General features: G+C 44.7%; 1 protein-coding gene across 5 annotated transcripts; it reads left to right on the top strand.

Annotated features, from left to right (window-relative positions):
* Positions 1 to 1753: 1753 nt before the first annotated feature.
* Positions 1754 to 37687, top strand: LOC147633871 (putative LRR receptor-like serine/threonine-protein kinase At1g67720). 5 transcript variants are annotated; one of them, XR_015266938.1, is made up of 16 exons: positions 1754 to 2718; positions 2913 to 3450; positions 3654 to 4138; positions 19193 to 19316; positions 19399 to 19470; positions 19568 to 19636; positions 20279 to 20350; positions 20491 to 20562; positions 20677 to 20915; positions 35016 to 35227; positions 35311 to 35437; positions 35679 to 35753; positions 35917 to 36106; positions 36185 to 36317; positions 36438 to 36854; positions 36973 to 37687. XR_015266938.1 is itself a non-coding variant. In XM_086804925.1 (15 exons), exons 1-15 carry the CDS (start codon positions 2607 to 2609, stop codon positions 36792 to 36794), a joined length of 2877 nt encoding a protein of 958 aa, XP_086661051.1. In that variant the 5' UTR covers positions 1754 to 2606; the 3' UTR covers positions 36795 to 37687. The 5 variants fall into 5 exon arrangements, 2 of the variants coding, with proteins under 2 accessions (XP_086661051.1, XP_086661052.1); XR_015266939.1 differs by lacking the exon at positions 35679 to 35753; XR_015266940.1 differs by lacking the exon at positions 36973 to 37687 and having other exon boundaries at positions 36199 to 36317; positions 36438 to 36576.
* The last annotated feature ends 19711 nt before the right edge of the window (positions 37688 to 57398 follow it).

Raw genomic sequence — 57398 nt, 5'->3', positions numbered from 1 at the left:
TGTTAGGTACCTTGGTTGCATGGGCTCTCTACATTAAATATCAATTCCATTTAGTCATCGATCATCAATCGGGGACATAATTCAATATATCACAAAGAGACAAATTGGCTTACCGAGTTTGCATGCTCTTCCTAGAACTCATCTTTAACATCTTTCTTCCCCTCCTAATTTGATTTTTGTCATCTCTATAACAAACTACATCACGACATTTAAGAAAAACCTTAGTTTTGCAAGTTTATGTGGAATGGACACTCAGGGGGTAATGATGAGAACTTAATGCCTTCTCGTAGCCAAGCTTGATGCACCTCTCTATGTGTGAGAGGTAGAGATTCTTGAAGGACATATATTTGTCCTCCTTGGACTTCTTGATATGGTCATTTACATATTCATCCTTTGTCTTATTGCCTTGTTCTGATTTTTGAACTTAATCAGCATGATACTTATTTCCATTGATCTTCAACTTGTGAGCTATATTTGAGAATTGAGTTTGGCTTTGTCTTTGGTATCATGGGCATGATTCTACATGAGGTTGTTGGCTGCCCTACCTTTAATTTTGTGATCTCGACATCATGTAGATTATGATCATGCGTATAAGCTGTCTTTTTTTAGACACATGTCCGAAACTCTACATTGTCAGCAAGCATCCTGTTAGGTAACATGACCTCCTCATAATATCGGGCCATAACAACAAAACTGGAGAAATACTACACCCCTCTCTACTAAACAACAGTACACAAAACAATCACCCATCACATCAACAAACACCTCCCCCTTCGCCTACTATAGAGAAATAATGTTATCATCATGTGGCATTAAACAAACTCCCACCATAGCCATACCATAGGGAGGATAAGCATGTACTCGCTACATGTAAACATCTACACACTGTTATGGGTTATTGCACCTCCCAAGAAGGAACTCCACACAACCGTAAATGGGAGAATTAATAGATACAACAATCGTTGGGTATTTACCAATGCTTCAAGCTCACATCCCTTGAGGCTCCCCAAGCTCACTTTGGAAGCTCCACTCCTCCGAACAGCACCTCCACGTTGTCACTGTGCGAAGTCGCTTACACCACGACTGCAAGGTAACCAACCTTTCACTCTCTCACACACATGCATGCATGAAAGAGGCACATGTACTAGAGCACTCTCTCTCTCCCCCCAAAGCGCACAAGAGTTCTCATAGCACAAAGGGGGATTGTGCCATTTCATTATAAGAATTGCCTTATATACAACTGGCCCTTATTCACACTTGGGCACCCAAAACTTATTAACTAAGACCTTGGGTGGCCAGATTATGAATACAACTTTTATAGTGCCTTTTCATGACACTTATTAATTTCCTCAATTGGAGGAGCATCTTTGTTAATCCAAAATGGGATTTGCATCCCCTCTACCTGATGTAGGTTTTGTCCTCTCATAACCTTTTACCGAAGTCGAAAGACCTGGTCGTCGAACTCATGTCTGTAGAAGTTCCGGCGTGATTGAAGCTTTTTCAGCGTTCTTCTAAATGCTGAGTGGGATGTCCAGAACCCAGTGTCCACCATGTCTTCAAATGTGATATGCATGTAGCAAGGAAAACACCATAGATGATGATTGTAAAACATCATGCCTCTTTCATTTGGCCTTGTACTCATGTCGAAGAGGAGTTGTTTAGCTTCAAATCCATCATACCTCTCCCTTGGTTGATCGTCGATAAGGACTATGATCAACTTGAGGAATCTGACAGCAGCCACGATGTTTGGATCAGGAATGCGGCGCTAAGCTCTGATCCATGTGAGCATTTGTTGTCTTTGGTTTGTAATATCTATGAAGATAGATGGTGAGAAATGTCGCCTGCCCATGCTCTTACACATCATCCAAACATGCTTTCCATGGACAACCTTGTAGAAAGCCACTGAAAATAAAATGTGTGTTAAAAAATCCACCAAAAATGGACGTTTCGTTGCTGGGGCATTTGGGCACTATATTTTGTGGGCACGACGCTGCCGGAGTGAAAACCAATGTATTATGATGCGCAGACAAAATATAAGCGACAGAAACTATGCAGTGCGCGCGCAGAGAGAGAGAGAGAGAGGGGTGGCAGTTGTTCCCTCCCTCCTCTTCGCCCGCCATCCTCAGCGGGCCTGCACACACTTACATTGCCTGCCGGCCATCGCTTTCCCATTCCATCCCCATCCTACCATTTTCCTGAACATTCAAATATGTCGCTCCACAACCCCCGACCTTCTTTCAGCTACACAACCTCGGACACATCGAAGAGGAAGAAAAAAAAGGAGGCACAGGCTACACCATTGAATCTGCGCAGTGAGCCATGGTTGACTCGTAGAAAGTCTTACCACTGTCTTCTCTGGGATGGCAAATAAAGTAACAAGAGCAGCCGTGGTGGGCAGCATTGCCTTAGTGGCGGTAAAGCGAGCCTAACTGACGGAAAAGCTGCCCAAGTGGCGGCAAAAGTAACTTAGGGGCGGAAAAGCCAGCATCCTTAAGTGGAGGAAAAGTAAGCAATCCTATTGGGCGGAAATAGCAAGCCTATTGGAGTAACAGAGTCAGGAAAGCTAAGCAGAAATTTAGAAAAACCAGGGTTTTGAACCTGCAGGCATGGCAGCCACACTGCGTTGCACACACTCTCATGTTCTTGTCGCCCAAATGGCCTTAGCAGTTTTGCTTGTGTGTTCCAGTAGCTCTCTTATACCACTCTTTCTACAAGCAGGTATGCATTTCTTCTCCTTTGTTGTGATATGTTTCTATGGCTATCAACATATGATTGCACGTGTATTTATGGTAAAAAGCAAGGGATAATATAAACCTTTGGATCTATTGAAAAGCGCTAACATTAGTGACACATTAAGAATCACATCATAATCCATCTTGCTTTTTCTAAACCAACGATTTTGACTTAAACAGCAAACAACATAGGATTTGTGAGCATAGATTGTGGAGGCTCTGCAAGCTACACAGCATCCGACACTGGGATCAGATGGGCATCCGACAGAGGCCTTATAAGTACTGGCTACAGCGCTAAGACTACCTTGACCAAAGCTGCCAGGTGTATGCAAACAGTGAGATACTTTCCTAGCCTAAAGAAGAATTGCTATGTACTCGACATAGAAGCAGGAAACAGGTATCTAGTGAGGGCAACATTTGCCTATGGAAATTATGATGGGAAAAACAAGCCTCCAAGTTTTCAGTACATAGTTGGTGCAACTATGATAGGCCAAGTGAACGCATCTGTACCTATAGTCTATGAGATCATTCTCTTTGCATTAGTGCAAACTTTGAGTATATGCTTTGAACGTTTAGATATGTCAGATGATACGCCTTTCATCTCAGCTTTGGAACTTCGGCCATTAGCTGCTAACATGTACACAATTGTGGCACCAGACAAGTATCTTATGAAAGTGTATAGGATCAACTTTGGGGCATTAAAAAATACATCAATTCGGTAAGCTTTTCTATGCCATGTCCAGTTTATGTTTTTACGGTCCCAAATGTCCGGGCATACTCCTCAAAATGCATTGGATTCCTTGCATAACATATGCTGTTACAAAACTAGGTCAATTGTACCTGCCACTAGAAGACACTGGCAATAACCAAGTTTTTGGGATTGATGGACCTGGTTTCATGTACGGCTACCTTAATTTGCAGACTGCCATCAGACCAGTATGATCGAGTTTGGGAAGCTGATTCTAGAGTGTTCCGAAAGAACAAAACTTGGCAGAACTTACAAACAAAGCTTCCTGTAACCTCAGATGTTACAGAAAATCCACCTGAAGCAGTCATGGAAACGGCAGTTACTACTACAAACGTAACTATGGAGCTGCTGTTGTCACTAAGCAACGTTTCTCAAAACTACACTGTATACATATACTTTGCAGAGATAAGAAATTTGACTCTCAAAACTCGTAGTTTTGATGTCTTCATCAACAACAATCTTGTTCGATCTAATGTGGACCTGGAGTCTCAGTTGGGGCTCCTTAACACCTTTGAATATTCAGATGCGTTTACTTCAGTTTCGGGAGAAATGAATATCAGTCTAGCAAGGACAGTATCCTCAGACCTTGCTCCGATAGTAAATGCATTGGAGGTCTACAGCTTATCATCTTTTGCAACGACAACAATTCAACAGGATGGTGAGACAGTAAGTTAAAGTGTCGTTTGTGCTATCCTACTAACTCTGTGTGTGTGTGTGTGTGTGAGAGAGAGAGAGAGAGAGAGAGAGAGAGAGAGAGAGAGAATAAAAGGCTATGAAATCCACCTCTTGTGGTGGTGCCTCCCTATGGTGTTGAAGAATATTTCAAATGTGGACGTGATGGATGGAGGACGCGAGTCTTTGAGGCCGAGGGTGTGTGGCTCTCTGGAGGAGGCAGCTCAATCTGTGGTAATTCCATGGGTAACGAATTGAGGACACGATTCTATCTGGGTGATAGTTGATAGATTGATCAAGATGGCGAGGTTCATCCCAACATGATCTACTATAAAGAGTCACGAGTTGGCTGCTTCATTTATAGATAAGTGATAAGGTGTATGGATTGCCTGAGGGAATAGTCAATGCTAAGATTCAAAGTTCACTATAGGATTTTGGCAGTCTATATTTGCCAACCTTGAGACAAGCTAAGTATGTCTCCCTTAGATCATCCAGAGAAGGATGGTTGAGTACTTAGTAAACCATCCATCAAAGCTCCCTCATTCATATGCTTTGTCTCAAGCTGCCAACCCACGAAGGCAGCACGTGCTTCATTGCGTTCCTAGTAAAGCTTGCAAGTGCATCACAAGCCTCCTTGGTAGTCTTACATGAGCGAATATGAGGAATTATCCTTCTCTTCACAGACAATGCTATTAAAGCATGTGCAGTGGCATCTTTGCCATCCCAGCTAGCTTGCTCTGCAGTAGAATGGGGTGTAGGAGCTGCTGTCAAAGTGGACATAGTATCATCCTTTGAAGCACTTGGAGAAGACTTGTCGGCGTGTTGGTGAGGTAGGGTGAGCCTCAAGTCCAATCACCACATTCCAAAAGCGTTTGGCAACAAATACATACCTCATCATGTATGACCACAATGGATAGTTGATCCCATCTAACTTATCCTTATCACCAAGCATTCCAAATACATCATTTCCAGCCATTTTTGCCTACAAAAAAGTAATCTGTCCAACACCAAATGCATTTGTCCAACACAGTGCATTTTGAGTGTCCATCGAATGCAACCTTTACGTTGCGAAGGAAGACACTTGTAAGTGTACAAAAAATAAGAGTGTAGGGAGGAGAGAAAATCACCTGATAGAAAATGTAAGTAGCCGATGCGAGTGGTGCAGGAGATCAATGCCAATGCAAAAGGTCGATGGCGAGGAGAGGGTGCAAGAACGAGAGAGAGGAATGTCGAGCGCGAATTGAGGTGTGGGTGCACCTGCTGCGAAGGGGGCCGAAAAGTGGGGTTCCTTGAGTAAGGCCATGTGGATTTTGCTTGGCCAAGGCTTGTGGAGCACTGCCGGCGCCACCCACAGGCTTGCCCTCCCAAAGGGTGGAATAGAGTAGAGGAGGTGTTGCCGCTGAGTTGAGTTGGGTGGAGGCAGATTACGAGGCACCAAATGCATTTGTCCAACACAATGCAAATAGAGTGTCCGTTGAATGCAACCTTTACGTTGCGAAGGAAGACACCTGTAAGTGTACAAAAAATAAGGTGTAGGGAGGAGAGAAAATTATCTCATAGAAAATGTCCAAGCGGGTGCAGGAGATCAATGCCAATGTAGACGGTCGATGGCGAGGAGAGGGTGCAAGAGTGAGAGCGCGGAAGATCGAGCGCAAACTGAGGTGCGGGTGCACCTGCCTGCGAAGGGGGCCGAAAAGTGGGGTTCCTTGAGTAAGGCCATGTGGGCTTTGCTTGGCTAGGGCTTGTGGAGCACCGCGGGCGCCACCCAAAGGCTTGCCTTCCTAAAGGGTGGAACAGAGTAGAGAAGGTGTTACCGCCGGGTGGAGTTGGGTAGAGGCGGATCGTGAGGCATTAGAGCCGCCGGGGAAGGATGATTTAGGAAGAGCTATCAAGAAATTGCAGCTTTCATAGTGATGTATGTGGTCCCATGCGGACATGTTCCTTGGGAAAGCATTTGTAGTTTGTGACTTTTATTGATGACTATTCTAGATTTGCATGGGTTTACCCCATATAGGCAAAATTTGAGGTCTTCATGTGTTTTCAGCATTATGTTGCCATGGCTGAAAATGAGATAGGATGTAAAGTGCAGACACGTCGTTTAGATAGAGGGAGAGGGGGGGAGGGGGGTGTTCTATCTTTGATGCCTTTGAGGCATACTTCTCACAAAAGGACATAAAGCATCAATGTATGGTGCCATATACATTACAACAGAACCGTAGCATGCAATAGGTTGACTATTCTAACATGCAACAAAGCCTTCTTTAAACTTGTGAGTTTATGCAATCCGCTCTACTTTTAGAGAGAAGAGTTGAGAGAGAAGATGAGGGTCGACACCAGATTGGGGACACCAGATTGGGTCCCAATTAGAACCCTCCACCTAGGTTGCATGAAACGTTTCCAGTTCGGAAACGGTAAACCCCAAGAAACGGGAGGAAACGGCGAACTCAACTTCAAGGAAATGTTAGGGGTAGGCTGACATAATACTTGAAAAAATACAAATTCACATGCACACCAAAGTAGATTGAGGCAAAACATGAGAGGTTTTCATTAATCAATCATTGATCATAATACAAAACAGTTACATGCTTGATACATCTTCATCATCAATCACTTCCTCGCTCTACTCTTCTAAAGCATCCTCCTTAATAACATCCCACTGCTGACATGGCCCTGAGATGTAGAAAGGCTCTTTCCTAGAAATCAACTGGAGAGTACTATGCACATACACTAAGTCCTCAGCCTTCTTGTGCCCCAACCGGTTGCAATTGATCGAGTGAATGAATCCAAAGGTAGACCAATTGCGCTCACATGCTGTGCCAAGATGCTTCAATGGTGAAACCGATCCCGTCAAGTGGGAAAGACTCCGTTGGACACCCACACGCTTAATAGCACAACTTTAAAACCACAAATTTGAAATGGACAACTTAATACAACTTGAAATTTAAATGAAATGAAATGGAAAGATGGACACCAGCACTGGGGCCGGAACGGGCCGACCCCCCCCTCAATATATGATATATTTATTGGGAGTATTTAATGAATACAATGCTCCATGGGTTCCAAGAACCAGATAATGTCCATGTACATATGAAAACAGTACCAAACAAATAGGCTCGAAGTCGAAACTTGATGTAGAAGCTCGAAGCAGAACGACCACTAGTGTGGTCCAATCTCTACGGTCCTGTGCTTTCACTGGACTCCGCGGAGAGCGCCTCGCTGGTGTTCCGAGACCACGCACAAACAGGCGCTCTCGTACTAACGCCTGGCTCTCCCGATCTCAGCACCTTTGGACCGAGGTTCTCCAATAGAGCTTGGACAACCCGGCACCGAACGGGTGTTGGCCGAGCGGGATGAATTCCTTATCAGATTTTAAACATAAAATACTTTATTGAAATCTGAAATTCACTTACTTGAAGGTTGCAGATTGTAGACCAATACCCGAGGTATTCGTGTGTGTAGCTACTTGAGTGGGATATCAAGTTGTAGCCACAACAGCTTGACGAGGAGGTTGAGAAGGAGCTTCCTGTGTAAGAGAGACACACAGCCTGTATGGTTGCCAGGCTACATGGAGAAGAGAAAGCAGCTTGCAGCCACCGGCCTGTAGCGCATCGTTTGCGGGAGAGCACACACACTCTGTGTACAGCCGCCTGCTGAAACTAGAGCGCTGCTTGCATGAGAGGGGCAGCAGCCTGTGAGGCGGAAGTGCAGGGTGTTGGAGAGAACATGCGCAGCCACCAATAGTAGGTGCTGCAGCCGTCAGGTAGTAGTGCACAGCCGCCTGAACTGTTGAGGTACAGTTGCTGGCGATGATCGCACAGCTGCCTGCTGTGGTGGGCAGCGTAGCTTGATGAGATATCCGCCTGGTTATTCAGAAGCACAGCCAGCATCCAGAGGTGCAGTCGCCAGCAGTAGAGGTAAAAGCATGCGCCTGTGTGGGAGAGGTAGCATGCGATAAGGGAAAACAGTAGGCGCATCAAGCTTCAGCCGACCTGGTTGCTGTAGGAGCAGAAGCGTAGGCGTCGTTTTCTTTTTCTTCACGTGGATGGAGTAATCGGGTGGTGTCACGCTTGAAGGAGAGAGTCGATTTAATAAAATTAACGTGGAGTTTACTTTGGTGATTCCCACGTTTGCATGTGGGTGGGGAGTTTGGGTAGGTGACCATGCCCACCCCCACACTCACTTAAGTGGGGCTCCCCGCCTTGGCCCCTAAGTGGGTGCCCAAAAGGGGGTGCCCACATTTAAGTGAATGTGAACACCTAACCTTATAAAATAAAAGGTTAGAATAAGAAACATTAAAACAATATGTGCGACATACTTACCACCTGTTCACATGCACCAAAACTCGTCAGAATACAGAGCAGACTTCACGACTCACTGGCAGGCGTCCCCGCTCAGTAAGTAACACGTCAAGCAGGCAAACACACAAATACATGTCATGCGAAAACAGTTTCAAACATGCAAAATATGTGTGCATGTGCAAATAGTAACATGGACATATCTCCCGTTCATGGAACAAGTACAAAATATCTGTCGGCACAAAACTGGCACGACATAAAAACATAAAAACCTGGTCTTCCTATGGAGTGATAGTCCCATAGGTAAGACACAGTTCCAGGCACGAGTCTCGCTATGGTGTGACAGTCCCATAGGCAAAACACGGCACGAATACTGGCTCTTCCATGGCGTGACAATCCCATGGATCGAACACAGTCCAGGTCATACACGGGTGGCACTGGTCTGGTTCCCGTCCATACGACACACGGGTGGCACCGGTCTGGCTCCCGTCCATGTCAGCAAAATACTGGCCTCTTCACACGAGACACCGGCCTGGCCTCAAGTGAACGAGACGCAAAAACTGGAGATGGACCAAATGGTCGGGTGGCACTGGTCTGGCTCCCGTCCATACGACACCATCCTGCTAACACACGGGTAGCACCGGTCTGGCTCCCGTCCATGTCAGCAAAATACTGGCCTCTTCACACGAGACACCGGTCTGGCCTCAAGTGAACGAGACGCAAAAACTGGAGATAGACCAAATGGTCGGCCAATTGGTGACATCCCCCCGAGCTTCTAAAGAGTTGACCTCAACTGAAAAGCCTCAAGATATGCTTGCAACAATTGCGGATAATCTGCAAAATAATCCTCATTTACCCACTTGGCATCAATAGGCAAATAATTCTTAAACTTCACAAGGTATCTCCTGGAAAGCTTTCCTGCAGGTAGCTCTCTCTCCTTGTGAAAAACAATCTGTTCTGGCTGGAGGATCTCCTCAAGCTCTTCAATCTTTGGCGGATCTTCTGTGACAGGCTCATCAGGATTTGGCCCCACATATTTCCGAAATAGACTCACATGAAAAGCATTGTGAATCTTCCAATGACTAGGTAAAGCAAGCCTGTAGGACACTTCATTGATTTTGTGAATCACCTTGAAGGGTCCATAATAGCGAGGAGAAAGCTTAGGATATGATCCTTCTCGTCCTGACCTCTTCCGAAGCCTAGCCTTCTCAAATTTCAGCAATACCCAATCACCTTCTTTGACTTCCATGTCCCTTCTATGCTTGTCAGCAGCCATTTTATGCTTATCCTGAGATCTTGCAATGGCTGTCCGCACCTGACCAAAGGCAACATCCAAGTCACGAACATATTCATCAGCTGCAAAAATCTCATCCTTAGTACGAAGGATGGGTGGCAAGACCACTCTGCCATAAATAATCTCAAACGGAGCCTTTCCTGTGGAAGCATGGATCGTATTGTTGTAGGCAAACTCAACAAGTGGAAGATACTTCTCCCATGCAGTCTTTTGATCTGCCACATAACATTTCAATAAATCCAACACGGCTGAATTTGCAGCTTCACTTTGGCCATCTGTTTGGGGATGATAAGCTGATGAAAACTCAAGCTTAGTACCCATATTATCAAACAAAGCCCTCCAAAATAGGCTTGTAGTCCTGGGATCTCTATCCCCAACAATGGATTTAGGCATACCATGATGCTTGAAAATATTAGCAAGAAAAAGCTTTACCATATGATCAGCTTTAATGGTTTTCTTGACGGGCAAGAAGTGAGCTTGCTTGCTAAACCTGTCCACAATAGTCCAAATAGCATCATTCCCATGCTGGGATCTAGGCAAATCCATAATAAAATCCATCGTGATACTTTCCCAAGGTTGCGAGGGAATAGGCAATGGCTGAAGCAAACCTGGAGGCTTTTGCCTATCAAATTTCACCTTTTGGCAAGTAATACATGCACGCACATAAGCCTCAATGTCTTTACGCATGCTTGGCCAAAAGAAGTACCTCTGAATCATGCGAGTAGTAGGCATAATACCTCTATGACCAGCATAAGGTGGAGCGTGACATTCGTCCATAACCTTTGGACGCAAATCCTTCACCACACATAGGCAATTATCCTTCATAAGATAACCCTCGTTGATAACATAAGAGGCATGTGAATGACCAGCCATCAAATCAGTCCATATATGGCAAAAATCAGCATCGAAATGATACAAATCTCTCATAGCAGATAAATCTCCATGAGAGGCTACTGAGACTGCAGCAATATAAGGCCTCCTAGATAGTGCATCGGCCACGACATTTTTCTTTCCTGGAGTATGCACAATCTGAAAATGAAACATGGAAAGAAAATTTGCCATTCTCATCTGCTTCTCTCAAAGCTTGGTTTGAGATAGAAAGTATCTCAAGCTTTGATGATCTGTCTTGACTACAAATTCAGCCCCAAGAAGGTAATGTTTCCAAATCTTTAAGGCGTGAATTACAGCCAAGAGCTCTTTCTCATAGATATCCATATGAAGCTCAGCATCATGCAAACGACGGCTCTCGTATGCAACTGGATGCCCTTCTTGATTTAGGACAGCTCCTATGCAATCACCACAAGCATCACATTCAACCACGAATGACTTGTGCAAGTCAGGAACAATCAATACTGGACCACATATGATCGCATGCTTGAGCTGCAAGAAAGCATCCTGTTCCTTTGAAGTCCATTTGAAAGCAGTTTTCTTCTTCGTGAGATCATGTAGAGGAGTGGCAATCATAGCAAAATGCCTTATGAAACGCCTGTAGTATGAACATAATCCCAGAAAACTACGTACTTGATGTATGTTTTGCAATTCGGGCCAATTCCGAATAGTCTCTATCTTTGCAGGATCCATTGTAACTCCATCTTTGGATACAGTATGACCCAGATAATGAATCTCTGAAAGGAAAAACTCACTTTTCTTGGCATTAACGAAAAGTTTATGCTTCCGCAACTCTTCGAACACTGTGACCAAATGAGTTCTGTGTTCCTGCTCATTCTTGGAGAAAACCAAGATATCATCAAAGAAGACTCCTGTGAACTTGCGATGGGGTCGGAATATCCTATCCATCATTCGATTAAAAGTAGCAGGAGCATTGGTAAGACCAAAAGGCATTACCAAGAATTCATATAATCCGAAGGCTGTCCTGAATGCAGTCTTATGGACATCTTGTGGCACCACGCGTATCTGGTGATAGCCACTCTTCAAATCAAGTCTGCTAAAGCAAGCCGAACCATCAAGCTTATCCAAGATATCATCAATACGTGGAATAGGAAATCTGTTCTTGATGGTAAGCTTGTTCAAAGCTCTATAGTCTACACACATACGGAATGATCCGTCCTTCTTTTGAACAAGAAGCACAGGAGAGCAGTAAGGTGAGGAACTGGGCTGAACCAAACCTTTCTCTAAAAGCTCGTTTACCTGCTTCATAATTTCTTCTTGTTGTGCAGCACTCACTCGGTATGCGGGTTTGTTAGGTGGAGAACTACCTGGCACAAGATCTATACGGTGATCTTCGGGCCTTTGGGGAGGTAATTCACCTGGCAACGAGTCAGCAAAACAGTCTTTGAATGCATTAAGAAAATTCAGCCTATCATTAGACATAACATCCATATTTTGATGATTTGACACAAGACTATCACGCACAAAAACCAAGTACGCTGAAAGACTCTTTTTCATTGCTTTATTAATTTGAATGTGTGATACAACTGGGATGGAATCCCCTTCTTTGCCGGCATCAATAAAATGCATGCGGCCTTTATGCATAAAAGAAATCATATTGGATTTGTAGTCTTTGCGGGGCTCAAGCCTATGGTGCCACGGCTTGCCCAACAATACATCACATCCATTCAGAGGAGCAACTAGGAAATGCTCATTATCAAGGTAGCCCTGGATATGGATGCGCAACTTCCCTATCAAAGGGGTAACCTGCACCTCTTTACCAATAAATGCAGCTTCGGCTTCAATCTGAGGTCCCATGTTTTCAACCTCAATACCCAATGCAGCTGCCATTTGCATAGAGATGAAATTGTCAGTTGCACAGTCATCAAACATGAATAGTGCGGGCTGATCCTTGATTTGCCCCCAAGCCTTGCAAACCATACGCTCTTTTGCATCATGACCTATATTTCCTTGCACATCAGGAACTGCATGTACATTAGCTTTGGAGTGCTTGTCCTCGTGCTTTGGTTTGCGATCTGGACATTGCCGAAACATGTGGTCTTTGCTACCACAAGAAAAGCACTTTCCATCCTTAGCATATTGCTCTCTTTGCTCCGGGGTTAAGCCGAATTTGTTCTTTCTTGGGCCCTGTTCTTTAGATGTGTTATTTTCAGCTTTACCACCCTTGTAAGGCTCCCGGAAGTTCTTTTTAGGTGGCTGTCCACCCTTTTGCTGATTTGGGGCAGCCTTGTCCTTCCCCTTGGAACCTCCTTGATCCTGCTTGATCTTGAGCACCAATTGCTCCGTAGCAAGAGCAGAAGCTGTAAGTTGTTGCAATGTATGTTTCGGGTGCAATTCAATACCCGATCTATATGCAGGTTGCAATCCAGAACGAAACTTCCTCTTTCTTTCATCCTCAGTGATTTGCATAAAGGGAGTCACTTCCAGCAACACTTTCCAAAATTTGTTAACATACTGTTGCACACTCTCGTTATCTTTTTGTTCTAGCCTGGCCCACTTTTGAGTGAGAGTTTGCTCTGCATTGGGTGGCAAGAACTGAGCATAAAATCTATCCTTGAATTCCTTCCAAGTGGAGATGGGATCCTTGGTGATCTTTTCAGTGATCCACCAATGGGCAGCAGTCCCTTTCAAAAACATGCTAGCATGGCGCACCTTTGACTTTTCTGTAAAGTCCTCATCGCTAAAAGCAATGTCGAACTGTGCCACAAACGCTAACACCTTAGAAGCATCATGTTCACCATGAAAGACATCAAATTTGACAGATTTATCACCTGCTTTGAATTCCTTGAGCTTCCTGGCATGAGGCTCATGGTCTTCTCTTTTTCTTTTCCCCTTATCCAATGGGGTAGCCCTATCTGCATGGGCTCCATGGGCCGTCATAGAAGCTTCATGGGGCACGGTGGCATGTGCTCCACGAACTCGAAACTCAGATGCATGTGACTTACCTGCATATGGCATGGTCTCTCCATGAGACAACTCAGAAGGCAAAATTTTTCTGGAAGCAGACCTGTCAGCATGAGATACATGTGTTGCATGCATGTGACTTTCATGCCCTCCATGAGCACTGGCATACATATATCTATCAGGCTTTGTGCCTTGTGGAGAGGATGCATGTCGAGAGGTGACAGTCACCTCTTCCTTTTGCATAAAAGATTTCAGCCTTTGGGATGCGGGATCTCCATGCTTCAAACGAGGTGGATTTCTGAATTTCAGCTCTCCGTCATCCCCCTCTTTGATATCACCTTTGCGAAGAAGATAGGCAAGTGCCAACTCCCTTGGTTTCTTGCCCACTTCACGAGCCATTGATTCAAAAGTTACATCAACCATAGCATCAGCCTTCCTGGCTTCAATAGCACTTTGCAGATGGGGATCTTCATGCAGAAACTTTAACTCTTGCTCTTGAGCCTGCAAAAGTTTTCTCATATGTTCCATTTCAGCCCTCATAGCATCAGGCTCTTGTTTAAGCATAACTGTCTTCCCTGGAGATAGTTGACCCTTGGATTCACTATCCATAACCCTTTCAAGGGGCTTGTGTCTACCTCGCAGGGCATCAGACCCACGAGAAGCACTAGATGGACCCCTCGAATTTGGCACTTCCAAAGGGTTGCCTTGGTTGTCCATTGTGTTTTAAGTTTGCTAAAAGCGGGATGTCCAGTACACAGGTTCGTTTTCCCACTAGGAAGAGGGAAACAACCGTGCTCTGATACCAATGAAACCGATCCTGTTAAGTGGGAAAGACTCCGTTGGACACCCACACGCTTAATAGCACAACTTTAAAACCACAAATTTGAAATGGACAACTTAATACAACTTGAAATTTAAATGAAATGAAATGGAAAGATGGACACCAGCACTGGGGCCGGAACGGGCCGACCCCCCCCTCACAATATATGATATATTTATTGGGAGTATTTAATGAATACAATGCTCCATGGGTTCCAAGAACCAGATAATGTCCATGTACATATGAAAACAGTACCAAACAAATAGGCTCGAAGTCGAAACTTGATGTAGAAGCTCGAAGCAGAACGACCACTAGTGTGGTCCAATCTCTACGGTCCTGTGCTTTCACTGGACTCCGCGGAGAGCGCCTCGCTGGTGTTCCGAGACCACGCACAAACAGGCGCTCTCGTACTAACGCCTGGCTCTCCCGATCTCAGCACCTTTGGACCGAGGTTCTCCAATAGAGCTTGGACAACCCGGCACCGAACGGGTGTTGGCCGAGCGGGATGAATTCCTTATCAGATTTTAAACATAAAATACTTTATTGAAATCTGAAATTCACTTACTTGAAGGTTGCAGATTGTAGACCAATACCCGAGGTATTCGTGTGTGTAGCTACTTGAGTGGGATATCAAGTTGTAGCCACAACAGCTTGACGAGGAGGTTGAGAAGGAGCTTCCTGTGTAAGAGAGACACACAGCCTGTATGGTTGCCAGGCTACATGGAGAAGAGAAAGCAGCTTGCAGCCACCGGCCTGTAGCGCATCGTTTGCGGGAGAGCACACACACTCTGTGTACAGCCGCCTGCTGAAACTAGAGCGCTGCTTGCATGAGAGGGGCAGCAGCCTGTGAGGCGGAAGTGCAGGGTGTTGGAGAGAACATGCGCAGCCACCAATAGTAGGTGCTGCAGCCGTCAGGTAGTAGTGCACAGCCGCCTGAACTGTTGAGGTACAGTTGCTGGCGATGATCGCACAGCTGCCTGCTGTGGTGGGCAGCGTAGCTTGATGAGATATCCGCCTGGTTATTCAGAAGCACAGCCAGCATCCAGAGGTGCAGTCGCCAGCAGTAGAGGTAAAAGCATGCGCCTGTGTGGGAGAGGTAGCATGCGATAAGGGAAAACAGTAGGCGCATCAAGCTTCAGCCGACCTGGTTGCTGTAGGAGCAGAAGCGTAGGCGTCGTTTTCTTTTTCTTCACGTGGATGGAGTAATCGGGTGGTGTCACGCTTGAAGGAGAGAGTCGATTTAATAAAATTAACGTGGAGTTTACTTTGGTGATTCCCACGTTTGCATGTGGGTGGGGAGTTTGGGTAGGTGACCATGCCCACCCCCACACTCACTTAAGTGGGGCTCCCCGCCTTGGCCCCTAAGTGGGTGCCCAAAAGGGGGTGCCCACATTTAAGTGAATGTGAACACCTAACCTTATAAAATAAAAGGTTAGAATAAGAAACATTAAAAAAATATGTGCGACATACTTACCACCTGTTCACATGCACCAAAACTCGTCAGAATACAGAGCAGACTTCACGACTCACTGGCAGGCGTCCCCGCTCAGTAAGTAACACGTCAAGCAAGCAAACACACAAATACATGTCATGCGAAAACAGTTTCAAACATGCAAAATATGTGTGCATGTGCAAATAGTAACATGGACATATCTCCCGTTCATGGAACAAGTACAAAATATCTGTCGGCACAAAACTGGCACGACATAAAAACATAGAAACCTGGTCTTCCTATGGAGTGACAGTCCCATAGGTAAGACACAGTTCTAGGCACGAGTCTCGCTATGGTGTGACAGTCCCATAGGCAAAACACGGCACGAATACTGGCTCTTCCATGGCGTGACAATCCCATGGATCGAACACAGTCCAGGTCATACACGGGTGGCACTGGTCTGACTCCCGTCCATACGACACACGGGTGGCACCGGTCTGGCTCCCGTCCATGTCAGCAAAATACTGGCCTCTTCACACGAGACACCGGCCTGGCCTCAAGTGAACGAGACGCAAAAACTGGAGATGGACCAAATGGTCGGGTGGCACTGGTCTGGCTCCCGTCCATACGACACCATCCTGCTAACACACGGGTGGCACCGGTCTGGCTCCTGTCCATGTCAGCAAAATACTGGCCTCTTCACACGAGACACCGGTCTGGCCTCAAGTGAACGAGACGCAAAAACTGGAGATAGACCAAATGGTTGGCCAATTGGTGACAAATGGAGTCTTTACCTTTGCTAGACGATGCAGCATAAGGAAGTTGGAAGCGAAGCGAGTGTTCCCGGGCCTGATAAGCTTTAGCTTGGAGTGCTTGTTGAACATAGCCGTCGTGGCGTCATGGTTTGCAATGAATTGTTGCACCTCTTTGCCTATGGCGATTTCCCTATCCATCCACGCTATTGATGCCAAATCTTTAAACAAAAGATTCAAGCAATGAGTTGCGCATGGTGTCCAAAAGATGTGCTTGTACTCCAGTTCCACTAGCTGATCTGCAAGCTTGCAGTTTGCTGCATTGTCCGTGCATACTTGGACCACATTATGAACTCCAACTTCCCTGATTGTCTCCTTGATAGCCTCTGCAATAAATACCCCGTCTTCTGGCTGCCACTAGTGTCTATTGACTTCTTGAAGACCACACCTCGAGGTATTTTCTCCCTCTTCTTGCATGAAGAAAACTGATGTGCAAAGAGGTGTATGCAAATGAGTGTGTCTATGTGGGACGTGTGTGTGCAGGTGTATGAGGTGAGTCTCTGTGTCTGTGCAGAGAGAAGGAAGCCATGCTGATTTGCGTAACGTTATCTTCAAACTCGACGTTTTCTTTTTTTGATAAAATGGGACCCAGGTTTACGTTGTCGTTTATTAAAAACGGGACCCAGCTTTATAAAAAAAACGCTGCCCAGCTTGGCTCGACTTTCCCTCACGTTTCCCCTATGGGAAACGTCCACACCAGCCAAGAAACGGGGAAACTGAAAGCCCCATACATGAATCTGAAATAGATGTAGTAGAGACGACACTAGATGGGGTCTCGAATTATCCACTGAAAGCCCCCTCCCCCCCCTTGCAAGCAGTTATTTCTTCTTCTGGAGAGCTGTATACAAGCTGAACTGTGTCCACAAGACTGAGAGAACAAACTGACTGATTGACCGCCAAACGCGAGGAGAAAGTGACCAAACGCTGGGCAGAACTGTGCATAAGCTTTAGGCGACTTTGAAGCTATCTTCAAGAGAAATACACTGGCTCGAGACTGAGGGTAGGTGTGCTGAACACTCATGAAGAGACTAAGCTTCTTTGCCTTGGGCTGAGAGCACAAGTAGGCCTGTAAGAATGCACAAGCAAGAGCCTAGGCACACATGCTTGACTTCTAATGATAATCTCTGGTTTATGTCTGATGATTTGTGGACTGATCTGAACCTGTCCTTTTATATGCTTCAGGGTGCCCAGTCGGCTGCCCTTAAAGCCTGTCGGCTGGCAGAAAATGTCCACGATTGACCTTAAATGTCAGTCGGCTGTAGCGACTGTTTCACGACTAGCATAAAATGCTAGTCGGCTGCCTGTAGCTGGTCGGGTGGCTGCCAGTACTGGCTGACTGGGCCCGGCCGACTGCTCCATAGCCTCGAAAAGGCTTGTCGGCTGAGCCTGAAGTGTGGCTAGGGGGTTGGCTACCCCCTTGCAAGGCAAGCCCACCATGGGGGCTGCCTTGGGGCTGGCCCCTTCTACATGTAGTGCATCGACATGCTTCTAATGCATCTACTACTAAGGCTAACATCTACATGCTCCGAAATGATGAACACTTGTTGAATTCTCCACAATGGGTTAAGAGGACTGACCTGACACTCAGGCTGGGAGACTGACCTACGTAGCTCGTGCTTGACATGTCCCGGACTGGGCTCACAAAGGGGTCACGGCATACAACAAATAAATCCTAAAAGGTACTACTTCTGTACATGATTATTGCACTGTTGATGAGCCAGTTTGTTACCGTGTACCACAGTGGATGAGTGCACGTGGCAGTGCTTCAATCCAAGGCAGCATAGAAGATCCTCTCATCTTCAGCCAGAATCTGTGCATATCCTCAACAGTTCTGGATTTGCATAAGTGGCTTCATAGAGTCTTCAACAATGCATATGGGTCATCCCTGCGTTCGGTCTTCCTCATCCTTGCGTTTGGCAGTCCATGGTCATCATTCACATCATTGCACAAAGTTCCCCGAAGTAATACAAGCAAATACTCCTACTTGCACAGAGAGGGGGGGGTGGACGGTAGATTGCAGGTATGCTGTTTTAAAGGATTGCTAAAGACTCACTAAACTCAGGTTTAAAGAAAGGCTTCGTTGTTTCACACGGTCCTAGCTCGGCACATGCTACAAGCACAGGGTGCTTGAGGCTGATTTGTATGCTCCAAGAACCTGAGGGAACTTAAGCTCCCATGTTCTCTAACTGCTTTGCTGAGTACTTGATGAATGATGTGTTTTGTGCAATGAACTAGGGTATATAGGTGACTATGCTGCTGGTTGGTGCTAGTATGTTGCTGTCGGCTAGTATAAAATGTCCACGACTGAGTAATCTGTAGCATTAAATGCTATCTTTTCACACATGTGGGGTCGGGCTGGCACCCAACAGCTGCATCATGCTGCCGACTGATAATACATGCTGAAATGGATTGTTATATGCCACATTCAGGAATGATCTTCTCTTTAACTCCCAAGGACTCTATTGGCATCACCGTGCCTCTGACTGGCTGCGATTACCTAACACTCTATGATGAGGATTTCTCTTTCTTGCAAGAAATGTTGGTACAAGCTAATGTAAGCTCGTTTTCATGCAGTAAATGCTATCAACTCATTAAAAAACACACTCAACCTGCTGCAATGGACTGGGGATCCTTGTCGGCCTTATCGGTGGGAGTGGGTTACCTGCAGCTCTAGTGTACCAAACAGAATCACAGGAGTGTAAGTTTGCATATACTTTTAAAGATGATGTGGTTCATGTTTATACACATTTGTATCTAAGGTTCTCAGTGTGCATATACAGGTACCTTTCGTCTATGGGATTAAGAGGCACGATAGATCCTGCAATAGGGAATCTCTCTTCTCTGGTGTACTTGTAAGTTTTTGTTTGAATTTCCCTTGCTTTTAATTCTTCTTATTTTGGACTCAAACCTAAGAACCTATCGCATTCACTTTCTGGCACTTTCTGGCAGGTCACTTGCTCACAATAATTTGACAGGATCAATACCTTATATGGGCCGCCTTGTACAGCTTCAAGCCTTGTACTCTCTCTCTCTCTCTCTGTGTGTGTGTGTGTGTGCGCGCGCACGCGCGTGCGCGCGCGCGGGTGCACGTGCATGTTTTGGTGCCATGTATAAATCTCAAGGTATGACTTTAATAGGCCTGTGTGTGTATGCGTGCTCTTGCATTTGTATTCTAGGCTCTAGCTTATCATGCTCACACAATGTAAAGAAGGAGAGATCAATAAGCATCATAACTCTGAGAGATTTTAAAAAACCTTTACGAAACTATGGAACTCCTCTGAATCTTTCTACTCTCATCAAATGTCTTCCTTTCTCCCATAGTCATCAGTAATGTCTAAGCTGTCATAACTCTTTTAAGTTTTGAAGTCTGCATCTTGTTTATGATTCTCAATATACTTGGGGTGGCTTCAGAAGATAGCTTGCTTGCGGTCTGGACCCGCCGTACTTTTGGGCGGCCCTTTGCAGCCCCGTCCTCAGAGAACTCTACTGCAGGATCTGTAATTGACCTTCAGTGAGAGAGGGGTGGGCAGGTTGTCGCAAGCGACTAATTTAAGCATCATTTTTTGCATGCTTGCCCCCTGCTTAACACACAATGTGCATGGGAAATGGGTTTCGTAAACAAGTATATTGAGCATCTTAGCTAGATTATGTTTTTGGCAGGCAATTGCAAGATAACAAACTAATTGGCCACGTACCCGAGTTTCTTGCAATTCTCCCTAGTCTTCGGCAATTGTAAGTACACCTGTGGGTGGGTCCTTCTGTCCTTTGTGTATGGATATTAGGCACTGAATTTTTATCAGCATTCAAATTTGGGTATGCTAATGGTCTGTCACTCCAATTACAAGGTATCAGTCTTGCCATTTCTTTGACAGGTTTCTCGAGGACAATCAGCTGGATGGAATCCTTCCACAAGGCTTAGAGAATAGAACTGACTTAGATGTAAGGTATTACAACTCTTTATAGATCAAACGATACTCTGCCAGATAAGGTTGATACAAAAACAGTTGGTGTGGGCTCAAGTTTGTGAACTCCAAACTTTTTCCTTTGAAATGCAACAGACTTTATGGGAATAATCTACTGTGCACCTCGACAGGAACATGCTTTGGGCCACCACCTTTGAGTGCACCTGCAGATATGGTGTTGAAAATGAGAAGATTTTGGGCTTCAACTGGGAGTATACTTGTGAGCGCCATCATTGCAACATTAACAGTGCTGGTCACGGCTTGCATCTCCTTCATGTTATGGAGGACACGACAGAGATCAATTACTCTCCAATCTGTTTGTGCTACTAATGCAGGTTTGTGACTTTGCGCTTTCTCTCTCTGTCCCTTCGCCCACCTGTTCCCTTGTCACCCTGCAGCCCCCTTTCTCTTCGCCTCCATTTTGTCACCCAATCAATTTGGACATTGATTTTGGGAAGTTAACTCGTTGTTGAGAGGATGCGATGAAGGGCACAGGTGATGTGGTCGGCTCCACAGACGACCCTTAGGAAGGGATATTATTGACTGGCTTGGCTTAATCGGATGAATGGGAGGGATATTATTGACTGGCTTGGCGGAATTGGGTGAATGGGAGCTGGGCGATGAAGATGGCTGCAATCTCAGCTGTGCAGGCAACAATGAAGAGCTGCTATGAAGCCTGCCAAAAAGAAACCATTACATTTTGAGAATGGAGATGTGGTTAAGGAAGCTGATTTCTTGGAATGGAATAAAGTGAAGGGATCTCAGCTTTTGTACGATCTTAAGAAGAAGACGTGATCACTCGTATCTTTGTTTCTGAAGGTTGTATCCAGTAATGCTTTCTATACAATATATATACCTATTTCCCCCCAAAAAAATTCCGATTTTACATTGATTCTAGAATTGGGGAATTGATTTTGGCTTGAATTCAATTTTGCCCGAATCACCCGTTTTTCTCTGCCTTAAGAATCAAAGATCTCCCCCGCCCCCCCCCCCCCTTCAGAATACGCAGCGGAGATGATGACCAGATCTGGGAACACAAGAGCAAAAAACGCATGCAGAAAAACAGCACAAGAGAGAGATAGATGTAGGCGTGTAACTCTGCTCTGATATACACAAGAAGATCCCGAATATGATACAAGTGTGGTATGGGGGCTGGGGGCCTATTTATATGCCCCCAGATAGGCAGTCGGCCTGCTGAAAAAGCCTCCACGACTGTAGCATCAGTCGGCCAGCACTGAATGAAGCCCACGACTGTATATGCCGAGTCGGCCAGCAGTATAGAGGTCCACGACTGCTGTTGGGCAGTCGGCCAGCTACTCAGTGCTCCTGCCAACACAGAACTGCCTCCCAAGCCACAGAAAAAATGGGAAAAAATACGGAGAGTGGGGAAAAATGATAAAACACCTCATAAGGGCGGGCACACCCACAACAAAGGCCCTGGTGTATAAAACTGGACAGGAGATGACTTCTAACACCCCCTCTCAGCTCCTGGCTGTGAAACCAACCACTGGGAGCTAGGGTGGCCCCTGAGCAAATCCTGAGAGAGCGACTTTGTGAAGAGGTCCACCGTACTGTCCTCCGTCGAACAGAACTCTAGCAAGATGTCATCAGCAACGATCTGTTCACGAACAAAGTGCCTCTGGATGACCATGGGTTCCTCCAGTGGAAGCCCAAACCTGCAATGCAACCTCTGCATCCTCACCACCTCACAAGCAGCATCACAAGCAGCCCGGTACTCTGCCTCTGTGCTCGACAAGGCAAAAGATGACTGCTTCTTACTGCTCCATAAAACTGCTCCTGGGCTGGAAGTAGATCTCCTTGTGTCCGGATCTCCTCCCCAAACTGAGTCACTCCAACCGTGGAGTCGGACTCCATCCAACAATCCCCCTCTTGTGTCAAAGAGTCCATGATCCTTCGCATGCCGCAGAAACCACAGGAAACGCAATCCTGCCTCCCAAAGAGTCATCCGCAACCATGAGCTCAACTGCCCCATCAGGAAGCTCCCGTCCAATTTGGTGTCCATCAACCAGATCAATGAACCATACAGCTTCTGAGTCACAGAGACATCACACTGCTCACAAGGATCAACACTTGTTATGGTGCACAAACAAGTCCTGGAAACCTGATGAAACCCGTCAACCACCCCCTCTGAATCCGGAACCACAAAGCCTAGAGAAACCACCTCCTTCTGCAAGTAGTCAGCTGCCACCTGCCTGGCTTTCAAAAGGTCCCCGTGGAAAGAACATCCTCATCTACTGGAGGTTCTTTGTCCCGAACACTACGAGACATCAGAGCATAAGTGACGTGTTCAGCTTCCTTTGACTGACGAACACAAGAACTACCAACATCAGTACTGGAAAGTTCCTGCCAACTGCTGCCATCTACTGGTAAGCTATCCACTATCTGGTCTCGGAAAGCCTGTACCTGCGGCGTATCCACACACAAGTGGCCATTACCAGACTGCCACTCATCACAAACCTGAGGACCTGGGAGAGAGAGTGCTGAAAGCCTGTAAACTCCATTCTCCACTCCACCTTCCCAAACCACTTGGCCTGTTGCTTTGTCCCGGAGAGCAACAAAATGCTCATCAAACTCCACTCGTACGCCGACAACAGATGAAAACCAAGTGCCGGAACATACAACACCTAGGAGGAATGCTTCCCCCCTCTGCCATCGGGAACTATCTCCATCCTGCCCTCACTGTGAACTGGGATAGTGGACGTATCCCCAGTAAGAATATGACCAGAAAGCCTGCAGAGATCCTGTAAACCGGAACGGGAAGGAGTCATGTGCCTGGAAGCACCACTATCGAGAATCCACTCTCGAGTATCCGCTGCGGAGAGTCCTCCAATCTCCTCCCTGCCTGAAGAAAATGAAGCATCGGTGTCCATCACCTCCAGGTGCACAAAAGCCGGAGTCTTCATGATTGCTGCTGAGGAATCTTCACCCTTCTCGGTCTTCCGCTTGGGACACTGCCTCCAATAGTGGCCTTTCTCGCCACAATCATTACAGGTCCTCTCTGCCTTCAGTTTCTCGCGGTCAGCGTCGGACTTCTGCGCAGAAGACTTCTCCGATGAAGCCTTCCCTTTGCCCGAGTTACGGCCTTTCGACCGTTGGCCAGTTAAGGCCTCCGAACCTCCACCCTGAGGAGGGTTCGTGAATCGTTCCTCCTGGTCCAGGACCATGGGCACAAGCTCCTCCCACGTGATGGTGCTGAGCCTGCCACTGGTAATCAAAGAGGAGTAAAATGCTGAGTACGAAGAGGGCAAGTGTGACAGCAACGTGATGGCCATGTCCTCTGACGATATCTCCTTCCCAGCCTGAAGAACTTCCTGCTAAAGAGCCTGCAGCTTGTTAATATGCTCCCGCATCGTCGACGACTTTGCAGGGCTCATAACTCGCATCTGTACTTCCAAGGAAATCCTCTTCATGGGCGATACCCTGTTGTAAAGTGAGGCCAAATGCTGCCATATACCTCTGGCCAGCGTCATATGCTTTATATGATTGATTACCTGCGGTGTGCAGTTGAGGAAAATAAACGAACGGATCCTGGCGTTGACACGATCCCACGTCTGTGTCTGAGCCTCCCGGTCCTTCCGGATCGACGGTAACTCCCCTTCCTCTACTTCCGGCCGTGGAACACCAACGACGACGAAATCGGCGAGGTCGTAAGACTCTAGAACAGATTCCATCATAACCTTCCATATGCCGTAGTTGCTCCCGTCCAACCGACGGTCCACCGGGAACGTGGGGAGTGTCGGAATCTTCACATGTCTCTCGGCCATCTCAAACAGATTTGCCATTGCGGGGATGTACTCTGAAAAGGGTGGGTGGGTGGGAACAAAGAAGAACTAAAACCTGCAAGTGGCTGTCCAGCAAATCAGCCCGCCTTCCTCTTGCACCTTCTCTTCCCAATCAGCCCAAAACAGTCCACCAATCAGCCACAAAACAGTCCCCCTCTTGCTCACACAAATCCCAAGACCTATCTAGAGCCTAGGGCTCTGATACCATGTCAGAATACGCAGCGGAGATGATGACCAGATCTGGGAACACGAGCAAAAAACGCATGCAGAAAAACAGCACAAGAGAGAGATAGATGTAGGAGTGTAACTTTGCTCTGATATACACAAGAAGATCCCGAATATGATACAAGTGTGGTATGGGGGCTGGGGGCCTATTTATATGCCCCCAGACAGGCAGTCGGCCTGTTGAAAAAGCCTCCACAACTGTAGCATCAGTCGGCCAGCACTGAATGAAGCCCACGACTGTATATGCCCAATCGGCTAGCAGTACAGAGGTCCACGACTGCTGTTGGGCAGTTGGCCAGTCACCTGTCTGCTGATGGGTCAGTCGGCCAGCTACTCAGTGCTCCTGCCAACACAGAACTGCCTCCCAAGCCACAGAAAAAATGGGAAAAAATACGGAGAGTGGGAAAAAATGATAAAACACCTCATAAGGGCGGGCACACCCACAACAAAGGCTCTGGTGTATAAAACTGGACAGGAGATGACTTCTAACACCCCCCCCCCTCCCATTCATATTTTTTGCCCAAATCCCTGCACAATAGAATAAAAAATCAGCAACTAGGAAATCAATAATTAAGCGTTAATTTCTCTCAGAGCAAGCAATGGACAATTCAATCTATACTGAATGAACAAATGCAGGTTGTCGTCACAGGAAAGGAAGGAAAGCCCAATTCAATAGAGCAACTTACACTGAAAGGCCCTGACAACCGTCATGATAAAACACAAAGACAAAGACACCACACTCCAAGCTGAGTTGAACTCCCTTGAAAAGGGGGTGAAGGAGCTCAAGAGGAAAACCAAGGTCTGCTCGGAGGACTTGCTACAGGGGCTTACCATAATAAAACAACGAATGCCGCATCGAAGGAGCCAGACTCCATCAAGAAACAAGGGATGGAGCAAATCCATGAGGTCAACACCATGCTCTCCAAGACCATACAGGAAACTAAGGAGCAGATTATGATGGAGAGTGACGGGTTAAGAAAGGGTCTGCAGGAAGCTGGGTAGAAAAAGCATCTAAAGCCAGAAAACCAAAAAAGTCCATTATCTTGCTGTCATCCACAAACTAGCACTACTACTCATAGCCACTGAGGTTGACCATGCCAAAGCAGAGGCATCCTAGACGAGGAATCCTAAAACTTCAAGAGATCTTACATGGGAATACACCCTGGCATCCTATACCACCAGGGAACACCCCACATAAAAACCCCCATAAAGCATACGATCATGGGTGGAACAACCAACTTTCCCCCACAAGCCTGCCTTAACCTCTGAACACCAAGGTCAAACCTTAGGTTAACTTAGAGGGATAGCCTAATTTGTGCAAAATCAAGGATGAAAGATACCATCATACTTACACCTAGTCCTTGTTCCGGTCAAGGTGGAAAAACAATTAACGGAATATTTGAACAAAGGCTTTATTCGGCCTAGTTCAAGTCCGTGGGCATCGCCTATTCTTCTGGTAAAGAAGAAAGACGGATCTATGCGGATGTGCATAGACTATAGGGCTCTTAATCAGATAACGATTAAGAACAAGTATCCAATGCCACGCATGGATGAGTTGTTTGATCAACTCTATGGATCGAGATACTTTACAAAAATAGACCTGAGATCTGGGTATCATCAGGTTAGAATAAAAGCAGAAGATGTTGCGAAGACAGCATTTAGGACCCGTTTCGGGCCTAGCCACCTACAAGCCATCCGGAAACCTCGCCATCCTCGGTTATGACTATTACCACAAGACTGTTTGATGCGGCACATCCAGAGAATCTCGACGTGATGGCTTGCCACCCAGTGGTTATCGGGACAACACTATGGGTTCATGATGAGTCTAGGTATTCTCTTTGCATCCCTTAGAAAGACCCTTCCATTCACGGAGAAAGAGTAAGAGCATGCCAAAAAAGACTCCATCACTATTGACAATCACAAAGAGACCTTAAAAATTGAATTTCATATATCAAGGGTTTACAAAAGGGTACAAGAAGTATTCCCATCAAAAGAGAAATATTTTAGGGTCTGTGGAGTCAAGACTATTGAGCTAGCCTTGGACCCACCTATAGGTGCATGGATCCTACCTTGAATCCCATGTATCATGAGCCTCTTGATACCACTTGACAACTAGACAATCATCGTGTGGAAGACAAGGAGCACTCATTACTCTTGGATTGAGCACTATCCTCCCTCATGGGATCCTCGACCATGCTTTTTTGATCACCTTTGAGCATGACAGGTGGTAGACAAAAGTATCCAAGCCAACCCTGTGGCCTTATGTGCTCAAAGTTGTTACTGTTGACCAACTATGCTAGGGTTTGTAGGGTTGAGAAGTGTCAGAATACGCAGCGGAGATGATGACCAGATCTGGGAACACAAGAGCAAAAACGCATGCAGAAAAAACAGCACAAGAGAGAGAGAGAAGTAGGCGTGTAACTCTGCTCTGATATACACAAGAAGATCCCGATATGATACAAGTGTGGTATGGGGGCTGGGGGCCTATTTATATGCCCCCACATCAGCAGTCGGCCTGCTGTAGGCAGCCGACTGGCCCTGAGAACTCCACGACCAGCACACATTTCCAGTTGGCCAGATCATCAGCAGTCGGCCACCTCCCAGATGCAATCGTGGACCAGTTCAGCAGCCGGCCAGCACATGGGCTGCCTCCCAAGCCACAGAAAAATGGGAAAAATGCAGGGAGTGAGGAAAAAATGATAAAACACCTGATAAGGGCGGGCACACCCACAACAAAGGCCCTGGTGTATAAATCTAGACAGGAGATGACTTCTAACACCCCCTCTCAGCTCCTGGCTGTGAAACCAACCACTGGGAGCTGGGGTGCCGCCTGAGCAAATCCTGAGAGAGCGACTTCGTGAAGAGGTCCACCGTACTGTCCTTCGTCGAACAGAACTCTAGCAAGATGTCATCAGCAACGATCTGTTCACGAACAAAGTGCCTCTGGATGACCATGGGTTCCTCCAGTGGAAGCCCAACCCTACAATGCAACCTCTGCATCCTCACCACCTCACAAGCAGCATCACATGACACAAACAGCCCGGTACTCTGCCTCTGTCCGCGACAAGGCAAAAGATGACTGCCTCTTACTGCTCCGTAAAACTGCTCCTGGGCCTGAAGTAGATCCCCTCGTGTCCGGATCTCCTCCCCAAACTGAGTCACTCCAACCGTGGAGTCGGACTCCATCCAACAATCCCCCTCCTGTGTACAAGAGTCCATGATCCTTCGCATGTCGCAGAAACCACAGGAAACGCAATCCTGCCTCCCAAAGAGTCATCCGCAACCATGAGCTCAACTGCCTCATCAGGAAGCTCCCGTCCAATCTGGTGTCCATCAACTAGATCAATGAACCATCCTGCTTCTGAGTCAAAGAGGCATCACACTGCTCACAAGGATCAACACCTGTTACGGTGCATAAACAAGTCCTGGAAACCTGATGAAACCTGTCAACCACCCCCTCTGAATCCGGAACCACAAAGCCTGGAGAAACCACCTCCTTCTGCAAGTAAGCACCTGCCACCTGCCTGGCTTTCCGAAAGGTCCCCGTGGAAAGAACATCCTCATCTACTGGAGGTTCTATGTCCCGAACACCACGAGACATCAGAGCAGAAGTGACCTGTTCAGCTTCCTCTGACTGACGAACACAAGAACTACCAACATCAGTACTGGAAAGTTCCTGCCAACTGCTGCCATCTACTGGTAAGCTATCCACCATCTGGTCTCGGAAAGCCTGTACCTGCAGCGTATCCACACTTGAGCTGATCCAAAAAGCCACTGTCTTGCGCCAATTGATCAATGCTCCCGAAGCCACACCAAAAACCTGTAGAGACTGCTCTGCCCTCTGTAGATTGGCCTCCTTGCCATGCAAAAACAATCCCGTGTCATCAGCAAACTCAGAATCAAGCAAGTCCTCACCCCGGACTGGAAGCTGGAGTCCTCTCAAGCAACCTCCTCTACTGTCAGATACATGCTCATAGCCTCTGCAAAGAAAAGAAAAAGGAACGGAGCGAGAGGGCATCCCTGACGGACTGATCTGGTCAGCTCAAAACTCGGCCCCCGTCCTGCTGCCATCAACACCTGGCTACGAGCTGTGGAATATAGAGCCGCCACTCCTTGAATCCAGTCTGGCAGGCGAAGCATAGTGCCCTCCAGAAAACCCCAATCGACTCTATCATATGCCTTCTCAAAATTGAGAAGCATAGCGACCAAGTCCTCGCCGAGAAACCTAGCTCGGGCCGTCGCCTCCCAGAAGGTGAAGATGTTGTCAAGGATACTGCGCTCCTTGACAAAGCCTATCTGGGTAGCATGAATCAAATCCCCAAGGAAGGGCTGGATCCTCAAACTCAAGGCCTTGACTAGGACCTTGTAAACAGTATTGAGGATCGTAATAGGCCTCCACTGCCGAATATCATCTGACACTCCCTCCCCCTTGGGGATAAAAAAGATCAAGCCTTCTGAAAAACTCTGTGGCATCACCCCAGTGTCCAAAACATGCTGAAAACCCCTGCGGAGGCCTGGCCCCAAAAGGTCCCAATAGCGCATAAAAAAGACAGGCGTCAAACCGTCCTCCCCAGGGGAACTATGACGCGGGAGGGCCCTCAAAGCCTCAACAAGCTCATCCTCTGAAAGGGGCGCACCCAAAGCTTTGCGCATACGATCTGTGACCCTCCTCTGCACATGGGTCCACACAGTCCGTCTGCAAGCATCACGTGCCTCCGTGGTTGGCTCCGCTGAAAGCATGTCTCTGTAGAACGCAGTGGCAATAGCTCTAATCTCCTCGGGCTCAGTGGCTAACGATCCGTCCTGCCTCCTAAGCTGGCGTACTCCTGCTCGAGCATGGCGGGGTCCGGTGATCTCAAAAAACTCCCCAGTCACTTTATCACCAAGCTGAGTCCACTGAGAGGCCCGGCAATGATAGTAAAACTCGTGTCTCTGCTCCTCTGCCTCTCGAACCTCTTGACGTGCCTGGCTCAGCTGGGACGCCACCCACTCACATGTGGGCTGCTGCTCCTGAAGGCGCTGGAGCGAAGCAAGGCTATGTCTCAAGCGACGCTCCCGCTCTCGTGTCTCTCCTAGCTGTGTCAAGGCTGTAGTGTGCAAAAAAGAGCTGAGCTCGATGAGCCCCTGGGCACACTGGCCTGTGGCATCCAGGTCAGAGCTCTGGCTATCCTGCCATATCCTCTCAATGTCCTCAAAAAGACTGGGGTCTGTAAGTATCCTCTCTGGGATCCTCAATTGCAAGTTGGTCTCCCGTGTCCTCTCCTCAAGAGTCAAAATAACTAGCGCATGGTCTGAGAAAGAGGTGCCAGCGAGAATGCCAACGGAGCCACCACGCTCTCCGACCCTGTTGCCCACATAGAAGCGATCAATCCGTAATAAATTAGTCTCTCCCTGCCGGCGATCTGACCGAGAAAAACTAAGACTGTCCTGAGAACGGGAGAAAGCCTTATGCTGCCATGCATCAGTGATCCGCAGTGTCATACAGAATCGCTCCCAAGCTACAAGCTCCGTGCCGTGCACTGTAACATGACTGCCTCCCACCCTATTGGCCGGGTCCTCAAGCATGTTGAAGTCTCCCCCAACACACCAATGTGCGGCCTCGGGCAATGCATCTGTAACAAGAGTCCACAACTCTACTCTGGCACTAGCATGATTGGGCGCATAGACATTGAGCACACCAATGCGCTCAACGTGCATCCTCAGAATACTGCGCTCTACCAGGCACAATGACCCCGCGATCCACAATGGCCTGCCGCCATGCATCCACAATGACCATACATACTCCTCCCTGCCCTCCCAAGGGGCCAAAACCTGCAAACCAAAAATTGTCCCATCTACTAGGCATCACCGAACCATATCTCCGAATCCTGCTCTCACTCAAATGGTGCTCCTGCATCATCAAAATATCAATACTGCCCCCAACCAGGCATCTCTGAAGCTCCTGCCTCAAGCGACCACGATAACGTACATAGTGTGCGCCGCCAAGGCCCTGTACATTCCATGAGATAATCCTCATGGATGACTTGCTGAGGTGGAGGCTGTCTCAACCATACGGCAGGCCTTCGCAAGCGGCTTGGATGGAGAGTAATCCCCATCCGAGCGACTACGAATCTGCCCACCCGGTGTGCTGCAAGAGTCTCGGACTAGGCGCCAGTGGCTGTGTCCCATAGCGATTGCCTCTCGCTCGGAGAAGGAATCCTCATGTATGCATACATAGCCAGGGTCTCGCGCTAGGTCTGCCACTATGCGAACCACCAAGTGTCGATTCCTGGAGGCATCCGCACTCCCGGTATCAAAGAAATGTGCCAACTCCCAGAGTAGGCCTACCATGTCTGTAATCTCCAAATCGCTCACATGGTGAGAAAACTCAACTGCCTGTGTCTGCAAAATACTAATAGCAAGATCCAGAGTCCACTCCCGGTCGCTAGTGCCGCAAAGAGGGAAGGAGAAGGCCACCGCTGAATCAAGTGCCTCCTCCCTCGGGCCGGAAGTATCACCACATGAACTCTGATAGGTGCTGGCTTATGGGGCCCTCCGCTCCAAATAGGCGTGTAAAGGAGTAGTCGAAAGCCTCCGAGCGCTGTCTAGTGTCGAGACTACTCAGCCGACTGCGGATAGAGGATATCCGTGAAGCACGAATTGGCATGGTAGGTCTCCTTTGCGGTACACGAGCAAGGTCGGTGCTCAGTGCCCGTCGGACTGCAAGTGAGCGCCAGGGCACTGCCAGTGCTTCTCGGGAGCTGAGGCAAGCGGAGGGGGAGGAGGGGGGGGGAAAAGGGGTGGGGAAGGAGACGCTGAAAATGCGGGAGCGGGAACGGGAGGAGGCGAGGGTGGAAGCGAGGCGGGAGGGGGGGACGGGGGAGGGGGGTGGAGGTGAAGGGGGGGGGGGCGCTGGCCTAATCCTCAGTCTGCGCTGGGGTCTCCTCCTGGAGGGGAGCAAAGCTGTTCCTCACTGGAACCCAATGATGCTGAGGCTGTGTCTGCGCTGCGTCGATCTCGGGGCATGCTACTGTGGCTGTCTCCCTCTACGGCGCCCCTTTCCAGGCTACCAATCAGAGGTCTCTGTGGGCTGAGCAGGTGTCCCAGAGGCTGCCTGCCGAGCCGCATCTGTGGACGGGCCATCGGAGGTCTGCTGTTGCGGTGAAGGTCGGGGTCTCCTGCGAGGGTAGGCTTTGGCCAGGTGGCCGACTTGCCTGCATATAAAACACTGGTTGGGAGCCCCGAAAACTCCACTCTCTGATCGATCCATCCCCCCCCCCCCCCCCCCCCCCCCCCCCCCCCCCCCCATCCCTAGGTAAGTGAATGATCTTCGGAAGGGAGGAGATGTTAGGAACCAAAACTCTGATTGAAGGCAGGCCCACTGCTGTGTGGCCAGTCTCAAGCACCGAGCCCACCAATGATCCTATCCTGGAGAGGAGCAGAAGGTACTCACGGCGAAGTCCAAGAAAGCAAACTGTGGACATGGAATATGCGCTCTCCCTGTTCGGCCGCTGCTGGGTCGAAACCATGCTGCCAATGTCTGAAGAAGGCCCGAGCGCCCCTGATGTCAAGGGGACTCATGGCTAGGACCTGGGCCATGCTCTGGGCTGTCTCAAACTCAATCTGGTTATGGCCGCGGCCCGTAATTGAACGTCCAGGATCTTACCCACATCTGCAAGAAGGTGGGCCTGGAGAAGATCCCGGATCTCCCCTTTGCTGGGGCGGGTGCCACTATACGGCAGATGGTGGAATGTGCCTGGAGGCATTCCACCTCTGTGGCGAGGCTCGCTTCCTCTTCTAGCGAAAGAGAAAGCCTGATGGGGGTATCCTCAGGGCGGGCGAGGGGGCTGCGAAAGAGTCCCTGTGAGGTGGGGCGGGAGGGGCCTCTATCAGAGTCTGAAGCTGAGTCGAGGACGAAGCGGGACGGGGGGGAGCGCGGAGCAGGGAGGGAAAGACCGAAAGCGAGGGGGGAGGGCGGATAGAGGGGGGGGAGCGTGGGGGAGCGGGGAGGGAGCGGGAGCAAGGGCGCGAGAGGGGGGGCGGGGAAAGGGCGAGGGCAGGCGGGCAGACGGGCGCGAAGGGGGGGCAGGAGCAGGCGGGCGCGAAAGGGGGGCAGGCGGGCAGACGGGCGCGAAAGGGCAAGCGGGCACGAAAGGGGCAGGCGGGCGCGGGGGGGCAGGCGGATGCGAGGGGGCGGGCAGGCGGGCAGGGGGCGGGACGCGGACGGGGGCGAAAGTGGGGGCGGACGGGTGCGGAAGGGGGTCAGACGGGTGCGAAAGGGGGGCGGGCACGGCGGCGGGGGGGGGGACGACAGCTCGAGCAGGCGGGATGAAGGCGCGAGCAGGGGGGGAGGCGAGAGCTTCAGCGAGCGCGAGCAATTGGATGCAAACATGATTGAATTTATCTTAATACTGGGCCTTTTTTTGTCTAGACGGGCGGTTTTGATCGGATTGAAGAGCCTTTGAGCAAAGCCACTCAGGAGTCAACACAAAGTGAATGCATTTGCACCTAAGAGCTCGTTCTCTGATAGCATGGGCTAGTGTGAGAGAATTTCTGAGATTAAGAGGGCAAGTACAAGGCTCAAAAATCACAGAGCGAGGGACAGTTGAAGCAAAAGCAAGGCGGCTGGTTGTTTTCTCCTCTTCTTGCATGAAGAAAACTGATGTGCAAAGAGGTGCATGGAGGCGAGTGAGTCTCTGTGTGGGACGTGTGTGCAGGTGTATGAGGTGAGTCTCTGTGTGTGTGTGCGCGCGCAGAGAGAAGGGCGCTCCGCGCTGATTTGCGTAACGTTATCTTCAAACTCGACGTTTTCTTTTTTTAATAAAACGGGACCCAAGTTTACGCTATCGTTTATTAAAAACGGGACCCAACTTTAAAAAAAACACGCTGCCCAGCCTGGGCGCGACTTTCCCTCGCGAGGGAAACATCCACACCAGCCAAGAAACGGCGTTTCCCCGCCTCCAGATGACGTTTCCTAGAACCTAGGGAAGAAGTTGCCTGGTAGAATATGGAGTAGTCTCTCTGTGATTGAGTCGACATAGTCTCACTATGGATGCTCCATAGTGTCTGATGGCTGGACATATACCACGAAGAGACAATTGATTAATTTCATGGTCTCAAGTCAAGAAGTCAATAACACTAGTGGCAAACAGAAGACGGGGGAATTTATTGCAAAGGCTATCAAGGAGATAATCAGGGAAGTTGGAGTTCATAATGTGGTCCAAGTATGGCCGGACAATGCAGCAAACTGCAAGCTTGCAGGTTAGCTAGTGGAACTAGAGTACAAGCACATCTTTTGGACACCATGCGCAACTCATTGCTTGAATCTTTTGTTTAAAGATTTGGCATTGATAGTGTGGATGGATAGGGAAATCGCCAGAGGCAAAGAGGTGCAACAGTTCATTGCAAACCATGACGCCACGACGGCTATGTTCAACAAGCACTCCAAGCTAGAGCTTATCAGGCCTAGGGACACTCGCTTTGCTTCCAACTTCAGCTTTTCTTCTTAACCCTAGATTGTTTTCAAAGAACGCACATAAGGACATGGATGTGATGAAGGGGTGGAGGCAAACAGTGGACCGAGGAGCCAAAGATGGTGCAGAGAAGACAACGTACAAGGCACAACTCTTGGATTACATTGGACAGAAGGGGGATTTTGGCGAGGAGGGTGCAGCGGATGACATGCTTAATCTCTCTCCTGTTGCATGGTGGGAGAACTATGGTACAAGTACTCCCGAGTTGCAGAGGCTAGCAATCAGGCTCTTGTCACAGGTGTTGAGTGCCTCAGCATGTGAGCGCAATTGGTCTACATATGGATTCATTCACTCTATCAACCGCAGCTGGCTAGGGCACAAGAAGGCTAAGGACTTAGTGTAAGTGCATAGTAATCTCCGGTTGATTTCTAGGAAAGAGCCTTCCTACATCTCAGGGCCATGCCAACAGTGGGATGTTATTAAGGAGGATGCTTTCTAAGAGTGGAGCGAGGAAGTGATTGATGATGAAGATGTATCAAGCATGTAATTGTTTTGTATTATGATCATTGATTGATTAATGAAAACCTCTCATGTTTTGCCTCAATCTACTTTGGTGTGCATGTGAATTTGTATTTTTTCAAGTATTATGTCAGCCTACCCCCGACGTTTCCTTGACGTTGAGTTTGCCGTTTCCTCCCGTTTCTTGGGGTTTACTGTTTCCGAACCGGAAACGTTTCATGCAACCTAGCTTCTTCCATGGCTGGTCTTGTCTTCATCTGTACACTTAGTTTCACAGGGGAATGTAAGCAGCTGTTATTATGTGAGGGCAACAAGATGAATGGTGGCAAATGGCCTCTCTATAGATGTATTTCCACAGAATACCCAGACAGTACCTTGTATTATCAAGCCAGTGTTCTCTTATCTGCTAACTATTCTACCTTGTCTAAACTTGCAGATAAGATGATTAAAGGTACTGGAGACCTTACAAAAACAGTTCGATTAGTTGATCTCGAAGAGATCATAGCCGCTACTAGAAATTTTTCAACTAAGGTAGGGGAAGGGGCCTTTGGGTCCGTCTATTACGGTCATTTAACAGATGGCCAGGAAGTCGCAGTCAAAGTTCATTCGGGAGACTCGTTGCAAGGAGAGCGAGAGTTCTTGAATGAGGTGTGGCTTCCCTTTAAGCATTGACTGGTTATTTGGTTAGCATGATTACCATATGATTTAAGATGTTAAATTGGATGATTTAGGTGGAGTTCCTTTCAAGAGTGCACCATAGAAATGTGGTTGCACTGATAGCATACCACCACTCACTGGAGGAACGCATCCTGATCTACGAGTACATGAAAGGGGGAAATTTGGAGGAGCGAATTTTTGGTATGTAACCCATCTTTCTTCTTCAGCACGATATCCAGTGACGTGAGTTTGGATGTAGTCTAGCTATATATGGAGTTGATGGTCTGAAGCTTTGTGAGTAGACTCTCATGGAACCAAGATTGTACTTTGGTTTTGGTCAAGTCAGGGAAACAACCTGAACCTTCCATTGGTGTTTATATTTATACCATATCTAGTGTTTGAATGCTTTCCACTTTGTCATTTCATCACGAACATTGTGCAGCTTATGATGATGCCTCGCGGTTTGCTCCTCTTCCTTGGAAGCAGAGGCTAAACATAGCTCTTGATGCTGCAAGAGGTGTGTAGTGTATTGCAAATGTTGTGGTCATGGCATGCTAGCTTATCTAACAAGATGTTTCCCTTAGAAAATGCCTATGTTAATATCCCATTTTCCTCTACATTTTGCTAGGTTTGGTGTATTTGCCTATGTTAATATCCCATTTTCCTCTACATTTTGCTAGGTTTGGTGTATTTGCACCAAGATTGTTACCCTTCAATCATTCACCGTGATGTAAAAAGCTGCAACATCCTACTCACGGAGAACATGGTGGCTAAAGTTGCAGATTTTGGTCTTTCAAAACTTGGACCCGCAGACGGGGACGCACATGTAGTTACTGCCGTGAGGGGCACATCTGGTTATGTAGATCCAGAGTAATTTCTAAACTTACCTTTTCCTGGCTTTTGGATCAAGCTGTTTTGGATGTTTAATTTGGTCATTATTTCTCTTAGGTACTGTGAAACAGAGCAGTTGACTCTGAAGAGCGATGTTTATAGTTTTGGAGTGGTGCTGCTTGAGATGGTATCAGGGAGGGAGCCGTTGATGAGTGATACCACACGAACACATGTAAAGCTATGTGACTGGGTTAGTAAGATGCAAACTTGTACACAATAAGACTTCACGAGTCGAATGCATGGGCTTAGCCTTTTGCTCAGGACCTTGAATGTTAAAGAGAATTCAAGGCTAATGCAGGCTTGCTTGCAGGTGAGAGATCACCTTCAAGAGGGCAGGCTTGGGGAGATTGTGGATCCACAAATTGGGAGGGACTACAATGAGGAAGCTATGTGGAGAGTGGCGGAGACGGCCATGGCCTGTGTAGAGCCTTGCTCGGCACATAGGCCTGTGATGGTGGAGGTTTTGCAAGAGTTGCAGGAAGCCCGGGACCTTGAACTGGGCAAGAAGACCGTTCTTACAACCTCTCACAAATCGCCCATGCATCAGACTAGTCCTCCAAACTGGCAACCTCGCGACATCGACAAGCCAGGATGCCATTATTCTCAGCCCGTCTACTCTAAGAATTCTTTACCTGACGCATCCCTCAAATCTAGACCTACCTTATAGAAGGCCCTTGGAAATACAAATTCAAGAGCACACAAGTTGAGGGCCAAATATGACCCAAAGGTTAAACCAGTTCTCACTTGGTCTGAATGTTGTCATCTCTAAGCATATCACTTTTCTCTGACTTGGAAATCGACATGGCAGTTGCATGTGCACTCACTATACTTCAATGTATTTGCAGACCTAGATTTCATCCAAAACATGATGGATTGCTTGGAAGAGCAGTGATGCTGATTATATAGTTCAGATCACTTCCATCTTCATAACATTTAAGAAGCTCAACCTACACTCGAGGTGCGGCTTCATGAAGTAGAAGATTGATTCGAGACCTTACGACAATCTTATTAGCTAACTGGGATCCTACAAAAAGAAGCCATTGTTGCGAAGATGAAGTAAGACTTACCTGAGACTGTCACTAGCATCACCCAAGGGAGATCTGTGATAATACATCAAATCAAGAGTCGCATCTGAAGGCAAGGAAAATGAATCGAGGCAATCGAAGGTCCTTCGGATTCAACTAAGCCTCACAGATGACACATTGGAAGTTAGTATTTGCTCGTTAAGATTGGGATTCTAAAATATTTAAACAAATTCAAAGGCACAAATATATGGTTTGCGTAAGAGTAAACCCATTGCAACGCAAGCAAAAGAATGCACACAATTTGCTAAAGTGAGAGAGCTTGGAAAGAGCACAATTTGTCGTGACGAAAAAGAGTTCTCGTTGAAGATTTTTGTAAGCCCAAATAAAATCTTAAACAAAAATGAACACAAAAACCACATATAGATCATTGCTTTTTATGCTTGGCATTGTAGATCTACTGATCGATTAGTAGGATGTTTTTTTACTTTTGGTAGACCATAGACTTAGCTAAAGATGGACATGTTCTTTATGCTAATGTATTGTCTCATAGGTCATTTTGGCCTTCGGAATCTCTCCTCTCTTTCCCCCCCTCTCTCTCTCTCTCTCACACACACACGTTGAAAATAAGGTGGGGGGTTAAGTCATCCTAGGAGATATCCATCCCAATTGTTTACGCCAGGATACACTTAAATCCATGGCTCTAATACCATGTTGGGGATTGGGCGAGGGACCAAGTCCCAGGAGGTCACCCATTCTAGTTGTGTTTACATCGATATGCGCTTAACTCCAAATTTTTACAAACTGGCCTAGCCATCTAGACACCAAAACCTTAGGGTGATAGAGGATCTCTGGTCTATCTACTTTGTGAAAATCTCCTAGTGCTATGTTTTGCCATCACTTTGCTCAATAATACATAAACACATGCACATGCACATTGCATGTGTGTGTACGCACACGTGCACACTCTACCAGCTTTTGCTTATACAAATAGTGCAATGTTCATTAAAAGGTGGCTTAATATCACTTAGCAATTTTGCGACCTTGCTCTTCTTTTTTGGGATGTGGAAGTATGTCTCGAAGGAGTCTTTTTAGCATTGTGGAGATCATTCTTATGAAAAAAATGTGGCTTTGCTAAAGAGCTAGCTCTACTGATTCGATCAATACCATGAGAGAGAGAGAGAGAGAGAGAGAGAGAGAGAGTTTTTGAATTTTCAGGAAATGGCTTTGAGAGTATGTAGAGTTGCACTGGGACTATTGTATATAGGTAACACAATTGTTAATGAGACCTCCTTAAATGAACTATGGTTGATGAGAATCTTTGTCATGCATCAAGAAAATTTCTCTAAACTCGACATTTAAAACAAATTTAATGTCACAAGAACATGGTTGTTCAAAAGTCTATGTGGATGTTGTCTTGTGTAAATGCGTGGATGGGTGCATGCATGAGAAAGTGTTATGTACCCAATGCTAATTTTAAAGATTAGGCCCTGTTCTATTACTTATGGGTTATTGAGGTCATACAATTATACCTGAGTCTCGGTCTTCTCTTTTTGTGCTTGGACCATAGTCGTCTTAAGAAGTGGTAAGGCAGCCCCTTCCACTGTTTCTTCTCTGCTGGGCAGCAACAAATGCCTGATCAATTGCACGCTGCCTAGCCCTGTTTTGCCTGGACTGCGCTTCTTGCAAGAGCTTGTTGACTAAAGTATCATACTTGACAACATCAGGTCTGTCCTCAATAACAAGTCTCCACGTGGAAGCAAAAGTCTGATATGACTCAGGTAAAGCATCAAGAACAGTCTGCACAAGAGAATGATCAGGAATAATCTCACTCGCAGAAATCAACTGTTCCTTGAGATCTTTAATCTCAGCAAGAAAAACATCCATGTCATCATCTTCCTGTATAATCTTCGATTCTATCTCTTTACGTTGGTAAGAGATTTTTGCCTCGTTACGACCTGCATACAAACCAGCTAGAATATCCTAAGCCTGTTTTGCTGTTTTAGCTGAACGAATATAAATCTGGCGGCAACAATCCCCCTTGGGATAAAACAACCCAAGATGTATGGTGCCACTCAAGTAGCGAAAGATGCGTTTAACTGTCTTCCAATGCTGGGGCTATGCATAAACTTGCTCACCTGTGAGACTGCAAACTGAATGTCCGGCCTCGTAATGCATACATAAATGAGGCAACCAACAGCTGTCTGATAGAGTGTGACATCAAAGTGATCTCCAGCATCATGAAGACTCAACTTCAAACCTGTCTCTATTGGAGTAGCAATAGGCTTGTAGTCTTCAAGGTCAAATCTCCGCAACAATGTCTCAATATACTTTGTCTGACACAAAGCAATACCTCCATTACACTGTTTAAATTGTATCCTCAAATAATGATGCAAATGTTCCAAATTTGACATCTCAAAAGAGGCATTCAAATCAGCCTTAAAATCAACAATATGACTCTCATTTGGTCCTGTAAGCAGCATGTCATTGACATAGAGAGCAATGATTAGATGTACATCATCCACACGTTTAACATACAAAGTGCTTTCTGTTGGACTATTCTGAAAACCATGTACAGTCAAATATGCATGTATCTTTTCATACCAAGCTCGTGGAGCTTGCTTTAAACCATATAAAGCCTTTTTCAACCTGCACACTTTGTTTTTCTGCCCTCTTTGAACAAAACCACGAGGCTACGATACATACACCTCCTCATGCAAATCTCCATTCAAGAACGCAGTCTTTATGTACAACTGATGTACATGCCAACCATTATGAGCTGCCAATGCACAAATGCTACGAATGGTAGTCATATGACAAGTGGGAGCAAAGGTCTCATCAAAATCAATGCCCTTTTCTTGAGCATAACCCTTTGCAACAAGTCTAACCTTATAGCGATCAACACTGCCATTTGGCTTTCGTTTCAACTTAAAAACCCACTTACATCCAATGACCTTTTTACCAATAGGCAAATCACACAAAGACCATGTACCATTCTTCATTATACCATCATATTCACTTTGCATTGCAGCCAACCAATTTTTTGATTTTTGTGCCTCATCAAATGAAAGAGGTTCTTCCTCTTCACACATACTAGACACAGCCAAAGCATAACAATCTGATGCATAAGAGGCATGCTGAAAACCTGAACGAGTACGACTAGAAATAGGTGTATCAATCTTACTATCACGCAAGGTTTACACCAGCCATTTAGGCATACCTCCAGCTTGCTCATTTTCAGCCCTATCCTCATAAATTACATCTTGTAAATCTGCATCAAAAATAGATTGATCTATGATATTTGAAATCTGCATAGGTTGAATATTTGCCTCATTAGGACTTACATTTGAATTCCCACCTGTAAACAGAGGCAACAACGTATCAAATACATCTCGTGAGCTCACACCTGTCTCTTTGGTACATGATAACAAAGGCTGCACAACATCTTCCACAAAAACAACATCTGGACTAATCAAGATATGCTTTGACTGCAGATGATACAATCTGTAACCCTTGCTCTCAGCACTGTAACCAATAAAAATGCATTTGACAGCCTTATCATCTAATTTTCTACGTTGTTGCACAGGCACTAAAGCATAGGCCAAGCAACCAAAGACACACAAGTGACCAATAGAAGGCTTCCTGTCATGCCAAGCTTCGTATGGAGTAACAGACTGCAAGGCCTTAGTGGGAGACCTGTTGAGTACATATACAGCACACATGACAACCTCAAGCCAAAACGCATGTGGTAAAGCTTGGCTCTTGACCATACATCATGTCATCTCCATAAGTGACATGTTTTTCCTCTCAGCAACACCATTTTGTTGAGGGGTATACGGCACTGTACATTGGTGTTTTATCCCACGACTAGCCAGAAATGCATCAAATTCTTTAGACATATACTCCTCTCCTCGCGATCAGAACGGAGGGTACCCACAGTACAATTGGATACATTTTCACACTGTTTGAAGCACAAAAACACTTCGGACTTTGCCTTCAGTGGATATACCCATGTATGCCTTGAGTAATCATCAATGAAAGTCATGAAGTACAAGTGTTTACCAAATGACGGAGTTTGCATAGGTCCACATACATCACTATGTACAAGTTGCAATTTGCGAGTGGCCTGCACAGAACCATCCTTTGAAAACGCAGAATGCTACATTTTGTCCAAAATACAGCCTTCACAAACATGTTTTAATGGTGCCTCAAGAGGGAGCAATGAAGCAACCATATCAAATTTCTGCAAACGGAGCAAACTAGCAAAGTTCAGATGACCAAAACGAGCATGCCATAGTTTTGCATCTGAAACTGCCTTTTCATCAGAAACTGCATTTGCTGAATCTTCCACACACTTGTAAGAATTGAGCCTATACAGCCCACGAAACAAGGTGCCAGATGCAATAATCGTATCACCAAAAGTCAAATCATGAACAATACATCTGTCATCCACAAATTTGACTACAAGTCCAAGTCTAGCAAGCGCAGAGATAGATAATAGATTCTTCTTTATTCCTGGCACATACAAAGCATCTGAAAGTGTAAAAGCGCTGCTATTTGCAGTAGTAAGCATAATTTTACCAACGCCCTTCACTAGGTAAGAAGCATTATTGGCACATATGATAGTATTTCCATCAGAGACAGCCTCAAGACAAGTAAACATATCACGATGCGAGGTAATGTGCTTTGTAGCACCACTGTCAAAATACCATACATCAGAGTCAACAAAAACTGCCAAACATGCATCATGTACAGATGGATCATACTGGCAATACACGCGAAACGCCCATTCTGTATCCTGCACAACATTTGCAGAATCTGCATTTGTAGAAGCATCCGCTATTGTGGCTATATTTGACTCTTTCTTCTTTGCCTCTTTAGCCTTTAGCTTAGGGCAATTCTTAATGACATGATGAGTTTCCTTACAATAGTTGCACCTGATCTTTTTCTTGCCTTTATCAAGAGCCTTCTCAGACCTATTGTTGCTACCTGTGGAAGGAGTAGAAGTTTCAGACCTACTAATAGGAGAAGCAACATGATAACATGAATGCTTTTCTTGCTGAGATTAAAGATCTCAAAGAACAGTTGATTTCTGCAGGTGAGATTATTCCTGATCATTCTCTTGTGCAGACTGTTCTTGATGCTTTACTTGAGTCATATCAGACTTTTGCTTCCACGTGGAGACTTGTTTGAAGTTGAGTCTTCATAATGCTGGAGATCACTTTGATGTCACACTCTATTAGACAGCTGTTGGTTTTGCCTCATTTATGTATGCATTACGAGGCCGGACATTCAGTTTGCAGTCTCACAGGTGAGCAGGTTTATGTATAGCCCAGGGTCTCAGCATTGGAAGGTAGTTAAACGCATCTTTCGCTACTTGAGTGGCACCATACATCTTGGGTTGTTTTATCCCAAGGGCAGATTGTTGTCGCCAGATTTACATGCTTTTTCGGACTCAGATTGGGCTGGTTGCTATGACACAAGAGTGTCCACAAGTGGTTTTTGTTTCATGCTCGGTAGCTCATGTATATCTTGGTTGAGCAAGAAGCAACCTACTATGGCCACTTCTAGTTGTGAAGCTGAGTAGGGCAGCTTTCACAGCTACGGTTGAGTGTGTGTGGCTCAGACGGCTTATGACTGACTTGGGTGTTGGACAGGAGTCTGCCACCTCTATCTACACTGACAGTCAGAGAGCATTGGCAGTTGCGAGAAACCCAGTTTTTCATGCTCGCACAAAGCACATTGAGGTGCATTATCACTATGTCAGGGAGAGACTCAGCATGAGAGATCAGCTTGGTATATGTGCCAACATAGGGGACAACCTCGCCGATCTTTTCACAAAGGCGCTTCCTCGTGAGAAGTTTGAAGCTCTCCACAAAGCTTTGGGCTTGCTCCCCTTTGTGGACTGATCTACTTTGGGCATGGCACTTCCCTATACATGAGTGCCAGCTCTCGTTCACACCATCACTACCAAGGGAGATTTGTTGCCATATATACAGGCACTGATGTGTGTGAATACACTTAGGACTGTCGGGGTGCTTTTTTCCTCTTTAGGAGGTTTTTTCCCCCGGCTTGTATATACGCCCATTATTTTAGGGCTAACTTATCTTTGTACATTGACACAATCTAAAACATTGTGTGTTGTGTGCATTCTGGCTTCTTCTTCTCCAAGCTTTGTGTGCTTTCCTGCAACCCTAATTCCAACAAAGCCCACACCCATGTGCTCATTTGAAGGGAGCTTCAATGGCTAATCTCAAACTACTAATATGGAGGCTATATGCTAGTTTAAGCTAGGGAGTAAACTCACATGGATGATGGAGGCTATATGCTAGTTTAAGCTAGGGAGTAAACTCACATGGATGATGACCAATGAATTGTGTAGAGAAGGGACTGGCAATGTATCTATATAGGCGTGTATACGTAACGAAGACCATGACATGACCACAATAAAGATAAAATAGGCATGGCAATGTAGCGTTCCCACCTCCTATGACCATTCAAGCTTATCTTAGTCTCGTTTGGGTGACGTCAGAATCTCAGGGCAGGGTGATCAAGAGGAAAGTCTACCTACTATACTCTTGACCATTATGAGATAACGGTCTTGCAGCATTAGCCTATTTAGCAGTGTGCTTCTAATCTAAGCTATCTCTAAATCATGTTGGCCTCCTAGGCCACCTTCCCATGTGAATATGGGGATGTTGCGTGCCTATGCTGCTCAACCATGGCTAGTTCTTATAATGGGGCCATACAAACATGAGTTAGCTAGTGCTTAGATAATACAATTTGAGGCCAGAGCATTGATATCCAACAACGAATGTATGTATCAGTAATTGTGAAGATCCTTGTTGACCCTAGTAGTACTCATAGCTTTATTAATACAAAACTTGTATAGAAGTTGTGAAGTGATCTTTTGTATCATGTGAATGTGGCAGCGGGGCATGGATAGATTTGGGAACAAATTTGGGACTGGCAAGTTTCTCAGTTGTCAATGTCTATCAAAGACTACATGGAGCTCCTAGATTTTTTGATTATGAATCTAGAACTTCATAATATAATTTGAAATTTAGATTATGAGGTGTTTCACTATATTCTTGATCCCCTTTCATCTAATGTTAATTGTATTTTGAGTCTAAGAGTCAAGTTGGATGCTCAGGAGACACATGCTTTAGAAGGCATCAAGGCAGATTTTGCAACTCTCTTCCCTACTGAATCACCTAATGGTTTACTACCCAGAAGGTTGGGTAGTAAACCGTAAAGTTGATCACATGATTGATTTTCTTATAGGGTCTCAACTTGTGAGTATTTCACCTTATATAAGGATGATCATGGTGGTTGGAGGAAAAGCTTCAGTGCTTTTGAAGCACAAGAGGCATGGTATTTAGCGAGGTGCGTATGAATTACAAAAATTTGAATAAAGTTATAGTTAAGAATAAGTATCATCTTCCTAGAGCATATGATTTTATAGATAGTAGGCTGCAAGAGCATTGATCTTTATTAGATTCAAAAGGTGTTGGATTGGTCGATTCCTCAGATAATGAGGCAACTTCAGGTGTTCTTGGGATTCATTGTCTTTCTTAAAAAGTCAGTGAAGGATTGTTTGAATCTGATTGTTCCTTTCATGAACCTTATCAAAGGCTTGATGAGATTTTTCTTACTCTCAAGCTCAAGGTGAAGGATGTATCCATTTTAGCCTTTCTAGATCATGGCCAATCATTTGTGATTGAGAGTGATGCTAGTGATTACCCGATTGGGACTGCCTTGTTCAAGGGACTATCGCATTTGAAAGCAAGAAGCTTGATGATAGCTAGAAGTCAGATGGCATACTTAGGAGAAAGATTTATATATGGTTATACACGCATTGAAAATTCAGAGAAATTATTTGTATGGATCCAAATTTGTTAACTTACGATGAGTTGATCAAGTACAACTGTGATAGACTTCAGTTGAGAAGAGAAAGGAAGGTATACTATATGGGCAGAGCTTATGCATGACTTTGATATGGAGATTCAGTATAGGAAGGGTAGTTTGAATTCATGGATGGCAGAAGTGTTTTGAGTTGAATTGGGGATTCTCTTGAAGTTCACCGAGATAAGTGTTGACTTCTATGGTTCCTTGAATTTGGATCGGTCTGTGAGAAGGTACAATACAAGATTGGTAGCCACCACGAGATATGCATAGACCTATGGCATTGACTATGAGGAGATGCTCGATTTTTGCTAGGATTCCAAGTGGGGAGCTCCACAGTTTTAGACCAGACTCAAAGTTCATCACCATCTGTTAGGGTGGTTTGGGATTTATAATACTTGATTTGGAATGGTTTATTGTTCTGGGATGATAGAGTTCGTGTATACTGAATAGTGTTGAGATTAGGAAAAGGATCCTTTATGAATGTCGTGACTCTCCTAACAATAGGTCATCCAAGGGTGTAACAAACCTATTATTTGGTAAAACATATGTTTTACTAAGATTATTAACCTAAGATGAAGGTAAAATTTTGGGGATTGTATCCATTGCACCAGCACACTAATAGATGAATTAGCAGTGGATTCGGCCAAGATTGAATTCATTGTAAAGCTCAAGCACCAACAAATGTAAAGGAATTAGCTAGATTCCTAGGTTGGGTCAAGTGGCATAGCAAGTTCACAAGGTTTCTAGCTATTATCGCTACGCCTTTGTATTGTATAACTAGAAAGAATGTAGAATATGGCTGGAGCGAGGCAGCTAGGAGGCATTCAAGAATTTTTTTAAAAAAGGGCTTCTACACCCATATTTCAACAACCTAACTATGACCTCACCTTTCATGTCATGCCTCAGATATGGCCATAGGAAGTGACCTGATGTTAGAAGCATAAGAAGGATGGTTCTTACTAGTGTACTATACTAGCAAAAGGCTATCTAAAGCAGAGAGAAGCTATTCCACCACAAAAAAAGAAATTATTAGGGTGATCTATTCTATTAAAAATTTTAATCACTATCTATGGTGAACACTTTTTTCATGTCGACCACACACACTTCTTTATATTTAGTGAACAAACCCGATCTTGTAGGAAAGTTAGCAAGATGGATGTTGCTGCTTCAAGAGTTCAACTTCACCACCAAGCACACCCTAGGTAATCAGCATGCAATATCTGATTTCTTTTCTAGGGTTAAAGTCCAAAGAAGCTCCATAGGGGTTGAGTATGCCTTCCCAGATTCATAGTTGTTTAGAGTGAGTGAATAGTGAAAAACTAAACTAGTATAAAGAAATGCTACAATTTCTTTTCATGTCAACCACATGTCACTTCTTTATATTTTGTGAACAAACCTGGCTTCTAAGAAAGTTAGCAAGATGGATATTGCTGCTTTAGGAGTTCACCTAGGTAATCAGCATGCAATATCTAATTTCTTTTCTAGGTTAAAGTCCAGAGAAGCTCCACAAGGGTCGAATATGACTTCCTAGATGCATAACTATTCAGAGTGAATAGTGAAAAACTAAACCAGTATAAAGAAATGCTACAATTTTTGTCTAACTTACCTTTTCCATATTATATGTCAAGAAATAGTACAATTTTTTCCTAGCTTATCTTTTGCAAAATACGTCAAGAGACTAGAGAAAGAAGTTGACCCTCAAGAGTCAGCCATTCATGGTTATGGTTGGACAACTCTATAATATGGGCATTAATCAAATACTTAAAAGGTGCATCCCAGAGCATGAGCAACCAGATGTGTTGGCAAAATCACATCAAGGAGTTAGTGTGGGTATGGAGAGAACAGGAAGGAAAGTGTTTTAAGTAGGACTATGGTGGCCAACAACACTCATCAAGGATACTAACACTTTGCAAAATAATGTGACATGTGCCAAGGTGGGACAATCGAAGCGACAACAAAATGCATCATGGATGGAATGTTGATTAACCCAATGTAGCCTCTTGAGTCTTTCTAGAAATGGGTCGTCGTGGACTTTATAGGACCATTAAATAGCCGCCAATAGACCAGGTAACAAGTACATCCTAGTGGAAACAAATATAAAGTGAGTTGAAAGCAATGATTACAGAGGAGCATTAGTGCCAAATTCATATATGACAAGATTCATATGTCCAATCAAGCTAGTGAGTGACCAAGGGGAACACTTTTTGAATGAGGTAATCATCAAGAGTCTAACGGGGAGGAGAACATGGTGATACACAAGAAGTCAATCATGTATTATCCACAAGCCAATGGTCAAGTAGAATCTACAAAGTGAATCCTTAAGGGAATACTGGTCAAGACTATAAATGAGAACCGAATAGATTGGGACACAAATCATGGGCATTCAAAACACCTTATAAGATAGAATGGGACACAAAGTATGGGCATTCAGAACACCTTATAAGAAAACCATATGACACCCTTTAGTATGGTGTATGGGTTGGAGGTGGTTGTGCCGATAGAGTTCCTAGTGCCAAGTCTGAGTAGCTATAGCAAAAAGGCTATCTCCAAAATAATATGAGAAGCATAGGACAGAACACCTCCTAAATCTGGATAAAAAAAGTCCATTGAAGTGGTTCAAAAGAGAAGGAAGCTTAGGTGGATAGAAACTCAAAATTCAAAATCTTTGAGGAAGGAGATGTAGTGGTGTTATTCAATTCCAAGATGGGACCACACCCAAGATGGTGTTATTCAATTCCAAGATGGGACCACACCCAAGGAAGCTAAAAATGAGATGGGCAGAACCCAAAATTCAAAATCTTTGAGGAAGGAGATGTAGTGGTGTTATTCAATTCCAAGATGGGACCACACCCAAGGAAGCTAAAAATGAGATGGGCAGAACCCAAAATTCAAAATCTTTGAGGAAGGAGATGTAGTAGTGTTATTCAATTCCAAGATGGGACCACACCCAAGGAAGCTAAAAATGAGATGGGCAGAACCCAAAATTCAAAATCTTTGAGGAAGGATATGCAGTGATGTTGTTCAATTCTAAGATGGGACCACACCCAAGGAAGCTAAAAAGGATATGGGCAAGACCATATAAAATGAGATGGGCAAAGATACAAAATATTCAAGAAGTTGAATACATGAACATTTGAATAAGGAAGTCTAGATGGCAAAAGACTACCAATGCTAGTCAATGGGTATAGGCTAAAGCCATTACCATGGACTTATTTTGGAAAGTAGCTTTAGAAACCTAATCCAAAAAGAAAAGGTCCAAACAACTAGGCAATCTAGATCTTGAATATTGTGCTTATGATTGGTGTAACCATGGGAAAAGAGAAACCGGTTATGGGGTCGGCGATGCCAATAATGCCAAAGGAAATGACTACTATAAATAGTGAGCATAGGGTGAAGGCTATGGATGTCACATCAATAAATGTTCACTACCTACCCCCTCCATTATTTTGGTGTGTCTTTTCCATAGAAGTCCTCAAAAAAGCTCAAGATCATGCTTAATCATAAGGATCATGGTGTTAAATTTGCAGCAATGTGATGAGCTATGGTGGATCAAATGGAATCAACATCATTAACAAAGAGATTAGATGATAATTAAGATGTGATTATTAGTGAGAAATTAATTGATAGCTTAATGTAGGCATGGGTAATCAAAAACCAGCAAGTTCTCATTAGGCCAATGCCTTAATTTATAGGGTTTACATCCAAGCATCTAATCCCACTGATTTCTCCTTGATTCACTCCACCTCTTTTGCTTGATTCTCTCCACCTCTTCCCAGAATATCTCCACACCTCCTAAATCTCCTCATGCTACCCTTTATTCTCTCCCAGTAGATACTTCTCACCTTTTCACAGGTTCCCTCACATTTACAGATTCTCTTTTATAGCCTCTTACCAAGGGCTTGTTTCCGCACACACCCTATTCACTTGTATATTTCAACACATGGTGGCACATGATGGCTAAGTAATTGAAAAGTGCACCTGAAGCCACAGCCGCCCTTTCTTGAGCAGGGTACCCACTCTGTATCCTTCATTGTTACTTTGAACCTTTTGATAAGATGGTAGAATCCAAACTCCTAATCTCTATTTTCTCTAAAAAGAAGATGAAAAGCATGTTGAATGGCTAAATAGAGTACACTTCAAAGAGTTCTCAAAGCTACCATGGGAGGAACTACAACTCAATTTGCATGTAGAAAGGAAACTAGCCAAGTTACAGAAATCAAATATGATAAAAGTGCCATCTAGTAAGAAGATGAAGTTAGTGCCTATACTTTTTCCACACTTCTATAGTATGTGGATGGTGCTTCAGTATCAATGCTTGGAAGCTCCACCTAGTTCTTCAGTATCAATACTTGGTGGAAGTTCCACGTGCTTCTCTGTAGACACTATTTTTTAGAGCAGTTTTTGCATGGAATCAAGCACAATGTAGGAACTGGTATAGAATGATGTTGAGCCTCATTTTGCTCAAGTCTTCCCATAGCCCATATCCCTTGCTCTAGGTCTCTTTCTCCTTTCCTATTTCTTGTCCGGACTCCCTTCGTGTCTTGACTTTCATCACAATAACACTCTAATTTTCTTGCAAGGAGGCTTCCACAATCTGGGTTGCTCTCTGAGATCTTTCTGGCACTCTTGCACCCTTTCATCTAACACATTCTTGTTGCCTCTTGTGGCCTCTTGCATGAAATAATTTCTTCTCTCTTCTTGGCTAGAGTGGTCTTGTTTGGATTTTCTAGAGGTTGCCCCTTTAGGAGTGGGTTTTCTTGCATTGTCCACATCACTCCTTGTGCATTCTCCACAAGCTTGGTGACTTGTTCATGGACCCTATTCTTCTCCCCCACCCATTGTGCTGGCTTTTTTAAGATCAAATCTTTTCTCTTCCATTTCCTTTCCAAGTCCTTGTGTCATTGTCAATGTCAACACTCTTAGGGGCTTTTCCTGTAATGTCTAGGGTGTAGCATCCTTTTTTACCTTCTTCACAGTTGGATCGGATCCCCCTAGAACTCTATTTCTTTGTTCTATTGTATCTTGCAACTCTTGTTAATGTTTGTTCTAGACAAGATTGCTAGTGGATAAACCAACACAATAATTATGAATAAAACATTAAACATCATTACATTACAATCATCATTCAAATAATCAAGATTATGTGATACATAGTTTACTAAACAAATTACACATACTCACAAGACTACACATCATTCCAATCATCGTTCAAACATTCAAGATTATGTGATACAGAGTTTACTGAACATTACACATACTCATAAGACTGCACATAATTGTAAAGAAGAATCACACATAGTTGTAGACTGCTTTCTTTTTTGTTGATGATAATCATAATATCTTTCATCAGTGCTTGGTGCATTACATAACAGCATGAATTGAGGAATAAAGTATCACTTATGATTTATCATCACGACTATTACGGTCTCATTCATAAGCCACCCCTAAGAAGCTAAGGTAAATGAATAAGGTATAAGTGACTAATAAAACTAAGGATAATTTGCTAAGCTAACACTTGGCACACCTAGTGGTAGGCTGCCCTATGGACAAAAGTTGAATCCAGTTGATATGATAAGGATTATTTAGATTAGTAATGACAAATTTAGTCTTTCTATAATTTCCTAGTTGAAACTAGAATCTCGATCATATCTAAGTCTAGATTTATCGGATAAATGCTTAAAATTGATATCTATTATCTGAGTGGAAGGGGTAAATTTGTCTATAAGAATCTATTTGAGAAGATAAATATTTTAAAATTTTTTAATGTGCTTTTAGATTGCTGGATTCTCTAGAATCTACATTCTGCATTTTGCTATCTAGATTGTTACACTGACCATATAACTAGGTAATGGCACCGTGCCTTTACTGATGAGTGTGAAGGAGAACCAACAATAGGTACATGAACTTAAAGGACCATATGGAGGAGGCTTATATGCCAAAGGTTGCACTTCCTTATTGAAATGGGTTTTAGATTTCAACACTGAGGACTAGACTTCATCTTTTTCTTTAGACTTTAACACTGAGGACTCTTCTTCTTTCTCTTTAGATTTTGACATTGAGGACTCTTCATCTTTCTCTTTCCTTTCTCATTTTTCTTCTTCTTATTTTGATATTGAGGACTCTTCTTCTTTCTCTTTAGATTTTGACATTGAGGACTCTTCATCTTTCTCTTTCCTTTCTCATTTTTCTTCTTCTTATTTTTTTCTCAAGATCCCCCTCTCTGCTCTCATTGCTCTTGCTATTACTTGCTCAAATGTGAGTGTTTCCATATGACTATCCACCACAATCCCCCTCTTTGGTCTCATTGCTCTTGCTATTACTTGCTCAAATGTGAGTGTTTCCATATTAGATGATGCAAGCACTATCCACAATCCTCACACAAACCATTGGCTCAGAATAGCTAATGTTAGCTTGTCAACTTAATCCAATCTTATCAAGAGTGCTTTGAACTGAGTAGTATAGTCTTCTGTGGGGGTCTTTTCTTTTGAGTGAGTCTGCAGCTTCACCAACACTTCTATGGCCTTTTTTCCCTTTTGGAATCTCTTCATGAAGGCACTCTTGAGCTCATCGAATGTCTACAAGTGATCCAGACCATACTGTGCATACCAACTAGTCGCTCTACCACCGAGTGGTGTTGTTGTGAAGAAATTTATTTTATGGGCTATTGAAGCTCTTGTGGCCAAAAATGTGGTTTTGAATGTGAAGACATGATCATCTGGATCTTCATCACTCTTTCCTTTGAACTTTGTGTATTTTACTACCATTGCTATTGGTTAAAGTTATTTGGCTTCCCTTTAGTTTTCATTCTCTCTGTTTTATACTGTAGCTATTCCCTCCTTGTCCTTCTTAAAATTCTTGATTATCTTGGATTTCTTGAATTCCTAGGTCTTTCTCCTCTTGATCTTAAAATTTAGCTTCCCTCATAACTTCTTGTTAATGCTCCTACTATTGTAAGTCTTGTCTTTAGAGTTGACTTGTATGATGTGGCTCACCACCATTTCTATTTGGTCTTGTGGGTGCCTACATTGATAACACATTGCTTTGATCATCCTCCTTGCACAACTTCTATAAATCACTTATTTCATTGCCATATCTCCTATCCTAATGGTGATCCACTCTTTTCATAACTGGCTAGACCACTTCCCTTAGCTCTACCTTCTTATGAAGGTTTCTTCTAACCTTCCAGTGCGTCTTAATTCTCAACAATAAGCTTTCTAGGGCAGTTAATTTCTATCAAGCAGCTTTCATACAAGGTATATCTTCTCAGTTGGCTGGTTCCCCCGAGTAAGATAGTCCCCACCAGTAAGATTTTCCTAGCTAGCTAGACATTCCCAATGCTTCAAAATTCTCAATATCAATTTCTAGCAGGCATATTTCCTCTTCAACTAGTTGGTCCCTTGAGCTTGGTATGAGCATATCGACAAATGTTTTATGAGCATTGGTCTTTCTAAAATCCCATCATATGAAAATTTTTACATTTCCTCTGAGTAGGGCAGGTACATGATCTTAGTCCTTTATTTGTACAACCTCATTTTGATAGAGAACCATGAGGAGAAGATCCAAAACACTAAGGAGATTCTGAGTTTAGAGTTTGAAATAATAGAACTTGGTCTTATGTATTTTTTGGGGGGGATTGAGGTTTGGCATGAGCCAAATTACATCTTCATTTCTTAGTAAAAGTATACAGGAGAAATATTGTAGGAATTTGGTATGGCCAACAAGAAGTGACAATAAGTTGGCACTCCTATAGAGGTTGTTGTAAAGTTTTCTTCACAAGTCACTTCTCCACTTGTGTATACGAGGTTGATGGGGAGTTTGATCTTCTTGCACAATAGATGGCCAGCTCAACTCTGCAATTAGTTATAGTGGGTTCTCAAATCAACCCTAGGAGAACCATTGGAAGGCACGGACATAAGTGCTAAAATGCATCCAAAGTACACTTGGGTACGACATTACATACACTAAGGGAAAGTCTTCTTTGACTCGATATTATGATTCATATTGGGCGGGAGATTGTAATAGCATGAGGTTAGCTTATGATTATTGTTTTTTGCTTGGGTGTAGAGTTACCTCTTAGATTAGTAAAAAGCAACATGCAGTGTCACTTTCTTCTATAAAGGATGAGTACAAAAGACAACATGCTATGCTTCATGTGGAGCACTCTGGTTGAGGAGAATTTTAGGGGACATAGGTGTGGCTCAGGAGCAGTCAACTGAGCTTTTGTGTGACAATCTAAGTTTCATGGCACAATATCATTTTGTGCATGAGAGGTAAGCTTGGATGGAGAGGTCCGATAAATAAAAAAATATATGGATATCTTCACAAAGGATCTTAGGAGAGATCTAATAGAGCAGGAGTGGCATCTTCATCAATATGGCATTGGACTGAATAGACAGTTCACCTACGGGTGCATCAATGTTTGAAATCAATACTCCACTCTCACTATCATTGTGTGTAGGTGTTAAAAATCAATGCTTCATTCTTGTCATTATCAATATGGCATTGGACTGAATAGACAGTTCACCTACGGGTGCATCAATGTTTGAAATCAATACTCCACTCTCACTATCATTGTGTGTAGGTGTTAAAAATCAATGCTTCATTCTTGTCATTATCACTGTGTGGATTTCTCTATTTTGTAAATCCCCTTATATTATGAGGAGTAGATGTTGTGTTGAGCATCGAGTGTGCTAGTCCTAACTTTAAACACTAGATGTTAGCCGTGTGTGGCCGAATGGTTAGGAGATAGCTAATGTAGACTTGGCACCATGCCCTATAGGATGCAAGAAAGTGCGGGTCAATGGACTGCATTCTACTACTGCACTCTAGGCCGAATGGTTAGGAGACATCTTATGTAGACTTGGCACCACCATGCCCAATAGGATACATGCAAGTGCGGGTTAATGGATTACACTCTAGGGTAGAAGGCTATCTTCCCGAGACACCTTATCCTCATTTGTTTGCAGCTATGGTTCATGTACACATGTACCTACCATATACTCATGTACCTATGTACCCATGTAGTCATGTACTCATTAACATATGTACCCGTGTAGTCATGTACTTATGTACCCATTAACCTATGTACCCGTGTAGTCATGTACTTATGTACCCATGCACCTAGTTGGGGTATAGTGCAAATAGCCAACTGGTACATTTCCTCCACTAGGAGACTATATAGTTTAGGTGGTGGCTCCTATCTTGCATATCTTATCTTGTTGATATTGAGATCTATCGTCTACAGCAGCAGTGTACCCTTTTATGTGCAAGGAAGTGTAGGTCAATGGACTACACTCTAGGCCGAATGGTTAGGAGATAGCTTATGTAGACTTGGCTCCATGCCCATAGCTTATGTAGACTTGGCACGATGCCTAGCATGATGCATGCGAGTGAGGATCAATGGACTGCACTCTAGGGTAGAAGGCTATCTTCTCGCGCGACGAGACACTTTGTCCTCTATTGTTACATGTATAGTTCATGTACCCATATACTCATGTATCTATATACCCATGTATCTAGTTGGGGTATAGTCGTTTAGTCGTAGCCAACTGGTACACTGTCCCCACTAGGACACTATATATAGTTTAGGTGGTGGCTCCTATCTTGTGCATATCTTATCTTGTTGTAGACATTGAGATTTATCTTCACTGCAGAACACTAACAATGCATTCTTATATGTGTAAGCCATCCTCTATATAATGTGGTGGAGACCATGGGCTCATGAACGTGTTCATATGTTAGGATTTGGGGCCTAGGCGTATGGGCATGGGCATAATAAGTGAGTGAAATGGGCCAAGGTATATAAGATAATGGCTCATAGTTGTAAAGGTATCTTTTGACAATCTTTTGGTAACTTGACTCTTATGTCAAATACAACTACCTTAAGGCCTATGGTTTAAGCTTCCATGGTGAGCTTCTCCCTTCATGAGATTCTAGGATGGTGAGACCTACACCCTTGTTGTCTACTCCATGTACTAAGTGGGCCTTCTTTATGCCGTGGTATCAGAGCTCTTGTTTGATCCTTTGTTTTACTATTTTCTACTATTTCTCATCATTTTTTATATTTTCTTGATTTTCTTAATCAAGAAGATGACTATGGTGATTTTGATGGTGAAAGTCCCATTTCTATTGTTAACTCTTAAAGCTTTTGGGCTATGGGCTTACTGGAGACTAGATTTTGGGGGAGCCGTACACCAAATTTCAAACTCAAGACCAAATTTGGGAAAAACTTTTACTAATCTTGATTAGTATGGCTAATCCAAAACATTTTGCTCTCTTTCTCTCTTCTTGCTTGATTTTGGAGTGCTTTGAGGCTTTAATCCTTAACTGAGGGCTAGCCATAGTTTAGGGTTATAATTTGGGAGGACATAAGCATCACAAAGAGCTAGGTAATGATTTTCATGGCAATTTTTTGCCCGTTCGTGAGGCCGCACGGATAGCTACACCGTTTTTTTCTTCATTTGGTGAAGTTTGTGGTAGCTCACATCGGAGCTTCCTTAAGCTTTGGAATGGCTTAAGCAAGCATAAGGCTTATACTAAGCTTTGAAATGGGGGTTTTCTAGTCAATTTTTATTGTGAGGACATCCATGGAGCTGCACGCTGTTTTATGGAGAATGGAGCTTAATAATCATGATTTGATTTGCCAAAATAATTGGTAATGCCTCTCCAATGCGTAAGCAAGACACTAATCTCTTCAATGTTTCCATTTTTCAAGTTTTTGCATATTAGGGTTCTCATGGAAAAAAATTAGGGTTCTTTCATAAATTTTAAAAAATTTCTTCAATAAACTCCTTCCTCATGCTTAGCTATACTCATAAATGTGATTAATTGTTGTTTGAGCATGAGATTTCATGGAAATTTTCAATTCCTTGCATTTCTTGAATTTTATGAGAAATTAGGGTTTTCTTCAATCTTTTTGAGAATCCAGGGCATCAAGCACAATCATCAGTCTTTCCTTTTGCCATCTATACTATCATTGTATCAAAAAAGTGGAAAGATTAGGGTTTCTTGATGAAAACAAGGTTTTAGGGTGAATGCTTCAAATTAGGATTTACCTTAGGGTTTTCTTGATTTCAAATGCATAAACACATGTCCCTAGACTCCTTTGTTCATGCTATGCATTGTTTGTACCCTTGGGAATTGCATACATCCAAGCTTTGCTTGTTAAGGTCAACTTTCTCTTCACCTTGAGGGTTTCTTTATGCAATGTACATTGAGCTATTTCCATGAAGAAATGGGATTGAAGACAACCAAGGAGGATTGTTGCACTACCATATAGCCTCATCAACGACATTAAACCCTTATATTGGATGGATATGGCATGTAATTATAAGTTCCCTTTAGAAGTGATCTCAATCACCTATTTGAGATTCAATCACTCTCCATATCACATTATACTACACTTCTCAATTCTAGCCACTATTGATGTGTGAGGGTACCTCGATATATGGAGAATATTAAATCACTCTCCACACCACATTATACTACACTTCTCAATTCTAACTACTATTGATGTGTGAGGGTACCCTGATATGTGGAGGAGAGATCGGGGAGAGCATGGCTTAAACTCACCGTGTCGTGATTGCCATGGGAAAGCAGTACGGTGAGAGATTAGGTCTTGGTGGTGAAGACATAATCCTAATTCAATCAAGAGGGTTTAGGGCTGTTATGAAAGTAATCATTGGGCTTCAATCCTTGTCCCATAAGCAATTTTTTGAGCGCATAGAGCAGAGTGCTAAACCCTAATTCAATCAAGAGGGTTTAGGACTGTTTTTAAAAAGCAATCATTGGGCTTAAATCCTTGTCCCATAAGCTTTATGACAATCTTTCAACCTCATCAATCGGATTTCAGAATCTCAAGTTAGATCAAATCTTATACTGGGGGCATAGTTGAGCAATTTTGGGTCTAGTACACTATTTGGGAGTCATGGGTGACTATGATAGTGAGGGTGATGAAAGTTATTATGGGGATGAAGATGGTTATAGTACCGATGATAATATTTGCAAGAGAAGTTGTACCACGGATGAGAAAGATCGCATTGAAGAAGATACTTCCGATGAGGATAGTGACAATCATGAAGATTCAACATGCATTGATAAAAATGAACAATGTGATGAAGACTATGAGTATAATCTTCAAGGGCATACGGAAGGTATGGATTTTGATGCTTATGTCTACGAGAATCAAGTTGGCTATGATTCTTCCTATGAGGTCACGCCGCATAGCAATGATGATTGGCTCCATGAAAGTGAAGTTGAATCTCAACTCAATCAAGGTGCTTATGATTCTTCTTATGAGATCACTCATAGCAATGGTGATTGGAACTAATAAAGTGGATTTG

Source organism: Cibotium barometz, chromosome 11 (genome assembly GCF_041138505.1).
Source record: "Cibotium barometz isolate CiBa-2024 chromosome 11, ASM4113850v1, whole genome shotgun sequence".
NCBI lineage: Eukaryota > Viridiplantae > Streptophyta > Polypodiopsida > Cyatheales > Cibotiaceae > Cibotium > Cibotium barometz.
The sequence above is the reverse complement of the archived record's forward strand: the minus strand, read 5'-3'. Positions and strand labels throughout refer to the sequence as shown.

What these genes read in the sequence shown, in the direction of transcription:
- LOC147633871 (XM_086804925.1), top strand. Translation starts at nt 2,607, where the DNA reads ATGGCAGCCACACTGCGTTGCACACACTCTCATGTTCTTGTCGCCCAA. An exon ending in CTTGTACAGCTTCAAGCCTT is followed by an intron (nt 19,637 to 20,278) that starts GTACTCTCTCTC and finishes TGTTTTTGGCAG; the next exon opens with GCAATTGCAAGATAACAAAC. An exon ending in ATGTAAAGCTATGTGACTGG is followed by an intron (nt 36,318 to 36,437) that starts GTTAGTAAGATG and finishes GCTTGCTTGCAG; the next exon opens with GTGAGAGATCACCTTCAAGA.